Source organism: Rattus rattus, chromosome 3, assembly GCF_011064425.1.
Source record: "Rattus rattus isolate New Zealand chromosome 3, Rrattus_CSIRO_v1, whole genome shotgun sequence".
In the NCBI taxonomy this organism is placed as follows: Eukaryota; Metazoa; Chordata; class Mammalia; order Rodentia; family Muridae; genus Rattus; species Rattus rattus.
The window spans coordinates 35,365,745-35,437,833 of NC_046156.1; the positions used below are offsets into that span (position 1 = coordinate 35,365,745).

At 38.8% G+C, this 72,089-nt stretch overlaps 1 protein-coding gene across 1 annotated transcript; it reads left to right on the plus strand.

Moving 5' to 3' along the window:
* The first annotated feature begins 20,071 nt into the window (after nucleotides 1-20,071).
* Nucleotides 20,072-44,370, plus strand: LOC116895746 (rho GTPase-activating protein 20-like). Its single transcript, XM_032896916.1, has 11 exons — nucleotides 20,072-20,145; nucleotides 21,623-21,803; nucleotides 22,203-22,364; nucleotides 31,107-31,216; nucleotides 32,098-32,287; nucleotides 32,775-33,033; nucleotides 34,056-34,234; nucleotides 35,346-35,504; nucleotides 37,392-37,501; nucleotides 38,584-38,773; nucleotides 44,311-44,370. The coding sequence occupies exons 1-11, from the start codon at nucleotides 20,072-20,074 to the stop codon at nucleotides 44,368-44,370; spliced, it is 1,674 nt and encodes a 557-aa protein (XP_032752807.1).
* Nucleotides 44,371-72,089: the final 27,719 nt, after the last annotated feature.

The window sequence follows — 72,089 nt, forward strand, 5'->3', positions numbered from 1 at the left end:
ACATAAAAATTTCAATTCAAATTACCATTTTATTAAATGAAGCGATATTCATTATCCTACCAAATACTGCACTCATTAGCAAAGACGATACCATACTTTAACTTATTCAAGTTAATGAACTACTTGGACCAGCCTGAGCCCCTGGAAGGCGACCCTTTAAGACTCGGGGAATATATTTTCCATGCGGATCCTGAAGCACTCCAGGGCTGATAGGCACCCTTGCATTGTTCATTACCGATTGTTGGTGTTACCAAAATTTGTGAACTTACTACACTCTACAAGTACACATTGGTACTACCAAAGGCAGAAAGATACATTAATTATTTACTTGTTTTAAATTTCAATTATGTTTTATTCATTATAGTACAGCCGCTCTTCCTGAGACTGTGATTTAAACCACATAATAAAGTGGAGAAGTTAATACAGGCATAACTCGATCACAGCAAATTACAAGCAAATCCCAAACTTGTCTACAGGATCAATGATTAATTTATTCGCCAATAATAAAATCCCTGAATTGTAGCAAATATATCAAACATAAAACAAAAGGAAATGTTTGTGGATTCCCCATTAAATAACAGCCCTCTGTGTGTGTGTGTGTGTGTGTGAGAGGAGAGAGAGAGAGAGAGAGAGAGAGAGAGAGAGAGAGATCATTATGAACCCATACTTTAAAGCTTTTTTCATTTTTTATTGGATATTTCTATCCCATACCCCTCACCCTTCCAAGGAGGGTGTTTCACCACTATCTAGCTTCCCCACCCCTGGCATTCTCAGACTGGCCATCCAGCCTTTTTACAGGACCAAGGGCCTCTCCCATTGATGCTCTAAAAGGTTCATCCGCCAAGAGAGGCGGCTGGAGCCATGGTGCTCCATATGTACTCTTGGTTGGTGGGTTAGTCCCCGGGAGCTGGGGTGTCTGTTGGTTGATATTGTTGTTCTTCCTAAGGGGTTGTACCCCCCCAGTTAACTCAATCCTTTCTCTAACTCCTCTATTGGGGACCCCCTTCTTAGTTCAATGATTGGTTGTGAGCATTCACCTCTGTATTTGTCAGGCTCTGGCAGAGCCTCTCAGGAGACAGCTATATCAGGCTCCTGTCAGCCTGCACCTCTTGGCATCCCCAATAGTGACTGGGTTTGGTGACTGCATGTGGGATGGATCCCCATGTGGTAGTCTCCAGATGGCCTTCAGTCTCTTCTCTCAGCTCAGGACAACGCATCTCATGACAGGGACTGCCAGGTCAGGATGGAGACATCTTAGTATTCGCAGCAGCCTTTGTATTGTTGTTTCATTTCTCCTAACCTTCTCTCTCTCATTTGTGTGTGACTGCTTTCAGTCATTCGGTGAATTATTCTATTATATCTGACTTTCCTACTTGCTCTGGTGAATTCTTGTGAAACTAGGATGTTCCTTGATGTAATGATTCTAAACAATTGGAAATTGAGGTAGAAGCACAGCACAGCACAGCCCTAATGGTCTAGGTGCATGCTGTGTGTTCTCATCTTAGAAATAACTGCACAATAGTAGTTCCAGATTAATGCTTGATTTGCAAAGAAAGTTTGACGAAATTATTAGAAATGAATTAGAGCCAAATATTGGGAATCTCAAGAAAGGAAAAGTTATTGAGTTAGGGAATTAAAGCTCAACATTTGAGAGTGGTTCCTGGATAAGTAGCTATAGAATATATAAAAAATTAGTATACTAGTAAGTCAAAATACTGGGAATTTTAATGAAGAGTCACAGTAAGGAACAGAAAAAGCTAGCGGAACCACTGAGTTAAGGGTTAACTTTGAGTCTTTCTTTGGCCAATGCCTGGCAGCTATTCATGTCATTATCATTAGAGCTTCTGTGGAAAATGCAAGTAATAGACTGAGTTCTGAAGTATGTCATGTTAAAAGTTTAAATAATGATAAGTTTGTAAATATTATTATTTTGGCCACAGGCCCGTGGAATAAAAGTTTAAAACTTTAAATTGTAAATTCTTTAAATTTTGGATGGAACTGATTTGGCAATGATTATACAGTGCCTTTATTTCCAATCGTTTTTATATCAATAAAAAGACCAAATACAGAGCGTCAGAGAGCATGAGGGAAGAGCATGTGAAGAGCGAGTGAAGAGAGAATGAAGGAGAGCATGGTGGTGTGTAAAGTGTGGGAGGTAAGTGAAGAGTGTGAGAGTAAAAGGGGAATACACAGTAGGTGTGCAAGGAATGTGGGAGCTAAGAAAAGCACAAAGGAGAAAAGCAGAGTTCCCAGGAGAATGCAGTGTGTGCAGCCTCAAGTGTGGGTGAGCCAGAAAGCAGGGGAGGGGGGAGGGGGAGGGGGGGGAGGGGAGGGGGAGGAGGGAGAGGGAGGGGGAGAAACTTTTAATAAGCCTTGTACCTAAGAAGAAAGTTTGTAAAAAGTTGTTGTGTATTTTATTAATGTGCCTTCAGATATCCCTGCTCACTCATACTTGTCTGTATTTCCCCTCCTACTTCCGAGTATTTTGTTCCCCTTCTAAAAGTACTTTTAAAGCTTTAATGGGCAACTTTTATATGAACAGTACTCATTTCAAATTAACCTTTGGTTTGACAACTAAAAGAATACAATATATCTCTGAAATCCATTAAATCAGGATGGTACCAGTATAAGGACCTCTCCATGTAGAAAGGGAAAATTTAAACCTCACTCAGTCTTCACCGTTGTCAATTAGATTCAGAACAGGGAATAGAAATGATTTCCTTCCATGGTGGTGATTTGAGACTTTGATAATAGTGTTTTATGCATTAACTTACTATTTCTTCGTTTTTGAATTTTAATTGATTTAAAAGACTGAACAGCCTACAATAATGGATTAATATGTAAGTAGCAACCCACTCCAACAAGTACCTACCAAGTCCACAAAAAAGAAAAATATTCAACTCTTGCTATAACTATATACGGTCTATTATTTTCAAAACACTTCCACAAAATACCACCCGACCCTTGTTCATTATTTCTCTTATTCTTTTAGTTTTATACAATGGAAAAGTTGTCCCCTTAGCGAAGACCCAGTTATTCAGGGTCCCGAAGGCTTTCTACCTGTGACCAAAATGGGGTGAAGAGAAGAAGGACCAAGAGTTCTGTCAAGGTCTCGTTATTAGAGGAATGTACAGCATTTAAAAAGCTCTGAAAGGCAGGAATAGAAGCAGGAACTGAAGCTTAAGGGTGGGGGAGTTTGGGAAGTGCCCAAGGATATAAGGTGTAATCACTATACTGCAAGATATCCTCCTGGCAACAAAGAGGCAACAGTCTTCGGGACTTTGTTCTTAGAAAAGGCTCGAACCCTTCAGGAATCTGCTCCAGGACATCCGGTGTTTTGCTCAGGCTGAAACATCCTGTCGACTGTTCCCAAGGGTCTTCCTGGGAGAGGCTCTTAGTTCAACAATCTCCAACCATTATGGCAGTCGCCCTGTTAAACCTCTGTGGGCCATGCAGCCCAGAGTCAAGTAGCCACCTTGAGCTATGCATTCACAAAGCTGCTATTTGGCTCAATACAGCTCACTGCATCTCCCGCTATTCTTTTTTATAAAAAAAAAAAGGACCATTAGGTGAAGTAGTGGTCTGAGATAGATCAGACATGCCTCACAGAGCGCCCAGCTACACGCCATGGCGAGCCACTCTTGCAGTTGAGACTGCACCCCAATGGCCCTAGGAATGAACTTATGCTGTAACACAATCGTTCTGGGCTATACGTGTGTGTTATTGGGGAGAAAACTAGGCAGAGAGCATTTGACGGCCCGCGACGTTTAAGCACGGGGTGTAGCCACCTCTGTCTTAGGATCACGAATCTCGAACCCCAGCCTTGTCTGTCATAGGATCCACCTTGTCGCCCCCCAAGGCACCATGTCTTAGATTGGTCAAGGGTCGAGGAAGGTTGCCCTGAGGATAGCTACATCAGGTCATCTTCTCATTCCTCTTACTTGGAGCAGGTACGAAGAGCAGGGCCAGATGGCATTAATTAAGAGATTATGGAAGTTGAGCCTCTCCGATGAGTTGTAGGCACCTCATCTTGTTCGTTTGTCTCTGATTCTCTCAGCTGTTCCGGGTCTCAGCGATGATAATGTACTGAAACAGAATTTCTAGGCAAAGCAGAATCTATTTGTGATTTAATGCGTGTAAGTCGTTGAAAGGCCCAGGACCAAAGGAAATCAACAAAAGTAGGGTCAAAGGTCCCAAATTGAGGACAACAGGGTAGAGAAACCATGGGGATGCTGAAACCAGTTTTGGTTACCAACTCTTGTTGCTCTCTCTCTCTCTAGGCTATCTCACCTTTTAGACTGTCTTCTACAAGTCCAGTCTTATCTCTAAATTTCTCTTTATTTTCAAGTCCTCCTTGTTGGAAAATTCAAATTAAAGACTCTTCTTTGGCAAGTGCTTGAACAGCAGAGGCTTCGTCTTTTGGCTGGTGTCTCTTGAACAGCATCTTCTCTGTAGTCTCTTTCAGCTAATTTCTAGGAAGGTGATTATCTTTTTTGAATTAATTTTTCCAGGATTAAAGAAAGTCTCTGAAATAGTATGATTAGAATGAACCCATACATTGTCCTTCAGTGTTTGAAAGTTTGATTCATTATATTTTAGACCAAATCCAAAGACTGTAAATATGTATTTTAGATTGTCCTTGATGCTGTGGCAGTTGTTTATTGGGAGGGCATACCTCTGATGATGGGTTCTGTTGAGACCACCAGTCTTTAGTATTATATGTGTGGTTATACCCTCATGAAAAGGTTATTTGAAACATCATTATCTATTCATGAAAAGTGAAAATCATTTAACAATTGAGAGGACAGAATTAAAAAGGGGTGGAGGTGCCATTTGACCAATGATACAAGTTTCTGTTGGAGACATTTTTGATCTTACAGCATGGTAAAAGTTTAACATAAGAAGTTTTTGTTGTGACTCATTCCTGGGTTGGAAATTACTATTCTATTGAATTGTATAATCCAAGAGTGGGACAGTATCGTCCTGTGGTTTCACACCCCAAGGAGCTGTGGAATCCATCCCTGTATTATGGTTGGGATCGGGACAGAGCGTGAAAGTGTTCCTGATGTGATTGGATGACTTTCTTGAAAATTCCATGAGGCTGGTCAAGAATGTTTGTCTCTTTCCTCCATGGTTTATAATCCAGTTCCATGGCTGGTAATTCTCAACTCTCTTTTCTTTGAGTCTCATTTTGTGGGGTTTAAGTCTGTCAGAGAATTAAAGTGCTAAAATTAAGCTAACCACTTGAAGGACAGGATGACTGAGGTTCTTATTTCTCAAAACACCTCAAGTGAACATTTATAGATTTCCTCATATTTATTTTCCTTATTGATAAATTGGTGAAAGTGAAAATTCAGAAAATGATTCACTGAAGACAGGCAGTCTTGAAAATAATCAAAGGGTGTGGATAAAAGAAACAAAAGTGGCAATATAAAAAACAAAGTTTGGCTGAACAATTGGAGAATAAGCGGAGACAGAATCGTGATTCCACACATCCGCCTCCTTTGATGAATCTTTGATAAAGTCTGACAGACAAGAGTTCAGGGTACTCTGACCACAGACGGCAGGAAGAATAGGTTAACACCAATCAAATTACTTGAATCTGCGGCAGAATCTCCCAGGCATCCTGAGTTACTTCCAAGATACAGAGATGGGGACTGAACCAGTTGTTTCCACAAAGACAAAGACACAGACAACCCTCCTGATGAACCCTTCAGGATCCTTTTTCTCTTCGTGAACATTAAAACTTCATATTCTAAGATTGTTCCATATAATGACAAGGATAAAGTTCTCACAAGACAAAAAATTCATAAAATTATGGGACGCTTTTAATCAATAAAGGCAAAAACTTGATTAAAATCCTTTTTGCTCTGATACCACCACAGGAGTGATCTCTACAGCCCTCTAGAGAAAATCCATACCTTCCAGGCAGTTGGTCCACCACCTCCCTCTCCAATGACAACATGAGCTACTCTTGACCTGAAAAGTCCCTCAGTTCACTGCCAGCTCTCTTATCTCCGTCGTCCTGCAGTGGTGCCCTTTAGATCCTGTGTTCAGGCGCCACTTGTCCCTTGGCGAAATTATTAGTTATCCAGGTTGAGGCTTTACCTGTGGGCAAACAGAGTGAAGAAGAAGGAGACCAGCAAGTTTCTTGATAAATTCCAAAAGCTCTAGAATAAACAGGAACTAAATAGGGTGGAGGCTGATGCCAAGGATATAAGGTGATCACTGCAAGATATCCTCCTATAACAAAAGAGCAACAGTCTTCAGGATATGTTCTTGAATTGAACCCTTTATCAGGAATCTGCTCAAAGGACAATCAGATTGTTTCTCAGGCCAAACATCTGTCAGCCTCCCAGGGTCTTCCTGAGAGAGGCTCACCAGTTCAACAAATGTGTCGTATGTGATGCGTCTCAAGGATTAAACCTCTGTATTAATTGAATCAGTATACCAAAACATTCTAGCGGCTAGGCCCAAATCCAATACAGCTCACTGCAAAAAGTCACTTTCTGCAGTACATGTGATGTGGTACTGAGATGTTTGCTAACAGGGTTTCAGATGTGAAGTTAGAGTGCAAAGAGAAAATTATAACCTAAAAGCACGGAAATTTGATTGACTGGATATCACAGCGGAAAAGAAACACGTGTGTCTTCCAACAGATAATGCATTCAGGTAACCCATATGCTGGTAATCCCTGCAGAATGTCTCAGGGACATTTTCAATAGCTGTCACTACAAAGTTCCTGTCTACATTTGTATGTGACAAGCTTACATGAAATGGCCTATGTATTCTTCATCAGGCAAGTGACATTTTTCCAGTACCACTAAGGAATAGACCTTCCTTTGCTGTGGCTGATGCTTGAATTCTGAATAATAAAGAAAACCAGCAAGGGACAGAAACTGCACAAGTCAACAGGTGACAAAGTCTACTTCAAAAGACGCATATGTTTATCCTTAAAGGTGTGGATATGAATCAAGGTAAGTAGCCTAACTCACTGCAATATTCAGAGTCTCACGGTGGTGATGGGGTCACCAGTGTTCATCACAGGCTGATGAGAAGCTGCCTGCTCCTGGGGCACCTGAAGTCCCCAAGCAGCAGAGCCAAGATTACTGGAACAGGTTAGGACTCTCACCTGAAGCCCTGTCTTTCGGGAGCACTCAGGTCTGGGCATCAAAACTCATAGCCCAGCCTAAATATCTACTAAGCCTGAGCATTCAGAGTTGGGTTGGCATTATTTTCTGTTCTCCTCTCCTCTTCCACTCCCCCCTTATTTCCTGGCTTCTCTTTGCTCTCCTATTCCCTGCACTCTCTGTTATACAAACTTGCTTTCTACTGTGAGTTGTTCCAGATCAACTCCAAAGCCTTTCTCCTGCCAGCAAAGTCTACAGCACAGAAGGGACCCAAGCAGCAAGATGCCTTTTCAGGAAGGCAGGGGCAGGAGTGGGAGGAGGTAGAGAGAGGAGTGAGGTCGCTCTCCCTCCTCCAGAACCAACAGTGCTGCCGTCAGCTACTACTGTACTTGGTCATTCAACACCTGATGGTGCCAAGTAGAAACTTTCCCTCACCTCTGTCCCCAGTTGACAGGACCCCTCCTCTTCCTTCTAATTTCCGTTCATTCTTCATTCCCCACCCATCCCCACGTCACCCTCATTTGCTTGGAGACCTTTAATTACTCTCCAAGATAGTTGCATGTCCAACCTGCAAGAAAGTGCTGTTTGTGAGGGGCAAGAAGAGTGTGAGGGAGTCATAGAGAGGAGGGGCTAAACATCAGGGGGAAGCACACCCGCCCGCCCCTCTGTGCAATCCTCAACTGCACGTCTGTGAAATGTGTTCTGCCCAGAAGCTGAGAAGCTGAGAAGCATGTCAAAATGCCACAGGCCAGAAGTGCAGTATGGTCAATCTTTAAGTCCCTCTGAGGTGTCACTATATCCGCTAAGGAAAAACAGCTGGTTCTCCACCTCCTCGTGCTTATGAACAAGGAGTTTGTCACGATTCATTTCCCCCCCCCCTTTCTCTTCCCATTCATCCCTTCAACAAAACCCCATTAGACAGCCCTTTTAACAACAACAGCAACAACACACACACACACAGTTTGTTTGAGAATGATGCTTTGGTGGGGCTGTTTCTGAAACTGGTATCATAGGATTTAATCATGCATATCTGACTTCTATTCTGGTTGATTTAAAAAGTGGAGAACAAGAGGGGTGGGGTGAATCAAAGAACTCCGTTGGCCCGTCCATATTACAGAAGGAAAAGGGAAGGTTGCCCCTGTCGTGAGATCTCGACCCACCGTTTGTTTGCTTTTACCATGTGGGCCAGAAAGCTCTGCCAAAAGTACTCAGACAACTTGGATTCAGAAGGTGAAGTCATAAAATGTCAGGTCTTTTGTCTTTTCAATTTGGTGGTTCCTTCCTGTATCCTATGCCCCCGATCCTTCCCTCTGTTGGCGCCAAGATTGGACTTACGATCTGGCCTCTGCTAACCCTGCCCTTCAGACCAGAGGCAGACAGGGATTATAGGCGCCAACCACAGGAACACGGAACACCCGGCCGGACAGGTGATCTGGAAGCCCCCTCACCCCACTCCCTTCCTCTCCGCCCTTAGGCCCAGCCAGCCACTGACGTTCATGCAATCACATGCCTCGCAGCCCAGGCCCGCCCGCTCTCTGACAGAGACCCAGACATCTGGGTTCAACCGCCGAGACCGGCCCTTTGCCCCTCGCCATCCATCTTCTCCCTTTCCTTCCCTCGGCAGATGGGAGGAGTATTAGGGAAGACGGTGTAGCTCCCATACAAATTGGAAAGAAGGTGTTGTGAGAGAGCACCTGGCGTTCCAATAACATAGCCAATAAAAATAGCGACTACTCACTAGGGATCTGTGAAACCTCTAGGAGAGAGGGGAAGATACTAGGGCTACATTTCTGTGGTGCTCCCTAGGAAAATAAAGAAAAAATTAAAAAATAAAATAAAATGAAAACAAACCTTCTTCCCTGGTGGGCCTGGAACCCCTGAGGCTCACTACAAGTACTGCCCCCTCCCCATGCAATTTTACTCTCTTTAACCTGAGACTAGAGAATCAAGACATGACCAGAGACCCTAGGAGTCAAAAATCACTGGAGTGGTTGACAAGAACGCTGCTGAGGAGCTCACTGGGTGGCTTGCCTCTCTTCAAGCACAAGGTTATACTGCCAGAAGAAAAGGGGCGCGGAGAAAGTGGGCAGCTGTGAAACTAAAGAGATCACTCATTAACTTTTCCAGCAGACTCTGCCCTGATACTGGATTAAAATGGCAAAGCAGGAACTGAAAGGAAAACCTGGGCAGAATTCTCCAACTGGCAGAGCCCGGGTGTCTCTATTGGGACAGTCTGACCTTGGGCCTTAGGGCTGAAAATGTGATCACTCCCGCAGGGTAACCGAAGATAGAACATGTTTCTAAAATTCTTTGCCCTCTCAGTGCAGTCTTCTTAAGCGAACTATTATATTTCCTGGGGTTTCCCACCGCTGAATTGATATCCTCTTAACACAGACTTTTCTGGATTTTAATATTCTTTGGATACGACTTCTTTCCAATAGTAGTATCGTCAATATTGATTTGAAGTAGGGCGGTGCCAGCAGAATACTAGCGTCACATTAGTCACTCGATAGAGATGTGTTTTGAATGAATGCCTTTTTCCCTGTTGACACGGAGAATAAAAGCCCGAACATACTATGCATAATTAAGTCATTCTTAAAGGTCTTCGATTAAGCTTGTCAAGGATGCGTGTTCGTTTTTTATTTACCTTTAATATTTGAACCACAATTTGTTTATCTTTAATGAGCCTTTAAAATATGTCTATGACCCATCGGACTATATAACTTGTCCTTATACAGTTTAAAAGTCTCGACAAACTCACTGGAATTAAAAAAGAAATCAGAAGGTGAATATATTAAAGGCAACTAGGAATACTTTATATAAACCTCATTCTATGCACCAAAGAACCACTTCCATTCTAGAAGTTTCTTTGGAATTAAAGTTTTTTTTTTGTTTTTTTGTTTTTTTTTTTTTTTTTTTAAGAGCTGTATTAGGGGTTGAAGTTCCCAGCTCAGTGGTAGAGTGGTGGCGCTTGCCTGAAACGCCTGGGCCCTGGGGTTTGGTCCCAGCTCAGGAAAAAAAAAAACATTCTTCTGTTATCAGAAAAAGGGCAAGTCCCCAAACTCCTCAAATCCGCCTTACATTTGCTAGCATGTCTTGCACAAACAGTTTTACCATTATTGTCCTTAGGCCTGGAATCTTCATCTTAGAAAGATCTTGCATTAGAAACGTAAGTAATTCAGCCCCTCTGTTATGCCTCTTCCTCTCAGATGGAAATTTTGTGGTGAAGTAGTTTCTGCACTTTTAGCACTTACCTTTCTGCCAATTGTCTTTGTATAAAAACTCATTTCTTCATTCGTAAATTTACAACAGTGACATGGTACCGATTTGGAATACTAGCCTGTAAGAGCTTGCCAGCAGCAATCCTGGATGTCTTCTCACTCCTGATGTGTCGAGACTCCCCAAGGCCTAAGTGCTGGGTGAGAAGGGATTCTTGATTAAAGTTCTAGCTGTCTTGTGTGTCTGTACTTTGTGGTCCTGAGATTCCACTGCCCAACCAGGCTTTAATCTGGAGTCCAATTAATACCTCTGGAAGGCGGGCTTCAGTGAGTGTTATGTCTAACTTCTCTGTGGGAGCTGACACAGAAATGAGTCTGCCTAAAACCTGCCCATGGACTTTCAAATGAACTTAATGCAAGGGATAGCTTAGAACACAAGGAGGAAACCAAAGAGTGCACTCCATCCATGACCCTCAGTTTCCACCGCGACGTCCAGTAAGAGTTGCTACCGGGTGACCTTTCAGCTGGACCTGCCATTGTTTGTCTGTTTATCAAAATGAGATAAAAATGCTTAGGCAGTTTAGTTGATGCAGGGTCTTAGATTTGAGGCATGATTAGTATATACTTCCATGTGGTCATATGAAGAGCTGTTGAAGGCACATTGTCACCTTTGTACACTAAATTCTGATTTGTACATCTCATAAAAACAATATAAATAGATAAAGAAACATCATTGTCTCTGTAACAACCCATTTTTAACCATGTTTCCATGTTATACAAAGAGAGAACTAGAACTAACAACTTTGCTATAGTTTGTCTTGAGTTTTTACAACATGAACACCATGACCAAGAGCAGAAGTTGTATAAGGACAACATTTAATTAGGGGCTGTGGTTTCAGGTTCAGAAGGTTCAATCGTGGCTAGGGTGGAAGCATAGCGCTCCAGGCAGGCATGGTGCAGGAGGAGCTGAGAGTTCTACATCTTCATATGATGGCTGCTAGAGTGGATGCTTCCAGGCAGCTAGTGTGAGGGTCTTAAAGCCCACACCCACAATGACACACCTATTCCAGCAAGGCCACACCTCCTAATAGTGCCACTCCCTGGGCCAAGCATATTAAAACGACAATAGATTGTAACATTAGATAAAGAAAATCTAGACAATGTAAATTCGTAGAACTTTATTGAATATTGGGAAAACCACACAGCTCTCTATCTCTCCACATATCTCGAGCGTGGCCACCATTTTCACAGCCACTGTTTCATCTGACCTTCAACAATAGCAAAACCGCTAAGAACCTTATCAAAACACGGTTAAGTAATGTCTCTCAGTGTTAACCAGGATCAGAAGCAGAGATAACGTTAAATAATCCTTACATTACTATAGATAAAATGAAGAGAAAGAAAGAAGTATCATGTCCTGTTTTTTGTTTGTTAGTTGTTGTTTCTTTGTTTGATTTTGGTGTTTTATTGGTGGGGGGGGCTGTTAAATATAATATTTCTCAACCTGTCTCCAGTCATATCAAACACTGTCAAACTCAGTAAATAATTGTCAAATGATAAATTCTGCACTTTTACTACCAAATGTCAAGAATCAATATAAATTACCAACAAATTTAAAAACACATAAAATTAAAAAAATCTACCCCAATACAAGAGTATATATGGAAAGAAGTGGGATTACGAACGCAACTTAGTACTTACATTCATTTCTGGTCAGAGCAAAACTTATGATGTAGTTTGGACAATTAAATCATCATTTTGATAATGCATACACTTTTAGGAGGTTGGGGTTTAGCTCAGTGGTAAAACGCACTAGCAGGCGCTCAAGGCCTAGGTTGGTCTAGCTCTGGAAAAAAAAAAAGATAATCCAGCCACTTTTAATGGTGAATATTTGTCATGATGCCTCGACCACTAATCAATACAATAACCTGTAGCAGCAGTGAAGACAGTCCTGGGAAGAACATGCTTTTGGATCACACATGAGCCAAGGCATGGGACTAAGGGAAGATGTTAATCTTCCCCGGTTCAGTACTGAGGAAGATGACAGTGTGCGGCCCCTTACACCACGCTCAGGAAGGTGGTTGGTAAAGTTATACCATTTTCTCCCCTGGTAATCTGGGGTTGGGGGTCTGTAGGGAAGCTTTCATTTTACTTGGAGATATCATTTATGCTACCTCTATATTTTTAACATTTGACAAAATTTAATGACACCCTATCTCCCTTTACTTTGATTCCCCTAACATTCTGCATTCTCCTTTCCTACACTCTTTGAAGTTGATGGCCTCTCCTTTCTCTAAGTGTTAGTGCGTGCATATAGCATAAATGCATATACACACTTATATTCCTAACTGTTATCTGTTCCATTGGTATAATGGCATGGAATGAATGCTTTCTGGGCTCTTTGGTACAGCACAACAGATTGGTTTTCTCTTCCTTGGAGCTGACTACTTGTCCCCCTCCCATCTCTCCTCAGTTGCCTGTATTTATTTGCATAGGATCCAGGCCTCAGGAGTTTTCTCCATTTAGTCTGTCCTGTTCACGGGTGTCATCCTTTTTCAGTTTAAGTTTAGTCAGTCACGTCAGTGAAGCTATATGGGTCAGGTTCAGGGAATATTGCAGACATGTCTGGCCTCGGTGGTTGTGATGCACTTGGTCCTGTGGAGATTTGATGCCTCAGAGAAGGGGGATGCTAGATGGGTGAGGTGGGAGTGTGTGCATGGATGGGGGAGATGGGGTGGGGGTCATGGAAGGGGATCAGGAATTGAAATGTATATTTAAAAAAGCAAGAAGAAGGGGTGTATGAGTATGAGTGATTGTGATAGACCATGGAATCAGGGACCAGACATTTTTATTTCTGGAGAAAGTTTCCATTTAGTTGTTAGTTTAGGTACCGTAATTTAGAAATAACTTTCATTTATCATATTACATTTATTGCAATGCTTAGTAATTATTTTGGGGAAGAGGCATGTATGCCACTGTTCAGTTTAGTCAGAGGACAATAAGCAAGAATGATTTCTGTCCTTTCACCATACAGTCGCTAGGTATAAAACTAAGTCTTCAGTCTTGGTTGCTAGTTTCCTTAGTTCTTTAACCATCTTGCTGGCCCAAGGTTTGTGCTAAGTGCAATGATGCTGTTAACTGATGGAGACTCTACTGTAGCCTAGTAAAATATTTTTCAGATTTTTCAATCGGTGTGTATGTTAACATAAAGGAACCTTATAGTAGTGGGAATGCCACATGCTTAATTGAATCAGGAGTCACATTATGGTTCTCTGGTTGGATGTGATTTGGCTCTCATAGGCTAATTTGCTGTAAATTTTGCCTCAGGTGTGGCAGCATTGATGGGTAGCGTCAAGAGAGGCCTGTAACAAAGCCATTGGAAGTGCTGAAGTGCTGCCCTCCGAAGGAACTGATGATGGGTTGGTTGGTTGGTTGATTGGTTTGGTTGGTTGGTTTTGCCTTTTTCTTTTTTCTTTTTTTTCCCCTGGTACCCTTTTTAGCCCTTGCTCCAGGACTATTGTCAGAGAGTAAGCCCCCCCACCTTCACTCTGGCTTCCTCTCATCCCAAGTACCCTCTCATAAATGGGCTTTCTTTGACCACCTTCTATGATGTGACATTATCAAATTGTCACAACCAGAGAACAGACTGATAAAACAAGAGTACTTGTCCTTTCAAAACAGTGAGCAACAGAAAATAACACTATCTGGTTATGGTAGTACACTAGAATGTGGGAAAAGCATGTTTCTATTGATCTGAGTCACTATATACATGTTTATACATATATTTATATATATCTATGTGTATAGAGTTGCAAAAATATGTTATTTTCTAAAATACTTTTGGTTCAATGATTGCTTAAAAATAAGTTTTCAACGCCAAAAGTTGGAAGGAAATAAAACACGTATCACTTAGTCAGTTATGGCATGAGCCTCAGTGTCAGTTAGTCAGTTATGGCGTGAGCCTCAGGGTCTTGACATGACAGTCTCCTAGACTACCACAGAATCTTCGGATTCCAGCAGTTGACCTACCAACTGCCAGATCCACCTTTGGTCTTTAGAGCCACGGAAGGACATCCAGTGAAAGGTTCTCCATTTCAGTCTCCCTTGTAAAGGTATTTTAAAATATCTAGTTCAAATTCTCACGACAGACTAGAGATATCAAGAAGGTTGCTCTCTTGATTCTTCCAGACCAAGTGAATTAATTGTTAACTGGCTTCATGAAAAGCTACTCCTGTTAGCAATACTCAGTGCCAGCACTGTAAAGAGATGGGATAGCAATGCCAGGGCAGCGTGCCTATCAATCTACACATGCGTATGTGTGTGTTTCCAAATAATGAGAGATTCTCTGCTGCATGCAATTGTTTTAGCCACTGTGACCATAACTGTTTGTTGTGAACTGGTCAAACTGCAGTCCAAAATCTAAGAACTCTCTGCTATTCAACAAATTGTTATTGTTACTAATATATTCATGTTATTTTTTGTGTTGCTGACAACCTAATTCTTAATATTTCACCACCTATTGAGATTAGACAGAATCAGTTATTGAACATCCTCATTGCTACTGTTTTTCATGGATCATTGCCTCACATGCATGAGGACAGCACTGGCTGTTGTCACTGTCACTTACGCGCTTGATGAGCAAAAGCTAGGGTGTCGCTGTCCATAATCCTTGAAAAAATTTATTGAAGGAAATATATACTTTAAATATACAAACTGTATAAGCAGGACATAGTGAAGAAACCTCCAGAATAGTCATTCCACAATTATGAGGAAGGTCTTTATTGTGGGAGGGAAAATATCCAGAGGAATCTGGAAGAGTTCATAGCATAGAGAAAAAGAAGTAGATTGAACAAGACTGTGAATTTATGTGAAAGGAGGCAGAATAGTAGGAGAGAGTAGTGATGATTGCTGGGGAATTCTGGCATTCATAAAGAGAGCAAAGAGGATTCTGCAACCTTTTGGGAGTTAGCATAATGCTGGAGGAAAAGCTGGTAGTTGGGAAGAGACAGGAAACTAAGGGGGAGCTTTGAGATATATAGCAAGTACTCTTGAAACTTGGGGACTCTAGAGGCCCCTATGGGTGTTGTTATCATGCCAGGCAGCATAGGTATATGGTAAGCCATTTGTCCGTTTTGCCAGAGGTAAGGGAAATGACTCCTCCTGCTCTTTTTCTTCTAACTACCAGAAATCCTTCAAGACTGGCAATTCCGGATCTATGCAATCACTGAGATCCTCCAAAACTAGTATGAATCATTAGGAAAACCTGATTTTCATTTCCTTTACAACTATTTAAGTCAGACTTCAAAGTAATGGGCTTACTTGTGGCATTTCAATATATAGGTTTCATTCTGTTTTGTTCATATTTATCACACCCATTTTAAATTCGAATTATGTAGCAGCAAATCTTTGTAGAGATCTTAGCACTTTGATGAAGTTTGGATGTCTTAATTAGTGTATGTACTTACACACATCACTGAATACTTAGTGTGCAGACTGCATAATCCAGCACTATCACCAAAATTCAGTCATTTTAAAGATATAGACGTGCTGGTTTCACATGATCTTTCTGTGTACTTCATGTTTTATTATGGGATGTAGCAGAGTATCTTCCAGGGTGTTTCAGGCATAGTCTTTTGTGCCTCTAGGCTTCACGTTTAGGCGTGTACCTCTCCTCTCTTGTCTTCAACAGTATCTGACTTCCTGTGCCTGAAGCATTTTGACTACCTCAGTAAAGCACACCCATGTTTAAGGTCTCCTCTGATTCTTGCACTGTTAGACTCTAAGGTTCACAGTGTTAATGATGTCTGCATGTGGACGTTGGGTAGGTTAAGGGGTCAGGACTTGGGGACCTTTGGGATGGATCTGCATTTCACAATCTGATGCAACAGTTTGTGCCTTCATTGCATGCAAGTTACTGCAGTTAGGCTTACCAGTGGCATCCACGTTGCTATGGCAATAGCCAGTTTTCACTAGTTGCGTAGTTAGTTCTTCATTTAATAATCGACCTGGATTTCTTCTTTCTTGTAAATCACTCTGGTTTGTAAATAGTTCTATACTTCAGTTGGTGCCTTGCAATGTGCTTGCTGCTTTGGGTTTTAAATCCTGAATAATTTTGATAAATTCTACTCCTCTTTTTTTTAAATTGACTATCTGTGATTATTCAAATTTTTCAATTATTTTAACTGAAATAGAATTACATCACTCACCACTTTCCTCCCTCTCATCCTTCTCAGCTACCCTTTTTCAAATTCTTCCTTTTCTGTTCAAGTTGATAACCTCTGAAATAGAACTCACTCTATTACTCTCTGGGAGCGTTATATGGTGTGTCCCTGTATCTGTCTGCTCTCACTACTAGCTCCACCCCCTCTCCCCAATACCCCCCCCATCAGTGTGTATTGTATTGTGGCTTGTTTCAATACTTAAGATATAGGTAACACAACATCATGGCTTTAAATCAAGAATCAACAGTAAAATTTGCAGTAATGATAACTCAAATTAAAGCATATTTTCACTACTGCCATTTCTGCAGGGTGCTAAAATACTTCAATAAACTATTCCGTTTAGATGGTAGTCTTAAATGGTTCCTCAGCACTGTGCATAGTAGTTCTGCTGTGAAGCCTGTTTTCAGCATCTGGCCCATTTTCCATGTTAGATACCAGGACCCTCTTCTTTCCACAGAGCGGACATCTCTAATTTGCAAACTAATATAGTTTTTATACCTAGCCACCCTCAAGACGTCATTGGTTTTTGTCCATTGTTCTCAGTTCTGCTGAAGTTACAGCATCTTCAAGTGTTGCTACTGCACTCAAGCCGTCATTGTCACAGTTGGTGTGGCTTCCTGGTATTAGGTCGTGTGTGCATGTCAGGTCAAAGCTCAATGCTGCACACAGTCTGGATGAGGAGAATACGTGATCATGGAATAACATTTTCCCTGGTTAATGTTGAGAGGTGAGAGAGATTCTTAACCTGTGGTCATTCAGGTCCCACTGTGGATCACAGCATCTGGGCTCCATCAGAAAGGAAAGGCAAATATCCCAGGGTTTCCTCCTGCCATCAGCTCAGTGATTCTAACTCATGGCCAGAAGACAAGGCACTAACACTGGTGCTAATTATGTTCCTGCTAGAGAGATGGGATTGGTAAATGCAGGTGCCCTTTAAGAGTCCACCGTGGATGATGACGGATGGTTGCTTCTCTCTGCCTCTCCAAGTGTTCATGATTACTAGCTGTGCTTCTGTCCTGGTCAGGAGGAATCCACAGGGAAATCTAAGGAGGAGATGACCGAGTTCAGTGTTCTAACCCTGAATCCTCACTAGTTTTTATTTTTTAGTCTTAAGCTTAAAAATGATATATATATATATATATATCATTTAAAAATTATATAATATCATTAGTGAGAAAATAATGGGACCATTCCCATGCTTTCTCATTGAGACGCATAAAATTTCCCGAAAAGGGCAAACAAAACAAAAGCCCAGATAGTTTTCTTTAGATAGAAATTGAAAAGTTTTTATTTGTTGAATATTAAGGACAACCCTACATTCTAAAGGGATCTAGCGATGATTAACATCACTTGTTTCTCTCGTCAGCAGCCTGAGTTTGGTTCCCAGCACCCACACGTAGCTCCCAGCCATCCTAAATCCTGCTTCCGGGGATTCTGATTCTCTCTTCTGACTTGCTCAGGCACCAGACAGGATGTAAAATAAATCTATAAAAACAAGTTAAAAACCTTCAGACTAATGCTGTTTCCTATATACTATGTAGCTTCTGGTTTGGAATAAAAATCTGAAGTATAGTCATTTCTCTGACAACATGTGAAAATACTCAGTTCACATCTGTCTGTGACAAGTATTTTCCTGCAGTGGATGTGAGATTTTTGTGTTCAGATTTCTGGAGCCTTCCTGACTGAAGGACCTGCTACTCTTTATGTTTTTCTGGAACTTTTACAAGATTGTTGACAAATGGAGTGATAACAACAGAAGATTTATCAGAAGAATCTGCATAAGAAAAACAGAATACCAAGAACACACAGCAAGGCTGGCCTTTTGAAAGCCCCTGAAAAGGTGCAATTCTAAAACATTTAGAGCCCCAGACAAGTGAGTCATGACACCTAGTGGAAATCAGGGGATGCCATATTGTTGTTGTTCAAATCCTCTCATATCTCAAAAAGAGTCGGTGCGCACTCCTTTGGTTATTAAAGATAAAGTGAAACTACACCACTATATTTTTCTACAATATGTATCTTCAGAGTTTTAGTATATTGTTTTCTACATAGGTCATAGGAAAAGACACTATCCCCTAACATATTTAATAATTTTACTTTTTTGTTACATAGGATACTGCTATTGAGTGAGGCAACTAGGATACTCTGGATCCTTCCTTCACAATCTAATGCATTCTGGGAAGACAAACACATGCATACACACACACACACACACACACACACACACACACACACACACACATACACAAAACAAAACAAAAACAAAAAAAACCAAAGAGACAAATCCTGTTCTTTTTTATTTTTGTGGGGTTGATAAGACTACAATCCTCCATCAGTGATAAGATAAATATGGGAGGGTGCTAGCTACATTCTAAAATAGATTTATTTAATGAAATGTAATCAACTTGATAGAATTTTAATTCTAAAATTTAGAACAGCATTGTACAGCACGGATGCTCAGAAATCGTAAGAATGTAATACTTTTGATTTCATGTTTGTCAATTTGAATCTATATTTCAACCCACTGGCCATGTCTTCCCACCTAGATTTTTTCATATTGATTACTTGGAAGCTTTTGGATTCCTTTGACTTGTTTCTGTAACTGTAATTTGGGTTTTACCACTGTCATTTTATCTGTGTGTGAAGGAAAGGCCAAGTGAGAGTTGAATTCCATCGGATAAGGGCAAGTTTTCATACTTCCTGGAAAAGCATATCCCTGTCATAGCACAGAGTCTTTAAGAATACTTTAGAGGAGAAATAACTTAGATTGTGGGAGAGCAAATCAAATATCTGGATATTAATTCCAATTTTGTAGCTGTCATATATCATATAGTCACTGCTGTTCATCCAGGAGGCCTCTATATTTCCAGTACCCTGCAGCATCAATCCCTGGCCATGGTCAGGGGGGCATCAACGGAAGGAAGGGGAACCCAATCCAACCCACTGCTCCTGACAACCATGTTCTCGTACTGTAATGGACTTTCTTTTTATAAATGTGACCTACATTATGAAGAGAAAAATCCTGAAGGGAGCAGCGTGTAACATGCCCAACAGAATTATTCAAAGAGAACCAATTCCCAAAAACATAAACATCTTTCCTTTTTACTGTAAATCTTAGTTATGGAGTGGGAAGGTATATAGACAAGCCAAATAAGATTCTCATGATGTAAAAATCTTGTTGATATCAGGACAAAAAATAGCAGACCATAAAACTACAAGTACACAATGCATTGATAGGCCTTTGTTCCTCAAACAAAATAATGGGCTGAATTTCTTCTCAGTTTTAGGACTCCTCAGGTTAAACATCTTTGTTTTGTCATAGACTCCCCACTGAGGTTCTTGATGCTCTAAGGTGTATAGTCTTCCCTGTACCGAAGCAGGAGGGAAAATGCCACCCAACAGCGTGTGTTCAAGCACATTAACAGGTTCGATCATACACATTGCCACCAGTTTCGATGGATATTCATGTTTTCTCCTCACAGGGCCTGACAGTCCATATCATATGGTCATGAGCAACCTTCAAGGTGTTTCTGGACCACAGGGATCAGGAAACTGCTCAGATGTTCCCAACTTGCCAGGGCAGTATGTGGAACATCTAAGCCCAGATGCACGAGAGCAATTCATCCCGAAGCCCAGAGACCAACCAGGAAGCCAGCAGCAGAGAGGTGAGGCACTGACCATTGTTCAAGCACACTTTCTCATCCTCATTCCTATGCCTGCATTAAGCACCAACACGCTGTCTTCTCTTGCCTGAGGGAGGGACACTGTAGAAAACCAAAACAAAACAATGTGCTCCAGCTCAGGCTTAAGAGAAAGGTTCTGATGGCAGTACTCAGCTTGTCCCTAGGGAGACCATTTCATTGTTTCAGGCAGGGAGTCACACAGACCTAGTGTGCCAAGGCACTGTTTACACATAGCTGTGTGGGTCCCATTACAGTATGGGTTCTAAGACCCGAATCCTCATGTGTTCCCCATTGTGTTTTTTCATGATTGGAACAGAAAGTGACTTAATGGCTGCACTGAGACAAGCCCTTAAAAAAACCTACATAGAACAAGGTGTATGTATGGCGTTGCAGGTAATCTGTTCTGGGCTTCAGTAGGATTGGCCTTAGGATTCTGGACCAGTGTCTAATTTCATTCAAACCAAATAACAATCATACTTTGTGTCTTTAGACTAGCGTCTGGAGTCTGAACCACAAAGAGGCCTAATGTTTATAACCTGAAGCCTTGCCTTTGTTTCATTTAAATATTTTATTATAATTATACTTTCATTATTTCCCCATTTTTATTCTTCCAAAAGATTTCATACAAATATATATATATATATATATATATATATATATATATGCGTGTGCACGCGCGCGCACACACACACACACACACACACACACACACCCCTTACTCTAACAGGCCAACCAGGCCAACCACTATGTTCTAACAAGAGAAAGACTGTTTAGTTATAAGTTGTTTATAATTTCAATGTGCTGTATTCTATAAGCCATTTTAGAAAAGCGATGAAACTTTGATCTCAGCCTCAAACTAAAACCATACTGGCGAGGGTCCAGAGACTGGCTGACAGATGAGTCATATGTGCTGGTGATACAGACACATGCTGGTGACAAAAGAAGGTTGACAAAGGTTCTAAAAGCTTAGCGATGGAAGGAAATGCACTATGACATCTGGGGGCAACACAACACTGCTTGGTCCTAACAGAGAGCAGCAATGAAATAAATTTACCACTTCTTAACTTAGGAAGTTGTTCAAGAAGTTCTCAAATACTACATGGTGCAATGGGGTTTAGACAGCCCTGGTTTGTAAGCAAGCTCACGGGAGAACACTCAGAGCAGGTCTCAAAGATTAACAGCAGTGTTGAGTCTAGAAAAGCACCCACACACTATAGCATGAATTACCGATTTCAGAACATGGAGAGTTTTATATTACAAATGATGCCCTATCTTTCTATGAATTACAATAGACATATTATACAGTTGGAATTCTATGATAAAGGTTGTATAAAGAACACTAGTCCATGCGATGCTTTCAAATTCTTTTTAGATGCAGAGAAGACAAGAGTGAAAAAAAGATGGTCTTTCATAACTCGAATATTCCACAGGGCCTCGGTGCCCCAGCACGACCAAGTTTGCACATCCCTGCCAGTCACTAAGCGAGGAAAACTCTTTGGAAATGATCTTGCCATTATTTGTGAGGATGGAAATCTTCCTAAAGCAATTCTGGTATCACATGTTTCTTCCCTGGCTATCCTGAAGACAAAATCCTGCTTCTTAAATATCACTGTTCATTTCTATCAACATGAGGGGGAGGCAGTTATGTATCAAATCCTTGACTTAAAAATAGGAAGAGAAGACAGTGCTATTCACCATAACCAGTCTATGGCAAAAGTTAACTTTAAAGCTATCTCTCTACTTTAGTGGAAAATCTCATACAAAATGAATATCCCTGAGGTTTCAGGGTTAACATTAGAGCAATGAGTAGAACAAAAGACAATCAGAGGCACCAAAATGAGTTCAACGTCCTCTTCACACATCTCGGGTCTTGCCCATGAGTACTGCTGATGTAGTTCTCAACTCTGTGCTATGGGTGTAGTTACAGGAGTTCCCCTTTCTTCCACTTAGGATATGTTCTCACTTATCAATGAAAAAGGACCAAGCACTGACAGTATCTTCAGGCTATCAACCAATATGTCAGCATGCCACGCCCTAAAAGACAAGCTGGATTCTGGGACAAAGGTGAACATGAACAAGGAAGATGTTCACGTAGTGGCATCTGTCTTAAAGGTAGGCAGAAGAGCTCTTGCCTCCTCCCCATGAGGAGTCCACTGACTCTGGGCAGTATTTCTTCATCATTCTTTCCCTGGAATGACAGCAGAGATAAAGGATCAAAATTTGATAGGCTGAAAGTTTCCAAACATTCCCAAAGCAAACGGATTCTCCTTTTATGGTAGAAACCCCATATGTTATACATATATTTTCCTTTGCGATAATGCATCACCATTTTATGTTTATTGTTAACCAAAAGAGTAACATTAGTGATAGTGATAAGAAAATATAACTTGAAGCATTAAGCACTCATAACGGAGTGTAATGTAGCAAAGAAACTTTTTTTTTTTTGATTCCTCAGTGAGACACTCATTCCAAAATAATATTAGTGTGTGGAGGGACAGTTCAGACATGCACATTCATGTCATCTACTGAGCATGCCCAGGTGGGTGTGCTTTGCCCCCAGTGTTTTTGATTCTTTATCATTCTCTACTTTATTTCTGGGGACCAGGTATTTCTTCCTCAATAGACCAAGTGCCTCCTCCAAAAATTCCTTGTTAATACATAGACAGCAAGACCCAGTAATCTTCCTCCCCACTCCCTCTCCCTCTCATTCTCCCTCTCCCTCGCTCAACGTTGGCATCAAATCCAAGTCCTCATAGCTGTGAAATGCAGTCTCTCGCATGGGGCCAACCCTGTAACCCCACCAAGTGATTGGTTTTATTCACTCCTTCTCTTTGCTTCCCCTCATCTTCCCACTCCCTCTCAAATGCATGGCCTCCCTTTTAAAAATTTAATTTGCTTATTAAATTATTGATTTACATTCCAATGTCCTTCTCGTTCTCTGCCCCCTCCCAGAGTTCTTCATCCCTTCCCTCCCTCCCCTTGGCCTCTGGGAGGGTGCTCCCCCACTCACCAACCCCCCTCAGTCACACACACCTCCTCCCACCCCCAGCAACCGCTTCCCGTTGGCATCAAGTGTCTACAGGATAAGTCCATCCTCTCCCACTGGGATAGCTTCTTTTTAAAAAGTTATTATCATTACATTCATACATATGAATCCATCATCCACTTTAAACCATCTGATGATTCCATTTATGGTTGGCAGGATGTGTACTTTCTCAGAGTCCTGGATTTTGTACTGGATTATCAATTAGGGAGTTCGTTTTTCAGAAAGACTAATTTTTCCACTATCATTTGTATTTATGCATCTGTAGTTCTTCGTCTAGAATTTCAGCTTCATGAGATTTTCCCATCCCAACTGTTATTAGAGGGATGATGGCTTTGTTCAGGTGTTTAAGCAACTGTATTTGTGGGATTACGGTGAGTGTTACCTGCCCATCCTTTCCAGGTGGTAGAATATAAAGCAGGTCTCGTGATCTTCTGGTTCACAATCTCTCTAGATCTTTTAAGCAATTTTCCCACATCCTAAGATTCAGGAGAGTGTACACACACACACACACACACACACACACACACACACACGCACACCCACCCATTGGAGATGATTTTTGTTCACTATAATTTTGAACAGTTATGATTTCCATATTGGTTTCCATATATTGCAAAGTGAACCTTCTTTAATGGATGGGTAAAAGCTACACTCTGGAGTAGAATAAAATTTAGAATATAGTTAGAAATTATGCTTATCTAGTGACATGGCTGGAGGTCATTCTCCTTTAAGAGCCATGGCAACCTCATTATCCCTGGATGAGTGTAAAGTTTCCTGTACTTTGGGCAGGCTCTAGGTCTGATTAATAGCTGTGTTTTATTGCCTGGAAAATGTGTCACTATTGCCCACTTAGGAAGAATTTGTCATGCTTGTCATTGTTGTGGTTCATAGGTGAAGCTTTGTAGAACTGTTCTTTGCTGTCCTCTGTCCTCTTTGTAGCTTGCATAGCACCTTTGAATACTATTAAAGCTTGTCCTCAGGGAGGAGGTTTACATGTCAAACCCAGCTCAGATGCTCCAAGTCCTGTGTCTGAAGTGCCTTGCCTGTCTGCAACTCTAGCAACAGAGGTAACCGAGGGTAGCAACAATCATATGTATACCTTTAAGATACTCCGCTGAACAACTTGCAATGTGGTTTTTTCATGCCTGGTTCTGTGATATTTTTTAGATAGTCTAGGTCTATTTTGGAAAGTATTGTCCGTCCAAAATTTAGATTCTTTTTCATACTTAAAACATCACACTTACATGTAATACATATTATGAAGTTGTACCTTCTATGTAACTTTAGGTGAGTAAAAATAGTGATAAGAATAATAATAAAAACAAAGATAATAATAATTTTGACTACATGAGAAGTGCCAACGGTTCAGAAATCATTTATAGCAGACCAAGTAACACATCGTAATTGTAGAAAATAGTCAGGAATTCCATCTGTGAGATACTCATCTGGAAGTGATTCTCTTATACCAAAACATAAGCCTAAATTTTCTAAATTTCCCTTCACAATACCATATCACATTCCAAAATATTAGCCTAACCTACTAATAGATATGGTGTTGGCACCAAAATGAACTTGCCGTTGTGCTATGTCTAGGGCGTGGCTCAAGAGCAGTTTTCCTTGGCACACTTGGGCTTGGGAATCCTCAGAAATAAACATGTTGTAAAAAAAAAAATACATGTTCAGTGACAGCAAACAAAGACGCTGATGACCTCCCCAACCCCTGACTATCTGAGTCAGCCACAGCTGCAGTGCTTTCTGTTTCCAAATACTGACACACATATGAAAAAGTATGTTGAACAATGCAAACTGCAAGATAGATTATTATATTTAATTTACATTAATGACATAAGAAGAGGGTAGCTTGTACCCCCTCACTCTATGCCAGGTACGTGCGACAGCTCTACAAATATTTTCAGGATTGAGTAATTACTGAAGTATTGTCATAAAAGTGGTTCGGGGGCATTTACTGAAACTTAACTGTGGGATAAGTACAAAGGGAATGTTTCTTTTGACATGTATGTGATTTGACATCTGTTTCCTGGTTTTGGATGAATAATCATGAAGGTTCCATTAAGTTTTTTTTTTTTTTTAAGGAGAACATAATTTTATTTCAGCATTTAGTTCTGCCAGAAAAGTAAGTTTGAGAAAGTGGTGGGCTACAAAATTATCAATTATTAACCATTTTTATAAGAGCATAGGCAGAACTAATCAATTCTTTTTTTTTTTTTTAACTTGAGTGTTTCTTATTTACATTTCGGTGTTATTCCTTTTTCCCCTGTTTCCAGGCAAACATCCCCCTAATCCTCCTCCCTTCTTTATGGGTGTTTCCTCCCATCCTCCCCCATTGCCGCCCTCCCCCCAACAATCATTCACTGGGGTTCAGTCTTAGGGACCCAGGACCAACTGGTGGTCTTACTAGGATATTCATTGCTACCTATGAGGTCAGAGTCCAGGGTCAGTCCATGTATAGTCTTTAGGTAGTGGCTTAGTCCCTGGAAGCTCTGGTTGCTTGGCATTGTTGTTCATATGGGGTCTCGAGCTCCTTCAAGCTCTTTTTCTTTCTCTGATTCCTTCAACGGGGGTCCTATTCTCAGTTCAGTGGTTTGCTGCTGGCATACGCCTCTGTATTTGCTGTATTCTGGCTGTGTCTCTCAGGAGCTATCTACATCCGCTCCTGTCGGCCTGCACTTCTTTGCTTCATCCATCTTGTCTAATTGGATGGCTGTATATGTATGGGCCACATGTGGGGCAGGCTCTGAATGGGTGTCCTTCTGTGTCTGTTTTAATCTTTGCCTCTCTCTTCCCTGCCAAGGGTATTCTTGTTCCCCTTTTAAAGAAGGAGTGAAGCATTCACATTTTGATCAACCGTCTTGAGTTTCATTTGTTCTAGGCATCTAGGGTGATTCAAGCATTTGGGCTAATAGCCACTTATCAATGAGTGCATACCATGTATGTCTTTCTGTGATTGGGTTAGCTCACTCAGGATGATATTTTCCAGTTCCAACCATTTGCCTACGAATTTCATAAAGTCATTGTTTTTGATAGCTGAGTAATATTCCATTGTGTAGATGTACCACATTTTCTGTATCCATTCCTCTGTTGAAGGGCATCTGGGTTCTTTCCAGCTTCTGGCTATTATAAATAAGGCTGCGATGAACATAGTGGAGCATGTGTCTTTTTTATATGTTGGGGCATCTTTTGGGTATATGCCCAAGAGAGGTATAGCTGGATCCTCAGGCAGTTCAATGTCCAATTTTCTGAGGAACCTCCAGACTGATTTCCAGAATGGTTGTACCAGTCTGCAACCCCACCAACAATGGAGGAGTGTTCCTCTTTCTCTGCATCCTCACCAGCATTTGCTGTCACCTGAGTTTTTGATCTTAGCCATTCTCACTGGTGTGAGGTGAAATCTCAGGGTTGTTTTGATTTGCATTTCCCTTATGACTAAAGATGTTGAACATTTCTTTAAGTGTTTCTCAGCCATTCGGCATTCCTCAGCTGTGATTTCTTTGTTTAGCTCTGAACACCATTTTTTAATAGGGTTATTTGTCCCCCTCGTCTAACTTCTTGAGTTCTTTGTATATTTTGGATATAAGGCCTCTATCTGTTGTAGGATTGGTAAAGATCTTTTCCCAATCTGTTGGTTGCCGTTTTGTCCTAACCACAGTGTCCTTTGCCTTACAGAACCTTTGTAGTTTTATGAGATTCCATTTGTCGATTCTTGATCTTAGAGCATAAGTCATTGGTGTTTTGTTCAGGAAATTTTTTCCAGTGTCCATGTGTTCCAGATGCTTCCCTAGTTTTTCTTCTATTAGTTTGAGTGTATCTGGTTTGATGTGGAGGTCCTTTATCCACTTGGACTTAAGCTTTGTACAGGGTGATAAGCATGGATCGATCTGCATTCTTCTACATGTTGACCTCCAGTTGAACCAGCACCATTTGCTGAAAATGCTATCTTTTTTCCATTTGATGGTTTTGGCTCCTTTGTCAAAAATCAAGTGCACATAGGTGTGTGGGTTCATTTCAGGGTCTTCAATTCTGTTCCATTGGTCTGTCTGTCTCTGTACCAATACCATGCAGTTTTTATCACTATTGCTCTGTAATACTGCTTGAGTTCAGGGATAGTGATTCCCCCGGAAGTCCTTTTATTGTTGAAGATAGTTTTAGCTATCCTGGGTTTTTTGTTATTCTAGATGAATTTGCAAATTGTTCTGTCTAACTCTTTGAAGAATTGGATTGGTATTTTGATGGGGATTGCATTGAATCTGTAGATCGCTTTTGGTAGAATGGCCATTTTTACTATATTAATCCTGCCAATCCATGAGCATGGGAGATCTTTCCATCTTCTGAGGTCTTCTTCAATTTCTTTCTTCAGAGTCTTGAAGTTCTTATTGTACAGATCATTTACTTGCTTGGTTAAAGTCACACTGAGGTACGTTATATTATTTGGATCTATTATGAAGGGTGTCGGTTCCCTAATTTCTTTCTCGGTTTTTTCTCTTTTTTGTAGAGGAAGGCTACTGATTTATTTGATTTAATTTATACCCAGCCACTTTGCTGAAGTTGTTTATCAGCTTTAGTAGTTCTCTGGTGGAACTTTTGGGATCACTTAAATATACTATCATATCATCTGCAAATAGTGATATTTTGACTTCTTCTTTCTGATTTGTATCCCTTGATCTCCTTTTTGTTGTCTGATTGCTCTGGCTAGAACTTCAAGAACTATATTGAATAAGTAGGGAGAGAGAATGGGCAGCCTTGTCTAGTCCCTGATTTTAGTGGGATTGCTTCAAGTTTCTCTCCATTTAGTTTAATGTTAGCCACTGGTTTGCTGTATATGGCTTTTACTATGTTTTGGTATGGGCCTTCAATTCCTATTCTTTCCAGGACTTTTATGATGAAGGGGTGTTGAATTTTGTCAAATGCTTTCTCAGCACCTAATGAAATGATCATGTGGTTTTGTTCTTTCAGTTTGTTTATATAATGGATCACATTGATGGTTTTCCGTATATTCAACTATCCCTGCATGCCTGGGATGAAGCCTACTTGATCATGGTGGATGATTGTTTTGATGTGCTCTTGGATTCGGTTTGCCAGAATTTTATTGAGTATTTTTGCGTCGATATTCATAAGGGAAATTGGTCTGAAGTTCCCTTTCTTTGTTGGGTCTTTGTGTGGTTTAGGTATAAGAGTAATTGTGGCTTAATAGAAGGAATTCAGTAGTGCTCCATCTGTTTCAATTTTGTGGAATAGTTTGGATAATATTGGTATGAGGTCTTCTATGAAGGTCTGATAGAATTCTGCACTAAACCCGTCTGGACCTGGGCTCTTTTTGGTTGGGAGACCTTTAATGACTGCTTCTATTTCCTTAGGAGTTATGGGGTTGTTTAACTGGTTTATCTGTTCCTGATTTAACTTCGGTACCTGGTATCTGTCTAGGAAATTGTCCATTTCCTGCAGATTTTTATGTTTTGTTGATCCCAAAAGTTCCACCAGAGACCTACTAAAGCTGATAAACAACTTCAGCAAAGTGGCTGGGTATTAAATTAACCCTTTGTAGTGCTGGATTTGTAGAAAGATATTGTGTAAATTTGGTTTTGTCATGGAATATCTTGGTTCCTCCATCTATGTTAATTGAGAGTTTTGCAGGATACAGTAACCTGGGCTGGCATTTGTGTTCTCTTAGGGTCTGTATGACATCTGTCCAGGATTTTCTGGCTTTCATAGTTTTTGGGAAAAGTCTGGTGTGATTCTGATAGGTCTGCTTTTATATGTTACTTGACCTTTTTCCCTTACCGCTTTTAATATTCTTTCTTTATTTTGTGGGTTTGGTGTTTTGACTATTATGTGATGGGAGGAGTTTCTTTTCTGGTCCAATCTATTTGGAGTTCTGTAGGCTTCTTGTATGCTTATGGGTATCTCTTTCTTTAGGTTAGGGAAGTTTTCTTCTATGATTTTGTTGAAGATATTTACTGGTCCTTTGAGCTGGGAGTCTTCACTCTCTTCTATACCTATTATCCTTAGGTTTGATCTTCTCATTGAGTCCTGGATTTCCTGTATGTTTTGGACCAGTAGCTTTTTCCGCTTTACATTATCTTTGACAGTTGAGTCAATGATTTCTATGGAATCTTCTGCTCCTGAGATTCTCTCTTCCATCTCTTGTATTCTGTTGGTGAAGCTTGTATCTACAGCTCCTTGTCTCTTCTTTTGGTTTTCTATATCCAGGGTTGTTTCCATGTGTTCTTTCTTGATTGCTTCTATTTCCATTTTTAATTCCTTCAACTGTTTGATTGTGTTTTCCTGGAATTCTTTCAGGGATTTTTTGACTCCTCTCCTATGGGCTTCTACTTTTTATTTATGTTTTCCTGGAATTCTTTTAGGGATATTTAAGTTTATTCCTCTCTGTAGGCTTCTACTTGTTCTCTAAGGAGTTATTCATGTCTTTCTTGAAGTCCTCCAGCATCATGATCAAATATGATTTTGAAACTAGATCTTGCTTTTCTGGTGTGTTTGGATATTCCGTGTTTGCTTTGGTGGGAGAATTGGGCTCTGATGATGCCATGTAGTCTTGGTTTCTGTTGCTTGGGTTCCTGCACTTGCCTCTCGCCATCAGATTATCTCTAGTGTTACTTTGTTCTGCTATTTCTGACAGTGGCTAGACTGTCCTATAAGCCTGTGTTTCAGGAGTGCTGTAGACCTGTTTTCCTGTTTTCTTTCAGCCAGTTATGGGGACAGAGTGTTCTGTTTTCGGGCGTGTAGTTTTTCCTATCTACAGGTCTTCAGCTGTTCCTGTGGGCCTGTGTCTTGAGTTCACCAGGCAGGTCGCTTGCAGCAGAAAAGTCAGTCTTACCTGTGGTCCCGAGGCTCAAGTTTGCTCGTGGGGTGTTGCTTATGAGCTCTCCGTGGCAGCAGCCACCAGGAAGATCTGCGCCGCTCTTTCCAGGAGCCCCTGTGCACCAGGGTTCCAGATGGCGTTTGGTGTTTTCCTCTGGAATCAGTAATGTGTGCAGAGTGCAGTCTCTTCTGGTTTCCCAGGTGTGTCTGCCTCTCTGAAGGTTTAGCTCTCCCTCCCACGGGATTTGGGTGCAGAGAACTCCCATTAAGTTTTTATTAACAAAAATTTAGCCACTTGTTGTACTCCTGCCCAGGTTAGGCTCACGCACTTGAAATTTCCATGTTTTTTCTGTTGAGTTTTGAGACTGCAGGTGCACTCTCTTATGACTCCCTACATATCACAAAGTGTAGCGCACCCAGCTTAGTGATATTTCCTTCACAGTCACTACACAAAGACGAGTATTTAATTTCTTCCACCACTTACATGATTTTACTAGAAGCATTTTCCCCCTTCAGAGAACATAGCACAAGAAAGAAACCCCAGGTTCATTCAACTTCTGCTTATGAGCAAAAGTTTGTGTGTTTATATCGTTTGTTTCAGAAGTCTTAGGGCTAGAAACAAGAAGTCTTTGCTACCAATGAGATTACTACAGTATGTATGTTTTCTGAAAGTAGGGTTGGAGAGGAGGTGTTGGTCTCTTCAATGTGTGCTAATTTAATTTGTTCAGATGTCTGCTGGAGTCATTTGGAACAGAGGGGAGATTTGCCTGCATTCCCAACACTACCCAGAGTCTGCTCTGAGGTTTTGAACTTTGAAGAAAATTCAAGACCCTTTAGTGGGTCTCCATGCCAGACAAGGTTCTAAATAAGGGGAAGGATGAACACTGTGAAGGACTGAATTTTACAGTAGGAAATACTTTCAGTAATTTCTGTGATTTATATTTTCCACAAAAAATATATATTTTCTTTGTAAGGAGTTTCTTCGTAGTATCCAAGGAAGTGTGTTGACATCTAGACTGTATGACATATGGCTTGGTGTCCTTGACCAAAGGAATGAAGAGGAGAAACTAGCTGCAGTGCAGAGGTAATGATTCCCTAATTGCTTAGATAACAACAAAAAATAGGAATAATGTTTGCTTGGAAACATTAGATTATAAACCCCAGAGTGATTTACAAAAGAATTTCCACTGACAACAAATAGTTCCAAATGCCCAAAAGATGGAAGACGTTTTGAAGAAAGTGTGACTTCTTTCTTTCGGCAGCACAGTGCCTCGTGTTCGTAATCACAGCATTTGAGAAGCAAAGGTGTAATTACCAACAACCTGGGGTCAGCCTGGGCCCTCTAAACTGTCAAGAACACCCAGGTTTTAATGAAAAAGAAAAAGAAATAGATCTCATGACAATAACTTTTTCTCTTTAAATTCTTAATATGAAAATTTCAACATTGTACACACTGTGAATTTGTATTGCTCCATAGGTTATAGTGGACTTCCAATTTGTCAGTTCAACTTTCTATAATATTTAACAATGAAAACCATGTCTAATTAAGAAGTCTTCAATGAAATATGTCTGTACATGAAATTCTTTAATGACCTCTTGCATAACAAGTAAACTTTAGCTCTAATGACCTGATACCATTGCATAATTGATACCTCTGAAATACAGGGCTATTTTAAATTTTAACAATTTACTTTGCAGTGTTCCCTTAGTTGAACACATTACAGAAAGCCGTAAGTGTTTTAGGTATGTTTATTTTAAGTTATATCCAGTTAAACTTTTCCTTTTTTAAAAATTGATTTTGGGGAAGTATTTTATGTAATATTTTCAGGGAACATTTCTCCTTTTATTGATTTTTTTTCCTGAGGGCAATGAATAAGATGTAGAAATTTATTCCATTGCCTTTCTTCAAACTTATTACATCCTGAGTAAAAAATTTTTGTTTTAAAATAACATGTCTCTGTTTAGTCTTTTAGAGCAGCTGCCCCACCCAAATGTCATTCTCTTGAGACAACTTTTCAGAATGTTACACAAAATACACAGAAATTCTGCAGTTAATCAGATGACCGCTTACAGTTTATCTGTTTGCATGGCCCCAAGTATCCTATGTCTGCCTAGTTCCTGCAGCTCTGGATTAGCAAATGACATCTCGAATGAGGTAATGAGACACAGATTTTATGCCTAAAGTGGCCACGTCTTAACCATGAGACAGAAATATAGAACGATTTTTTCAGAGTCACTGTTTTTTGTTTTTTTTGTTCTTAAATAAATACACCTTTGAATTATATTCTTCAGGAAAAACAATGATTTATGGGATTTGAGTGAGTGGATTGTCAGTGAATTGTCAGCTATGCATATGGCATATGGAACCGAAGTTAGTCAATTGGCAATATACAGTAACCATCGCAATGGAAACACCGCAAAGCATCCTCTTAGAGTGTACTGTGCTGTGTTGATGGCAGTTTTTACATCCCATCTCAAGATAGTCTTTCAAATTTCTAACGGAAAACTCTCTCCTGTATTTTATGACAGCTGACTTTTTCTTAGAATTTTGAGCTATACAGTTCTAACCTCCAAGCCTCATATATCAATGGGGGATTTACAAGCACACAAAGTGATACTGTGTTTTTCCCATTTTGTCACAGGTTTCCCTTATAAAATTTCTCATCGGAAACAGTCTAAAAATATTTGGAGAAGACATGGCTTTATGCTCTCAGGCCATCTCACTGTCTTGCCCTGATGTAGAGAAAGCATCATGTTCCCTAAACAATATAACTTACTTTGGTGAGACAGCGGACAAGGAATATCAAGATAACCGCTGTCGAAGTGGGAGGTCATGCCCTACAGGCAAGGATCCAGTGACCATAAGTCCAGCTGTTCCTCTTCACAATGAGGGGACTATAGGTAAGTAAAGATATCCTATAGGCATAATTTAAAAGTTAGAATCACAAAGAACCCAAATCACCATTTACCACAATCACAGATGTGGCATTTACTGAAGCCATTGTAAAGTATCCCCTCACCTATTCATCACAGGTGTTCTATTGTTAGAAACTGTAAATTTTAATTCCCTCTTCCCAGTGGTCCTGAGTACATGTAGAAGGTAAATCCCAGTAGTGCCAAATAAAGTTAAGTATATGTGTATTTTGATTCCTGTGTTGATTTTTATAATAAAATGACAACTCAATTTTGCAAAAAAAAAAAAAAACCAAAACACATTTTTTGATCTTCTGAGATATGGTTTCTTTTTATATAACACTGCATATATAATATATGCTCACTGTCTTGGAACTTGCTTTGTATATGAGCCTGGCCTTGGACTTGCAGAGATCTGCCTGCCTCTGCCTCTCTAGTGATGGGATAAAAGGCATGTACCACCATGACTGTCTCTTTTGAAAGTCTAACTATACCATAATCCAACCGTAACAAAGAGGTAGACATGACAATATGTGGCACTCTCATGAAGAAGCTGAAGGCTATCAGACAAGAGGAGTGGTCAGTTCAGATAGAGCCGTTAGATTATGGTTGCCCATGGCTATTCAGTCAGAAATCACACAGGGAATTAGGAACTATATAACACTATATAACTGTTTAATTCTAATACCTTTATATGTAGCTTTGAACACAAACACAAGACTTTATTGATTAGACCTAGAAATATGGGCCATGCATAACTATCTGTCAGGTGCCACACAACAAAGTGCAGTGTATTTTAGACAGCACTGTCTAGGAATGACACTAGAAGAACTGAATGTGAATTAGATCTGGCATCCTGCTTTACCTATGCTCAGGATTTCAGGGAGAATAATCAGTAGGAAAAAGGTCATTAACCAATCCCTCAATATCATAAATGCTATAATATCAAGTAGATAAAATGGGATGATTGAGTTCAACTACTACATACAAGGATTTTCCTTCTTTCTTAGAATCTGAGAAACCTGTCAAAAGACAAATGATTACAAAACCAATGATTACCTGTGGCTCTGGTACCAGCCATGACAATGTGTGTATGACCCCATCCCCATCAGCACCAAACAAGGGACACCTCTTTGGAAAGTCTCTCAAGAGTATCTGTAAGGATGGTAATCTGCCTGCTCCAATTTTGGTGAGTGCCGTTTGGGTTTTCTATAGCTTTCATGTCTCCTATAACTTCTGGGATCCTGTGTTCTCACTCATTTCTGTTATCAAGCTGATAAATGTTTAGACGCCATTACCAATAAGGGTGAGATTCTTTTAAAATAGTGCCTTAAAGAAATAATATCCCACTGGTTTGGTTCATGTATTACAAACATGTTGAAAATGAAACAAAGCAAAACGTATTGCCATATTGTTCAGTGACTTCAGCATCAACCCAAAACCACCAGTTTGAGGAGAAAATGGATTGATGCATATCATACTGTGTCCCTTACCCTAACTTTCTCGAGCTTCTATCATGACCTCATTTTGTTCTGAGGTCTCCCCTAATGTCATTGCCTCTGAGATTATTAAATCTAATAATTCAAAACACATTGTGTTTTGTTTTAAATTATCAAGCAATCAGTCATAAGCATTGTTTTCTTCTAGACAGTAGTAGATGCATTTGAATAGAACATGTTTAAAGGCCACTTAATATGGTTTGAGTTTTTTAACGAAATAAGCTACTAAGTTGCCATTGAAAATACATAGTTACTGTTCAGCAAACTCTTCACTCAGTTGAAAATTTTTCTGCATATGAACATGTTTATCCTATCAGATAAACTACTACTGCCCACACCTTGAAAACTTTCTCGCAATCATAATTGTATCATGCCAACTTTGCAAATAGAAAAAAAATCCTCATTAACGTTGTGAGTGATAGTAATTTTTAAATAGTGACACAATGAAGAAGGAATTGGAATTCTTCTCTTAGGTTCTTGACTATCACAGTATCTTTTGATACTGAAAATTGAAAATAAGAATTCAGAGGACAGGAAATTAAAGAAGCTTTAAAAATGAAATGAAAGTAGGAAGGAAGTTTAATGAGAAAAAAGCTTCTAGAGAATACAAATTAAAATAAAACAAAACAACCAAGCAAAAATCCCTCTAGTGCTTAAAATTGGATTAGAAGAGAAAAATGTATTTAGAAGATTTAAAAAAAATCAATCTCCTGCCTTCCTTCCAGTTGTGTCTCTGTACTCATGTTTGCCAATGCTCTGGGTGGATATGCTGTAATTGCCTCTTGTCTTCCTCCCATACAGGATATGCTCTCTCTCATCGATGAAAAAGGACCAAACACAGAAAGAATCTTCAGAACGTTAGCTAATAAATCATACTTCACCTTAAAACAAAAGCTTGACTCTGGAGAGGAAATTAACTTGAGACAGGAATCTGTTTATGTTGTAGCATCTGTCATAAAGGTAGAGAAAGATTTAACATCACCTACACTTGGCATCCCTCTAATTGAGAGTTGAGCAATAAGTAATTTACTTCCTTGAGATAAACTGAGAATGGTGGTAGATAAAAGTCTGACAGGGTGTGTGAATCATAACGGCATAGTTGAAGACCCTCTATGAAAAGTTAACGCCTCCATATGTCACATGCACTCTGGTTTGTCATTATACAAACTACTCCATTGATTTCACCTTTGACCACACTGTATGGTTTAATAATAAATCAAGTAATAGACACCGCTATATGGCAAAAGTTGATTTATAAAACTTATTTCATAAATCATACCAAAGCAAAATATTCTTCATAAATAACAACAGTTGAAAATGGGTAGTCTATCATGTAATAGGTTCACAGAGAGTTAGATGTTGCCATTGATCTAGTACATAAATCTTTTCTTTTTCTACCAAAAAAAATTTCACATATCCCAGATGTTTCCTTTGTAATCCAATGTTTATATCCAAGAGTTAGTCTGATCTGCTGCTGAACAGTGTACCACATTGAAAATTAGTAGAGCTGTCTATAAACACTGGATAAGATGGAAATAGCTTTTTTTATTCTGCATTTTCTGAGAGCAACACTCAGTAGATTCTGGAGGAGTGGCCCCAGATTTCAAGGGGAAAGATGGTGGTCTGAAAGTAGGCAAGTATAAGAACATTTGGTAACGGTGGCACTCGATTCCTCCTTGACTTGCCAACTGTTGCTCGCTCTCCTGGCCAAAGCCCAGTGCCACATTAGAGAGAAGACCGATGACTACCAAGTCAGCTCCATGCTCATGTACCACTTGAAAATTATAAGACCACTTGGGATTCTCCCACATTTCTCAGTTCTCGACTCCTGCTATTTCAAACTATACCTGACCCTTTACAACTCAGAAAACACTGTAATGAATTAACGTTTAATAAAATATAAACTTAAAAAGTGACTAGGGTGTTCCCAGAACTAGTTAATACTGAACTATTTGCCTATTTGCCATTATTTATTAAGATAAGAGGATATATGCATTTTAAGCTATATAAGGTAATTTGTTGTCTTGTGGTTTTTCTTGTCAAAAATGAGATTTCCCCATTTTCTTATTTATCTATCTTCTATGTATCTATCATCTACCTATCTATCTATCTATCTATCTATCTATCTATCTATCTATCTATCTATCTATACACTCATCTATGTTTAAAACCCATTCTAGCTTCTAACCTAAAGGCAAATTGCATCATTCTGACTTCTGAGAGTCAAGGCGTGTACTACCGTGCCTACCTATGCCTCACACATATTAATGTGCCCACTCTTGAAATCTCTGAGCATATGTGATAAAACATGACTGGAAAGAGCAAAATACAAGGATTTGGCTATTCGTCAAACAATGTGCTGTTTACAATGTAAAGAACTCACATCTTATACAGTTAAGGGAATGTGAAACCCTGAAAGCTTTTCACGTGGAACCTAGGGAGCTCCAGCATTCCTCACTCATATCTGTGAGCAAGGTGCACATGCATACTAGAACTTTACTTAACTAGGAATTGAAACCTAGTTAACAAACAGTCCAATCAGAACGATGTATTCTCTGGGCCTGCTTATTTTTAGTAGCTGCTTGTGTCCAGGTAAAGCCCTTTGAATTGAGAGTAAGTTTATTTTATTGCCACCATGCCCAGAACTCTATTTCTTTGACTCCTGTTGTTGGTGAGAATATCTAAAGCTTTTACGATCTTTGTTAAGTCAACTTTGAGGTGAGATTCTGGAAGATGACAGGCAGGGAATATCTTAAGAAATTACATTTAAGCTGATATTCTTCAATAAAGATGATTACCAGTAATTTCTTCAAAGTATATTGACAATTACATTTTTATATATGTAAGGAATTTATTAGGAATATCCAAGGAAGCTTACTTTGTTCTAATCTGTATGGAAAGTGGCTTGATGTCCCTCATCAAGAATCCCATGATCAAAAGATTTCTGCTATACAAAGGTAATGGTACATTAATCAGTTGGAGACCAACACAAACATATCAGTGATATGTCCTGGGGTGAGTATTAGCTTGTATTTACAAGATTATAAGCTGAAGTGCTTATCAGTGACAAGGCTTCTTTTGCTCACACTTGTAAAGATACTTTATAAACAGATGCCTTTGTCAGGCATGTGTCTTGCCTCATGCCAGTAGTCCCACCACTAGGGAGGCTTCAACATTATAATGACAATGGCTTGGCAAACAGGCTCAGCTATATAGTGGGGTCCAGCCCAGCCTGGAATACAATCTAAATTCCTCTGTGGGACAAGTCAAATTCAATGTTTTCAACCATGAAAAACTGAAGAAATCTAGGTCTGGTTCAGCTTTGATCTCTATGAAACATTGTCCTCCATATTACTCCATAGAATGATTTCTTAAGTAAAAGAGGAACTTTGAACTCCAGTTAGTAGCCAGGACACCAGCATATTTGCCTTATTTGGAAAAGAAGCTTTTATAAGTGCATGACCTAGTTTCATCACTGTGCTTTTCCAGCCCAGCAATTCTAGAATGCCACTGGATCGTTACATGTGTCTATATTTAATAATTATATAATTATATAATATTAAATATAATTTATATTATATAACTATAATTATGTTATAGTTATTAAATGTACGTGTAATATATATAATAATATATATTAAATGTGTATCCATGGTAACTAGAGAGATGGTTCAGGGCTTAACATCTTTTCCTGATGACTGTGGATCTGTTTTCACTATCCATACTGCAAACATCAGACATCAAAATTCTTACTCCACGGTATCTGACATACTCTCCTGGGCTCTCTGGTCACCAGGAACACATAGCATACATGCATAGATTCATAATTTTCAAAAAATGTCCCAATATACCATACATTAAATTGATTTGTGAAAAATATTTTAGGCAATATTGTAGCGATATCCTTGATTTCTTGTGAACTTTGATTCTAGGAGGTGGTCCACAAAAATGTTACCCATTTCTCTTTTTTAATATTCAGATCTAATAGAACCATTACCTGTAAAACAGACAAACATAAAACCCTCACTTTTCTGTTTAGTCTTTTAAAACAGATGCCAGAACCCAACGTCCTTCTTGTGAGACACCTCCTCAGTGTGCTGCATAAGATTAAAAGTCGCGCTTCTGTTAATCATATGACGGCTTATGCCCTATCAGTTCTCATAGCTCCAAGTATGCTTTGGAATTATACCCCCTTGAAATCAGAGTTTGGGAATGATCTCTCACAAAAGGCAAGTGGACCTCCTTTTTTCTCTGCCCTTGGGAAAAGAGACTTGATTGTGACACAGAAGCCGAGGACCATGTTGACAATACCATTACTGTTAAAAGACGCCACCCTTGTGGTACTGACCTGTTTCAAGGAGGTTTGGAAGGGAGTTTGGTAATATGAATTGGATGTAAGTGATTTATTCCTTTCTCAATTATGTTTGAGATCCCATCTTGCATGAATCTTAGACATAGAGAAGAGATGATAAAGAGATGAGTGCTAGAATTCAACAAAGTGATATCTGGTATTGTATCAAAACATGGAATGATATATAGACTTGGACAAATATCTCAAGGTGAATTTTTATATCGTGGAAGTTGCTATTATTCCCAGCTATTCTTCTCTTCAGTCACAATTGCTGTGTTTGTTGACAATATGGGCACCAAGGCTCCATATACAATACATTCTGTTTAGAGTTTATGGCTCCGCCAGAAAAAAACCTTGTCTACCAGCTAGGCTTTCGACTCTTAACAACACACGCGCAAGAATCCACTTATAAATAATGAAACATGTTATTACATCATATTCTGCTTGTATGAAAGTTCGTATATTCTAACCTTACCTAGTGTCCATAGATGATAGATGCCAAGAGAAAGCTTTAGATTTATATTTAGGGGAGTGTGTGTGTGTGTGTGTGTGTGTGTGTGTATGTGTGTGTGTGTGTATGTGTGTGTGTGTGTGTGTGTCTCCATATATATATACATATATATCTTCTCCATATATACACATATATATCTTCACCATTATAGCCATAATTCTAGCACCCAAATGCTTATTTTAATGTGTGTAAAGAGTGAATAAAATCTTTATTTTCTTACTTTAAAATTAGTTTTATATTGTCTACATTTAAATTTCTGCATCATTTGCATTCTTGTGCTCAAGGACACTAGAACATAGAGTTGGATATTATGAAATTGAAGTTAGATTGTGAGACTGTGATCCACAATATGGGTGCTGGGAACTAAGGTGGATCCTCTGTGGTAGCTTCCAATGACCCTAAGAGCTGAGCTAGCAATAAAAACATATCAATGTGCTGTATTGATATTTCTAATTTATTATTAATATGGCTTCTTAATTTAGAGCTGGAGAAATATTTTACAAAGTGGCTGAAATTTTCTGCAAGAACAAACATACTCACCTTTTATGGAGAAGGCAAAATTAGAGGGAGGGCAAAGATATCATCTGATGCTCCCTCTGTGGTCACAGCGGCATCATCCATTTACCTCATAGTAAGGTTTACTTCTGAAAGCTTAGCTCTCAGTAGAACAGTTTGAAAGATTAAGTAAGATAAAAACCTCCTGAGAAAAGCAATAATTAACAAAGTGGTCATAACAGGTTTCAAAGAAAAAAGGGTAAAATGTTATGTAGAAAATGGGCCTAGTTACAGGAAGAGTTCTGGGTACTTAATATGACCAAAGTATGTTGGACTAAGTTTGCAAAGAAGCTAATTAAAAAGTTTAATAACAAAGAACAATAATATTAACCGACCAGACAGAGCTCCCAGGGACTAAACCACTAACCACCCAATGAGTACACACGGAGGGACCCACGACTCCAGCTGCACATGTAGCAGAGGATGGACTTGTTCAGCATCCATAGGAGGAGAAACCCTGGGTCCAGTGAGGGCTTGATTCACCAATGTAGAGGAATGCCAGGGCGTTGAGGTGGGAGTGGGTGTGTGGGAGTGGGAGCATCCTTATAGAAGCAGGGGGAGGGGTTATGCGAGAGGGTGAAAGGGGATGACATTTGAAATGTAAGTTCGTAAAATATCCAAGAAAAATAAAATTTTGAAAAAGTTTAATAACTTAATTTTCAATATTTTGTCAGGCATTTTGGCACGAAGTTCCCTTAAAAATGTTTTAAGGAAGCAAAGGTATATTTTAGCTAGCAAGTTCCAAGGATAACGTTCAGAGGAAGGGAAATCATGGTAATGTCACACCCAATGGGGCAGTTAGCACAGGGATGCCGTAGTCACTTGGGAATCTACCTGGCTTGGACCTATACACACACTCCTCTTTTAAATAATCACATATCAAGATACTGGCAATCTAAAATTCCTACATGAATCAAGCTACATATTTAGTCCAATCTGAACAATCAATTCTGTTTTATCACTATCCATGTTTTAATAATTCATTTGTTATGGCAATTTTATTCAAATACAAACATATTGTTTATATGTTCAGGAAGGAAAGCCAAGTATGAAAAACACACTGAAATATTTGCATGTAAAATAAGGCAATAACTGAGTGTGCTTTTCTGGAGAATCCTTTATTCCCTACTTTGTAAATATATGAAAATATAAAAGTCAGTTGCATCCTGGGTAGAAATATAGTGGGTTAAGGTTATTTAACCCCACCATCTTAATTTTAAAAGCACTGTTCAACTTAGCACATTTTTATTTAGTTTGTTACTATTGTTGTGGAAATGCACCAATGAAGAGCGACTTTTGGAAAAAAAATGTATTTCATGTTATGCACACAGTTATGTATAATTACTTAGGGCCCAACCAGAAGCAAGGCAGGAATCTGGGGGCAAGAACTAAAGCAGTGGCCAAGTGACATTGCTGCTTATTGTGTTGTGCCTTATATTAGCCTGATGTGTGTGTGTGTGTGTGTGTGTGTGTGTGTGTGTGTGTGTGTGTGTGTGTGTGTGTGTGTGTGTGTGTGTATGTGTGTGTGTGTGTGTGTGTGTGTGGGTGTGTATGTGTAGGTGTGTGTGTGTGTGTGCCTGTGTGTGTGTGTGTGTGTGTGTGTGTGTGTGTGTGTGTGTGTGTGTGTGTGTGTGTGTGTGTGTGTGTGTGTATCTCCAAAACCAAGAGCTCAAGGATGGCCCCATCTTAGTGATCTGGGCAGTACAAATTAATTCGATCAAGACAATATCCCACAGACTTCCCTAACTTTCAGGCCAAATTTATAGAGGCATTTTCTCAATTAAGATTTCTTCTTCTCAGATATTTCTGTGATTTGATACTTCTGCCACAAACATGTCTTATCTTCATTACCTTTCTACCACTTTGTATAATAGCATGACCAAGGCAACTTAGAGAAGCAAGTGTTTATCTGGGGGTTAAAGATCCAGATCAAATAGTGCCCTTTACAACCACATGTTCACAGCCTCAGGGACATGACTGCAGCAGGCAGGGTACTGATCCAGGAAGCTAAAAGCTGAGAACTCTCATCATGGACACCAAATGTGAAGCAGAGAGGGCACCCTGGAAATAAATCATCCATGGATTTTAAAAACCTAAATTTCAACCAAAGACTTACCACTTCCTCAAGGAAAGCCAAACCGCTCGATCCACCCGAATGATGTCATGAGCGGAGTATGAAACATTGTGACGCCAACAATAAGAGAAGTAGTCTATTCAAGCCTCTGTGACTTGATCCCCTCTTATCTCCATGAATTGAAACCCCAAAGAATAGAGAAGATATTCGTAATGTCACTAATTCAATTCATTCACAGTTCCTCTTGGCAATGTAGCAGCTCAGAAATGTCAGGATGCTTCCTAATAGTTCCTTTATTTATGCAACTTTAACAAACTATTGCTAGTGAGAGGTAAAGAATCTAGAATGTCTACTCCAGATACAGACAGTAACAGCAGTGTCTTTGTACTCATGAAGCAAAGGGAGATGAAAACCTGTTAGCTGTGCCCAGTATTACTTACTCCTTGTATTCAATCTGGGGCATGCAAAAGTAGAAGTGTGGGCATATTAACATATCACATATCACTTAAGCCTCTGTAGAAACATCCACACAGACAGACCTGGAGGGGTGCGTGCGTGTGTGTGTGTGTGTGTGTGTGTGTGTGTGTGTGTTTGTATTTGTGTGTGTGTGTGTACAAGGGAAACTAAAATTTAGGTTAACAATAAAACTTTGTCAAGAATGATGAACATGTCTCGTCTCCTCTCCTTTTGCAGGAGAACTAAGTTGGTCCCTTTATCATCCAATTCCATCAGTCTACAAATGACTGAGAACTCAGTCCAGGCATCTGACCACTGTTTCTAGTTCCAACAGTCATAAGCACTCACATAAGCATATGCCTACACACACACACACACACACACGCACGCACGCACACACACACACACACACACACACACAAATTTACTTTAAAAGTTAAACATGAACTATGAATCATTACAGTGCGAATATTGAATTTTCAGTTTTATTGTAATATATTGCACTGAAAACATGTTTAAATACTTCCCTAACATATACTAAGTCACTTCAAGGGTTCATATCTTGTTATAGTAACTGCTGTTTTCTCATTGCTCTTTTTTTTTTTTTTTTTTTTTTTTTCGAGCTGGGGACCGAACCCAGGGCCTTGTGTTCTTCGTAGGCAAGCAAAAATCCCCAACCCTTCTCATTGTTTGATGTCAAATTTTCATCATTTCAAAAGTCTAATGTCAAATGTGATTGTAAACTATATGAAATGATAAAGTTTTCTGCTTTTGCTTTGGGGTGTTTCAGATTGCTATTGTAGAAATTCTTATTGAGAACTTTCTGGAGATATTTGGAGAAGATGCCACTGTGTTTTATGGAGAGATCCCAAAGAGTTGCAGGGAAACAGAGAATGCTTTAGGTTTCCTGAATACTCTTGCTGAGTCTAATAAAATGAGGAATGCCAGAGGTGACAATAAGGGCATCTGTCATAGTGAAAAGATGCATCCTCACGAATATGAAGGAGAGAGTTTATCTGCTTCTTAGGAAGAAGACCTCACAGGTAATGGAGGTTTCTAAATAGTCATTAAATGGATGGAACCATTCCCCCATTTAAGAAAGGCATAACATCATGGCAACATTGGGGCACATGATATGAAAATGTAGGGGGAGTTTTAAAGAATACTCTGAGCTGCATATAAATTCATATATATACCTATGTAGATACACAGACAATCACAAATGTGCATATAAAATTTATACCTATGTGTGTATGGCAGACATACTCCTATTCTAGACCTTGTAAGGATACCAGAATATTATCTATTTCTTACATTTCTTTCCTCTGGTTCAATTCTGATATCTCAGGAATAAAATTATTGTATTTTAAAGAATTATTTAGAAACAGTGATTTAAAATTCTGGAGGATAAAGCCCTATGCCACTATCTATGAAGCATACTATCCTCTTGCAACAATATTGTTGGTTTGATTGCATATGAAAGATGAATTTTATCAAATGCTTAGCATCTGTACAAGTATTAAATGATGCAGGATCCACTGCAATGAACACATTAAGAATGATAAAGAGGCCAAAACATCCATGAGTCAAAAATTAACACCATTTTAGGGGCAGGTATAGAGTTAGAATAAAACTTCACTGTGCAGAGTGTGGATATAATTCATAGTTGACTTTTCTTGGTTTGAAATGTAGGAAAATACATTTTATCTAAATTGAGAGGATTGTATAACCTGAGAATATTTATATCAAAATAGTTTGTCTCTTTCTCAAAACAGAAGAGCCTCCTCATCTATTGCCTCATCTCTTGCCTTTTCTACAGAAACGACTGCAGGAGGAGGGTGACAAGCAGCATCTGGATGGCCAAATAACTTTTGGATGACATTTTTTTTCTCAGCCACTGAATACTTGAATCCCCAGGACTACATTGAATTTCTCTTCTTCCTTCACTTTATTGATTATTCTACTAAACTCCTTTTTTTTATAACCTGTTTTACCAATATTTGAAAGAATTTGTTTGGATTTCTGCTTCTGTCCAGAAATGAGAATCCTGTCCCCAAACAACATGCCACTATCAACCAATAGAGGCACCGAAGGAGATTCTTCTAGAATGTGCGACTTGAGCCTTAAGTAAGCACTTCTCAAGTCCCATTCCTTCTGAATGTGTCATGTTCCCTCCCACTTACCAATATCTAAGAAAAGTTTAATAATAAACAGTATTTCTCTTTCTCCATTTTATCATATTGTGTTAATTACAAATAATAATCTTCACTTATATCTACTTTTTAAAGACTTGTGACTACTTATTATCACAAAGATAACTAGATTTCCATCATCACACATGTTTTATTCCTCTTGAACGAAATCTTTCTAATGGTTAGAATATTTCTATGTCTCTTGCTCAAATGTAGATGCAGGCCTTGGTTTCCTCTCAGCGTTGATGGTAGGTCCCTTTGCTGAAGAAATAAAACATCACAGAATTCAAATAATTCTACCTATATCTGACATGGAAATCTCTATATGAAAATTGAGTTTCTATGGTACCATAAAATGGTACTCAAGCTGCCATGTTAGGGAAGCAACTAAAAGCCCTACCTACCTGAACGATCTGTGAATCATGACAATAAGCAGCATGGTAAGATATCAGTGTAGGCAGCATATGCAGTGTGTGGCACTCACAGTAACCCACAGCTATCTAAATAGACTTAAATGCATTTTCTTAAAGCATAAAATTTACCATAGTACTCAATGTCTAGGCCACTTAGGTAGACTGCTCAGTCTTTTCACCCAAGCAGAAAGCATCCCCATCCTTTATTTTATGCCTTGTTCAATGCTTTAGTATTCTCCTACACATGTTCTTTTTCTTATCTAGGTCAGAAATTCCACTCCTCTCGGATGAGAAAAATTCAATTTCCTAACCCAGAAGCTTTAGATTTCCACTTTCCATGTTTTGAAGTAGTGTAATCAACTATCACCCGTAATAACAATAAATGAAAATTTCTCAAACATAATGCATGCCTTTTAAATTGCATATCATACTGAGTCAAGTGATGAAATTTTCACCAGTGTTTGCCTTACCTCTTCAATTATAGTAATCATTCCATACTGCAAAACATCTTGCGGCATGAGAACTATTGGGTTACCAAGGCTCTCTGTGTTAATCTTTGCTTAAATCAAGGTATCCTTATTCAATAACAGTAACAACAGGAGTTGCTCAATGCTAAAGGCAGGAAGTGCTGCCTTTAGGTGTAACACAGAGGGCAGTGTTATGTTGCCAAAGAAATATATGAGGTTGAGCTAAGATGTATTTCACAGAGATAGCTGCCCTATTATTGTTACCATGGTTGCTGTATTTGTTGTTTGGATAAAATCATGCCCTGAGTGTGTAAGGAAGTTAAGGTTTACTTAGCTAAAGGTTACAGCCCAGGGGGCAGTAAGATTTATTTAGTTTGATTTGTACTTTACAGTCAGAAATAAGCCAATAGATGTAATCTGTCGCATTTAGTGCAGAAATTCTTACTTCAATCTGTGTACTCTAAAATATCATTCACAGTCCCTTAAAGTAGGCATGCATAAGGAAATATTTAGTTACAGAGCACACCACTCGGTTTAGCCACTGTACACACCCCCTTTATAAACGGCAAGTCACAGCCTGGCTCTTTGCCAGAGTGAGCTGCAGACACAAAAAACAGGCACCTACCAACCTATTAACAGCCAGGAGTTCCCACCAGCACGGAGCTTCACAAACTTGTGTTAGCGGAGAAACTTTCTCCTCCTCTCAACGCCCATCATGGTTAATTTCTATTCATTTTCACTAGCTACGGCCAATCCATGCTGCATCACATGGAGATGTATCTGAAGCTATATGACTTGCCCATTCTCCCTTCAACTTGCATACCTAGTTAAGTACCTCTTACCATATTGTTAGCAAAAAGTAATACACTGGCATTCATAACAAGACGATGGTTATGTTTGGTACTTGAATGAATTTTGTAAGAATTTCCATTCTACGACTCAGAGCCTCTAAGTGATCATTTATTTGGTTTGTTAGTATCTTCAGCCTCCATACAACTTCATCTTGTAACATATGTAATTTAATAGTTTTTGAAAAAAAATCATTTCATTATTTCACAGAGTTGACCCCGATATACCCATAGATACTTTTTATCCCATTTTAAAGTTACCATGTTGAAATCACACAAATATGAAGTTAAGTGGAGCTGATGCAGCTGGTGAATGTGGAAACTACAAGGCAGACAGCTAAAAGGTTGTGTGAGGTGCGCATGGCTGTACAGACATAAACACACCTCATTCCTAAGGTTCTGTTGCTAGGAAAGACAAACGCCTGACCCTTCAGACAGTCTCACTTTCACCAACAGCAGGGAGTGGAGAGCCGCCATCTCTAACAACTCAGAGGCAAGGGCCTCTGTCTCCAGCAGGGAGGGTAGAGCCACTCTGTCCAACAGCAGGCAATGCTATAAAGTAAATATGGCTTTGAAAAAAAACTCCAGAGATTCAGAGACATTCTTATAAACGAGCTCCAATTATTAAAATCAGCACGCCCGTTATCATCATCATGATTGTCAAAATCATCATCATCTGCACTCAAGCCTGTGACCACAGGCAACAACTAGCTCTTTTAATGCACACACAGACACTGGCAATAAAATTACCCTCCGTTCGTAGTTCAGAGCCAAAGCTTGCAGATGTAGATCATTTTGATGGCTGCCACTTTTTATGAGAGAGATTGCCATAAAGCCTGGATACACAAATAACCCCGAGAAGCTTTGAAGACAGTCCTGGGCAGAGTACAGTTCTGTATTGGAAATGAACCAACTAAGAGAAGCTGTCAGTCCTCTGGGGTTCAGCACTGAGGAAGGTGACACCATGCTGCACCTTACACCGTGCTCAGCGTGGCTGGTGTGTATGGGTCATGTCCTTTGCTCACCTGGCAATTGTGGGTATTTGGAGCTTTGAACAGGGAAAAATTCTTCACTTTTTATTGTGTGTGCAGTGGGCATAGTTGAAAGAACTGAGTCCAGTGTAAACCTTTAAAGAGGTGCCCCCAAATTGATTGACAAACCTCAGAGGTGCTTTGCCTTCCGAAGTTCCCAGAACATCTGGAGAATGCATCATTAGCAACAGACAAAGGTTTAACCAACAGCTAGGGGAGCCACATGGTGAACCCATACTATTGTTCTCCATCCCATGACCATTGAATAAATCAAAATACAGTCAAAGACCTCAAAGCACCACAAAAGACTTAGCAGTGTTAATCTTGTTCAAAACCCTATAGCCAAAGTTTCCCTTGAGAACTATGGTAAATTTGTATCTATGAAGAGCTATGAACACAAAGGAAATCAACTCCTTTATTTCTTTTGTAAAAGAGTAGTTTCTGTTCTGATTATTATCTTCACAATCTTTTTATTGATTATGTCATGCACCCTGAGCACACTCACTTCCCAATCCTCTCAGGGCTATGCCCCTCATCCTTGGGATCTCCTCCCCACACCCAAAATATACAAATAAAAATAAAGATAAATCAAAAGAAGCATGGTCAAATGCCCAGTGGTCATCCCCTTAAAGAAAGCTATGACCTTCTCCTACCAACAACCCCATCAATGGTGGAATTGTGGAGAGCTACATTTCAGGGTCCTTTTCCAATTTTTAAGAGTTCCCTTCAATGGTTTTTGTCTGTGCTGTTATTTTGGAGAGTGTGTGGGCAGTAGTTGTCATAGAAACCAATGACAGTCTCTCTGTGAGTCTTTAATCTTCAACACTAATGGCAAAAGTAGCTTCCCGGCCCTTTACAGTCAGCAAGAACACAGATCATGGCCTTACACATGCTTTCTGCAGCAGCATAGACCACGCACATCCACATGGTCTCTGGCTTCAGCGTGTGCCATTGACCTCAGCATGGTCCCCAGTGTAGACCACAGACACCAACACAGCTCCTAGCTACTCTAGGACCATGACGTCCACATGGAGCTCTGACTTCAACATACCCTAGGTCATCAGACCAAGAATACAAAATGCCTCCAGGGATAGCACAATCCATAGAGGAGGTCTAATCTCCTCGAACCATTTTTGAACACCTTGCCATTGCTCAGAACCAGGATGACCATGAGGCGGGGCAGCATGGTGTGGACTGAGTCAGAGTGCAGCTCGGGGCTGCTGCCCTACTCAGAAACTGCTGCAGCTTCTCCTCAGTGCCTTCCCCTCAGTTGCTGTCTTCATTTCCATCTCTCTGTCACTCACTCACTCACTCTTCCATTCCTATATCTTTCTTACTTCTGCATCTCATATTCATTCATCTTAATGGCTCAAGAAGCTGTGGTGTGCCCCACAAAAATATGTTTTTTGTCCAGCTTTATATGCGAATATTCATTGCAATGAGCTGTCAGTTTCAACCAAGGCTTCTGGTTTCTGACAATCAATACTGGACCATTGCTGAGATTCATCTTGGATACCCTGTTGTTGCCCAGAATCAGGGTGATCTTGTAGCTAGGCAGGGAATCTCAAGGAAGGTTTCTTTGCTTTTTGATTTTTTTACATTAGTCAATAAATTTTAATTTTTTTAAACTTTTTTTCTTTAATTTTTTCGTTTCTTTTATTGGATATTTTCCTGATTTACATTTCAAATGTTATCCCCTTTCCCAGCTTCCCCTCTGGAAACCCCCCATCCCATCCCCTCCTCCTGCTTCTATGAGGGTGTTCCCCCACCCACCCACCGATTCCCTCCTGCTTCCCTGCCCTGGCATTCCGCTACAATGGGCCATTGAGCCTTCCCAAGACCAAGGGCCTCTTCTCTTATGGATGCCCTACAAGACCATATTCTGTTACATATGAGGCTGGAGTCATGGTCCTGTCCATGTGTACTCTTTGAATGGTGATTTCATCCCTGGGAGCTCTGGGTGAATCTGGTTGGCTGATATTATTGTTCTTCCTGTGGACTTACAAACCCTTTCAGCTCCTTCATGCTCTCAGCCAACCATTGGACTGAGAATGGGCTCCCCAAAGGAGGAGTTAGAGAAAGGACTGAAGAACCCAAGGAAGGTTCCTTGAATGATCCAGCCCCGCTGCAAACCTTTATTCCAACTGTCCTGAGGCTGGCAAGGCTCAACCTTTTGTGCTTGTAGGCTCCAAGTCATAAGACTGTTCTGTGATCCCTTTCTCCCAGCAGGACAAGCAGCTCAGGCTACAGACACAATAACTCCATGCTGGGGACCCCCTAATGGGCTAAGGACCAGCCCTATTCAGTAATGAGCTCTGCTTCTGTAGGACCAGCTCCTCCATTCACCCCAGCAGCTAGTAGATGAAGAGCATCTTGGTGAACTGACTCAGAACGTTGAGTTGGGCAGTGTGCATACCAGGTGTTATGGGAAGGCCTTTCCAAGCTCTGTACTTAAGGGAAAAATCAAATGAGTGTAGCAATGGTGGAGTCTGTCCATAACTTCAGTTGTCTTCAAAGCTCCCTCTTAATTAATCCACAATAAAATGACTAGTTTATGTTAAATGGTGCTAATCACTTCATTGCCATACTTTCTTTTACCCTAACATCACATATGTGGCTTGTAGGCATGTTGCAAGGTTTTAAGATCTTTCTACTCTGTTTTTTCTCTTTGTTTTCAGTAAGAATATAAAAGAAAGATGTTAGCACTATTCATGCCAAAACCTGAACACTATAATGAAATGAAATTTCCCTATAAGTGGCTGGAGAAATCAGCAATTTAGGGCACATAATGATCTTTCACAGGAATTGGAGTTTGGTTCCCAGCACCACCTTGGCTCACAGGCTCCTGTAACTGTAGCTCCAGGGAATCCAACTTCTGTTTTATTTTGGCACCTGACGGTACATGAACTACTCTGCAAATAGACACATATACATAAATGGAAAGAAATTTCAGCATAATTAATAACCCAATTTTGTGTACGTGTGTTCAGCCATTTTTAAAATCTCTGAACTAAAGCAAAATTAAAGCAAAAGCTAGATAAATTATTTACTTTAGTATTTCTCGATTGGCCTCTACTGTCATTCAATGAGAATGCATTTCTCCACCTAAAACTTCATGGCTCTGTGTCCATTGTGCACATTCCTGAGGTTGTCTGATTTCTTTATATATTCAGTAGAATTATCCAGTAGGCTTTAATCATAGCACTGTCTGTTTTCTGTAATACAGAGCTCTAAAAATTTCCAAACTTCCCTGAACAATTCCTGAAGTTAAAAATCTTATGGTCAGACTACATAGCTTGAAGAAACAGTGCTTTTTTTCTTAGGGTTTCAGGGGGCTCACTCCACGATTGCCCGTCACTGTTCACTTTCGTACAACATCATGGTAATTGGAGATTGTGGAAAGGAGGAACTTGCATAGAAATTAATTTTGATCTAATTAATGAACCATGCTCACAATCATTCACAATTAATGGCAAAGGTACTCTGGAACAATGTGAATCCAAATGCTTAATAGCTCAGAGAATATTTATGAGTCACATCAGATTCAGAATATAATGGAAAGTTTCACAATAATTAACTGGAATAATGGAAATATATCCTCAGAATCACTAGGAAAAACTGAGGATAGTGTTTTACATACATAGGCAGGTGTCATACACAGCACACACACACACACACACACACACACACACAAACACCTCACACACATACACACATATACACACATGTGCACACATGGACTACAAGCTTTGGTAGGAGGTACAGATATTAGATAAAATATGTGCAAGACGAACCTTATGAAAAGAGAGCAATTAATAGGTGCTCAACTTGACCAGAAAGCATTAATGTACATATTAAAAGATTTTCACAGCTATACAGAAAAACAGCAGTAATAGAGCCACACCCAGCCATACCAAGTACAATTGTTTCCAGGAAGATAAAGAATAATAGGTAAAGAAAGAAAGGTAAACAACTCCTTAAGTGGAAATTACTAACACAGCTTATACTACTAGATGACTTTTCAGAACCCTAACAGAAAGTGGAGGTGCAACAATAAAAAAGTGACCAAGGAACTCCAGGCCTCCCATTATGACTCAGGCTGGCCTTGAACTCCGTCCTGCTGCCTCAGTCTGTTGAATACTGGTGTTATAAGGATTACCAACAAGTCCAGGTTTCAAATAAGTTCTAAATTCAAAAGAATAAAGTTTCAAAAGCTGGAGTGTAAGTAAAACAGAATAGACTTGGATTTCAAAAGCATGTCAAAACGTGTCCATATATATATATGTAAATACATATATATATATATGTAAATACATATATATGTGTATGTATATGTAAATATATATATATATATATATTTACTTCATTAGCTTGTATGTGAAGAAGGTGGCCATTTACAAAGAAAACCAAGATACTTGACTATAAGTGCAAACTTGTCTCTTGACACTTTCAGTTCCTAATGCCTGTTTGTAGGGAAAGAAAATTGTGAGAAATAACATGATGGTGATAAGGGATAGCCCAGAAAAGATCCTGACAGAAAGACCGAGATGTTTAATCACCCGGAGCTGCTTTTGCAGCTTCTGCCAAAACTTGCAGCCCTGCCAGCAGGATTGAAATGTCTGTCAGGACCCCAGTGAGCCAAGTAGAGTCATCACAGCCCTGCTACTGTCAGCAGATGATCTGCACACACGATTTGCTTTAGTTCTGTAAAATGTGGTCTTTTGTTATCTATAGAATACACAGAGTCTGTGGACCACTCCCAGATGACTTCTGAAGGGAAGATGATTGCTGCCAAGTTAGAAACATGAACGAAAATGTTTCTTCATTCTTAATTTGGATAGGGTCAGAATCTTGTTACGGATTGAGGCTGATTGCTTGATAATGATATCAGAAAACGCTAAGCTTTAGATAAAGCTAGGATAATTTTGATATAGAATAGAAAGGTAATGTAAATAAATTTTCTCATAGCATATAAGTATTCTAATATTTTGCTGTGGATACAATAAAAAATCATTACTTCTTGAATACTTAGGTGATAAGATATTAGTCATGAATTTTATCTCATCTGTTAATGTTCTATTGCTTTTGTAAGAATTATTAATTTGGTGTCTTGATTTATTCTTACAGTTTTGTGAGCTGAAGGTTCGTCACAGGTCTCCCTGTTTGTCATTAAGATGTCAACTGAGCTCTCGTTTTTCCTAGACACTGTGGGAAAGGAATTATTGGTGCAGTCTACACAGTTACTTGCTTCTTATGATCACTGTTTCCCTTATTACAAAGATGTGCATCTGAGAGTCACCTTTGTTACTTCTACCCCCTCCATGTCCCCAAATACGATGCCAACACTAAAACCTGGCCACATAAGTTAGCTATAAGGGGATGATTATATGGTAAATTTTCCTTAAGAGAAAAGATTTACTCATTTTGGGAAAGCCAAAGAGGACTTCCTAGTTTGGTCACTGTTTCCCTTCCTGATCCAAGGGGATTTTTGTTTGCTGTTTTTAATCATTTTATTTGTTTACATTTCAGATAGTATCTCCCTTCTCAGTTACCCCTCCAACAACCCCCTCATCACATCCTCCTTCTCCCAACCTCCACTTTGCCTCCATGAGGGTGCTCCTCCATCCATTCACCCACTTCTGCCTCACCACCCTAGCATCCCCCTGTGCTGGGGCATCAAGGAGCCTTCCCCTTCTGTTGATGTCAGATAAGGCCATCCTCTGCTACATATGTATCAGGAGTCCTGGCTCCCTCCAAGTATACTCTTTGGTTGGTGGTTTAGTACCTGGGACTCTGGGTGGTGGAGTTAATTGATATTATTCTTCTTAAGGTTGCAATGCCCTTCAGCTCCTTCAGTCCTTCCCCTAGCTCTTTCACTGGGGTCCCTGGGCTCAGTCTGATCACTGGCTGCAGGTGCTGGAATCTCCCAGGGAACAGCCATTTCAGGCTCCTGTCAGCAAGTGCTTCTTAGCATCAACAATAGTGTGAGGGATTGCTGTCTGCAGATGAGATGAATCTCTAGGTGGGGCAGACTCTGAATGACCTTTCCTTCAGTCTTTGCTCCACTCTTTGTCCCTGTCTTTCCTTTGAACAGGAACATTTCTGAGTTTAAGATTTTGAGATGGGTGGGTGACCCTATCCCTCAACTGGGGGCTGTGACTATCTACTGGAGATGCTCCATACAGGTTGTCCCTCTCCTTTGTTAGGTATTTCAGCTAAAATCATCACTGTTGGGGGCCTGGGAGCCGCTTGCTTCCCTGAAGTCTGGGACATTCTAGAGGCTACTCCGAGTTCCCCATCCATCAGTGCTACATGTTTCTATTCAATTTCCTGACCCTCTGTACTTCAACCCTGTTGCTTCCAATACCTGATCCTGACCCCTCTTTTTCTCTCCCCCTGTTCTTTCCCTCCTTTGTGCCTCCCTCCCTCTAGCTCCTGTGATTGTTTTGTTTCTCATTCTATGCAGGATAGAAGCATCTACACTTTGGTCCTGCTTCTTCTTAAGCAGCATATTGCCTGCGTAAAAGATTTTCTTATTGCATGCATGATTTTCTGTTCTTTTTTCTCTGGCTCTCAAAGGGTTAGTGAAAGTTTGAGCCTCTTGCTGATCAGTGAGGAGCTCTTCCATAAAAGAGTAAAGAGCCCAAGTCAGCTAGCTTCAGTACTTATCCACCACTGTTGAACAGCAGGTGTTAATTGGCAAAAGCCAGCAGTTTCTGGCCCCAGAATAGGGAGGAGTTAGAACAGAAAAAAAAATACCAAAAGCAAGCTATTTTTGCTCTAGCAGTCACAACTTTCGCCACTGTAATTGCCAACTGCTGACTTCTTCAAGAAACACTGATGATGGGAATGTCCCCAGCCGCGTCTCTTATGACTCTAGTTCAAAACTCTTTGTTCTCAGAACTAAAAAAAGCATCTCAAAGTACCAAGTTACAGTGAAGGACTATATTGCTTCAAACCTAAGGTGATATTTAAAATTAGGAAGGGACCATTGGCTAACTCTCTCTCAAACAGAGGTGTGCACACGTACACATTTATTACATGCTCCCATTGGTTACTTTTCTACTACTGTGGCAAAATCAACTGAAAACTTTAAAATTATTTGTTAATACTCTTAGATACACTTTTAAAAATTAGATGTCATCTAGGAAATGTCATCAAATATCATTTACTTTTCATTTTGTGAGCTGTGTTTTATGGAAAGCAAAAGCCTCCCCCCCCCACACACACATTATTCCTATATATGGAAAAGTCATTAAAACATAAAGACGAATCCTATGTAAGTATAGCTCAAAGTCCAGAGCAATGGTTATTTATAAAGGAAGCTGAATAGTGACACTATCAAAGACAGACTCCACCCTCTACCCGTTCTTCTGTAGTGACAGTGTGATGCTTTCGTGCTGGACTGAGGAGACGATGCTGTCTCCTGGCCTGGCAGGATTTCTGTTCATCTTATAATCTCATCCCTGATGAGTTATCACAGAATCAGAACAGACTTAATTGCAATGGGAATATAAATTGTGAGTAATTTGTTGTAGCTGCATAGGTTTTCAAAAACACATAGACATTAAAATAAAGCCAATATTTATAAGACATAGATATCAACATTGGAATGCATCCATCAAAACACTTTTATTCAGATATGTTAAATACGTCACACTCCTTGATCATCATCAGTCCATTCTTCTTGACTGCTCCCTCCACTACTTCCTTCCTCTGTGAAAATGTTGAAGCTTTTTGGATATTCTTGACTCATTCTATAGAAGAGAACATGGGATAGTTTTCTTTCTGTCTCGGCTGTACTTCTCTTAATTTTCATTCATTTTTCTGCATATTTAATAGTTTCATTCCTTCTTCAATAAATAAAATTTCCTGCTGTACAAATGTGTTGCATTTTCCTTTATTCATTCTCTTTGATTTATACTTAGGTTGATTCTATTACTTGGCTTTTGTAGACAGTGCTGAAATAAATATGACATTTCTGGTGTACAGGTGTGTTCTTCCTACATACAATTAGCATGTGTCTAAAACATATCAATTATGCTTTATCTTATTCTTGAAGAATCTTAAGATTTTCATAGTAGCTTCATTAATTTTCATTTCAACTACATGTATATGAATGGTCCCCTTTCTGTATATTATTCTTTAAAAAGTTTATTGTTTGGTGAAAGTTTCAAGCAAATGTTTTGATTAAATTTATCCATTTCCCTGTTCATCCTATATTCACCCCTATCATTCTATACAAAGCTAACATATGTATCAACTCTATTTTTTTTAATGCCAAAGACCAAGTTATGCTGCTCAATATATCCTGGCTGTGTCGTCTTCCACTGGAGTGTGGTAAACTCACTGTACTTTTCCATAATGCTGACTGTCCTCCTCCCAGCAGCTAAAGACTGCCAATAGCTCTAGAGCTAGGGATGAGGTGCTTGTCAGACTCCCCTTTCTGTGTTGGGTTTTTGTATGGCTAGTCTTGATTTGGACAGGTGTTATGCAAGCTGGCAGAACTACTGCTGTGTAGGTACCCTGATGTGTCCAGAAGGTGTTTTCTTGTAGTCACGCATCAACTTTGTCTCTTACAATCTTTCTGTCCCTTCTTCTTCAGTGATTCCTGAGCCTGGGTATAGGAAGTGGGAGTGGGGTATAAATGAGACTGAACATTTCACAGTCTCTTATTCTCTGCTTGTTGGCTAGTTGTGACTCTGTGTATTAGTCATCATTTAATGTAAGTAAATGCTTCCTTCAGATCAATGCATAAAGAAGACATTTCAGGCACTTGGCTTTTAATTGGTGAGCTTTGGGTATCTAAGAGACATTATTGCTTTGTTATAGGGCACCTCCTTTTAACTCATCATAATTATATCTATATTATCTCCATCTTTATCTTTAGCTCTATATTTATCTATAATTTATCATATAAATATCTATACCTGTGCCTTTTTATATCTGTGTTTATCTATAGATATATAGACATAACTATATACAGATACATCTATAGACAGACTCAGGTATACATAAGCTTGTGCCTAGACTCAAACCTCACATCTCTCCTCTATGGATATAACAGAAAACTCCATTCTCCTGAGGTTTTACTGCTGTCCTGGCATATACAGTAAGGCTTTCTCTGAGTCTCTAAGAGCTTGTGCTCCTCCCCACTCTCAAGAACTTGAACTCTGAGTCAGGAAAATTTTCTTTTCATACTTTATATTTAGAGAAATCAAAATGCCTAATAAGTTTTTAAGCTTCAGGAGAAAAAATACCAGAAATAAAAGACACCAGTGATTAATTTGACTTTCAAAAAGGGAAAAATATTTCCATACACAAAGAGAAATAATGCTTTCTAGCATAATAATGATTTATACTTAGATGTGGGTACATAATCACACCATAATAGACTGCTTGGATGGAGAGGATAAACATAATTAATGATCCATATTTCACATTGTTTAATATCTTAAACACAGAGAATAGTCTTTGATTAAAATTAAATTACAAATGTGTGGGGAGATAGGAGCTGAACTGGGGACTGGCAGCCAGCTACCATGCTGTCAAGTAAGGGTTATACCATGAACAGCATGACACATTTTCAGAGAAATTTGTTTATGACATTGTGGGTAACACTATAGTGCCTTATGATGATTATTTCAGATTATAATCAGGATCACATTTAATATAGGGACGATTAAAAGAATAGGAATTCTGAGAATAGTGAAGATGAGCGATAAAGAATTAAAGAATTGATTACTGTAATGTTCCTTTGAGAACAATTGTTCTGCATCTGTGGAAATTTAGTTTTAATTAATTGCTATTGAGTTAACTACTATGCATAGAACATTAACTACAATGGAAAAAGGATGTAAAGAAATGACTACAGTACTGAGAGGATAAGTTAGAATGCACGAGACTCTGACCAGGATGGAAAACATGACAAATTATAGATCAACAATTTTATTGTATAAAATGATACTTAAACATTATAATGCTTACATCTGTAGGAAGTCTGAACTTCATTTGACTTAAAATAAATATCTGATGAACCAGTTAAGTAAAACATCTTCAATAATAATTATCCTCTAAAGCCAGTGGCACCATACAAGCATGTTTCTTGGCCAGGTGCTGAACGTGTCCCATGACTTCATCCTGGAGTACAAGGACCGTTTGAGAGATGTCAACTACCAGAAACTTTAGTACATACTGATTCTAGAATCACAAGATATTAAGAGAGAATAGTGGTCTTTAGTGTAACTCCAAATATGCAAAGATATTGATAGATATGTTATTAAAATAAAATTAAATTCTAGAGAAATGTTGGCACGTTTAAGAGATTTTCCATTCATACAAATCTGCAGTTAAACACTACCATTAAACTATCAGTCACACCACATGTTCTGCAACAAATGTGTTATAGTGTTGATTAGTTGTTTCATATTGTAAAATCTTAATTTGTTAAGTTAAAATTTAAAAATTAGAAAAATGAGCAGGTTTGTATGGTCTAAAAATGAGTTTGACATGACTTGCATAACTTTTAATATAAATTTTACATACCAGAAACAATCAAGCGGCGTGCTCTGATAATACTGACTTAGTGTTCAGCACAAATCTCTTCTCACACAGTGGTGAGCAAGGGAAGAGGTCACTACTGTCTGTTTGTCGTTATTCAGTTGGATCAGGTATTGTTAAATAGTAGCTATTGAGCTTATTTATTGATACCAAAGTCCCTGATTGCAAATACACTGGAATTTAATCATCACTTACCAAAGTGATATTAAGTATTCTAAAATACCTGTTCAGTCTGCTTATACAGTGAAGAAATTTTGTTATGCATGTGTTTGTGTATGTGTGTGAGATGATTATCAGATCACATGATTGAATTCTTTGTATTTCCTATTTCAGCCATGACTTTGCTATTTAGCACAGTTTCTTGCTTTATGTTTTGTTGCAAAAAAGCACAAACATTTTGGAAATGCTAATGTATATGACTCGATACATATCTCTATAAAAGAAGAAACATTTAATCTTATAACTCACTTGGTTGGTCAGCACAAGTAAATGCAGTATTGCTTACAAATTGAGCAGGATATTAAATAGGTCAAACAAGATATAAAATTGGTCAGTCACAACGCTTTCAAAATTTCCAAATAATAATCAACTCTTTTTCTAGTGGTCCTTCCTTTATATGTGACTTAGAGTTTTCCTCTTGCTCTTTCTAGTTTCTTCTCTTTGTTCTATGCATGTAACGTTTTAACTATTATAAAATGCTGTGAGCTGGGTCTCCATAGTCCTCATTGTACTGCTGTCTTCTAAGCTCTTATGAGGGTGGACCATTAAGTCCCACTTAGTGTTCAACTCCTTCAGAGTTCAGTCTGATGTCTTCTATACTTCTCTAAAAACAGCATTGGTCAGGACTGTAAGAGTAGTAACACACTTTCTGATATTAACTGCTGTCTTAGCTACTTTTCAAATGCTCTACTGCTGGCACTCCCAGTTAGCTCTCTGTGCCTTGTGTTTTTATATCAGGATGGAAGCTCTCAGCTATTGCTCCAGTGCCATGCCTACTTCTATGTTCCCCTGCATGATGGTCATGAGTCTAACACTACAGAACTGTGTTCCCAATAAAGCTTCCTGCTATAGATTGTCTGGTCCTTGTGTCTGGATATCAAGAGAACAATAACGAAGGCATATTCCTATGCCAAATATTTATTACCCTCCTTTTAAACAGTTTCCACTAAACTCAACCAACCAACCAAAAGAAAAAAGAGAAGATATACAGTCCCAAAACACAAAGAGGCAAACGAACCACACCAACACTTTCTTTTCCTTTGAGGAGATAAAGCTGCGGCTGTGCTATGAAGCTTGTAGATTGAGAATTCTCATCAGGAGAGAATAGATTCTGAAAGAATAATTTACCAAGAAATCACAGAAGAACTCAGGCAGAAAATTAAAATCTAAGTTATATAAACATCCTGATAGTAAAAAAATACTCAACATTTTGAAACCATATTTGCAGACATCAAATTTTGAATTGGGAGGGTGAATGTCCACATCTCACAACTCATTGTGCTTGCTCATTTCTTTCCTCATTTGCTCTTAAAGCATGAAAACCCGGGTAGAAAGGCTGTGTAAGAATGCAAGAAATTTTTCATTTTCAATACTTTTCTCCTGAGTTGATTTTCTATTTCTAACGCAACTTTTTATGGGTCTCTGAGATAGCTGGATGGTTGTCACAATGATTGATAGGCAGTGGAGTTAAATATGTTGGTGAGTTTGAGTTCTGGGGTTTTGAACAAAGGGTCAATGAAAACTCCAGGAAAGTTACTTGTCAGTATCTGGATGGAATTGTAGGCATTCTGGCCGGGGAAGTAGATAGGTAACTGTAGTGTATTCTATCTCTATTGACTCCTCCAGATCTAAGATCCCAGTCACAACCACAGCTCTGCAGCGAAACATCTGCTACAGCCGCTGCTTCTCTCATAGATCTATCTCTAGCTGATCCTACAGATCTTTTCTTTCTAAATTCCACCCCCACTCTGCTCTTCTCAGCCCCCAAGTCCAGGAGGCTCTCCCCGGAAAGCCAGAGGTCACTCTTTCCAGGGAAGCTCGCTGGCTAACTGCACACCTTCACCTTCACTTCGGCTCCTCTAAATCAAAGCCCCAGTCTCATCCACTGGTCCTTAGCAGACCTTCTGCTATGCCTTCTCCTCACTCCCTTTCCCGGGGTACTAACTAAGGATCCTGTTGGAATATCCACCTAGCTTCTCTCTTGTGAAACATCACCACTGCCCCCGCCATAACCATTCTTAAGTGTTAGCTCTCAATATCCAGAAACACATTTTGCTTAAAACCCACAGTGGCCACACCTATCAAGATCCCAGAAGATTATCCTACATATAACCAACATCTAACCATACTCTCCTAAAACTATGACAGGAAACAGAAACCGAGAGGAGGAAACACCTATCTTTCCCCACAAAAATAAAATAAATAAAATAAAATAAAAGCAGATAGCAGCACCTAGAATCTCAATGTTCCAAACACCAGCTACCTAGACAACAGCCTGATAATCTAATCAATATCAGCCAGGACAGTATGTCTCCGCTATAGCCCAGCAACCATATCAAAGCAGTTGCTGAATATTGAAGCATAAATAAAAGATTTTAGAACACCCTCTAAGAACATGACAGAGAGCCTTTTTTTAATGTTTCTTTTGAAGATTCATTTATCTTTTCTTTTTTGACATTTTTTCTCCTGTCAACTTTCCTTTTGTTTCTCTTTTTATTTAAAATTTATACATTCCTTTATTTATGAACATGTGTTTGTGTTTGTGTGTGTGTGTGTGTGTGTGTGTGTGTGTGTGTGTGTTCAGATGCTCACAGAAACTTAAGGGGCAACAAATTCCCAGGAGCTAAAGTTATAATTTGTTTGGACTACCTGATGTGGGATTTGAGAGCAAAATTGTGGTCCATAGCAAGAACATCAAGTACCTGATGAGCCTTCTCTCCTTCCTTTACTCTTTTCATTACGTCCCTCACAGACAGACAGAACATTAAAATTTTTCTAGTAAGTTGTCCCTATTCACATTGTGAAACAAAATACTTAAAATGTTCTCAGGGAAAGGATAAACACTTTCCTCAGTCAGCTTAGTTATTATTTTTTCATCTTCAGTAATTTCTATCATTGTTCACTCCATGACTTCTGAGAGACTGTGAGAGCATACAATCATTACACAGATGGTGTGGAATTCACAAATACATATTCGATAAGACCTCCCTCTTTTCTTTTCAGACTTATAGCTACAAAATTTGGTGAAACTAGAAATAAGTAAAATGAGGCAGTTGCTGAACAACACGTTTAGTGCCTTCAGAATGCCTATTTTATTAATTGCTCCAATTTTTACATCAAATTATTAAAACACTAGCAAGTTAGAGATCTCAAAGTAAATTAAAAAATAAATTAAAGTCAGTCCCAAATTAAGTGTCAAAATATCACTATTTGCAGATGATATGATAGTATACTTAAGTGTCCCCAAAAGTTCCACCAGAGATCTACTTAACCTGATAAACAACTTCAGCAAAGTGTTGGGATAAAAAATCAACTCAAACAAATCAGTAGCCTTCCTCTACTCAAAGGATAAACAGGCTGAGAAAGAAATTAGGGAAATGTCGCCCTACACAATAGTTCCAAATAACATAAAATGTGACTTTAACCAAGCAACTGAAAGGTCTGTATGACAAGAACTTCAAATCTCTGAAGAAAGAAATTGAGAAAGATCTCGGAAGATAGAAAGATCTCCCATGCTCATGGATTGGCAGGATTAATATAGTAAAAATGGCCATTTTACCAAAAGCAATCTGCAGATTTAATGCAATCCCCATCAAAATTCCTACTCAGTTCTTTATAGAGGTAGAAAGAGCAATTTGCAAATTCATTTGGAATAACAAATAACTCAGGATAGCGAAAACTATACTAAATAATAAAAGAACTTCTGAGGGAATCACCATCCCTGACCTCAGGCAGTAGTACAGAGCAATAGTCATAAAAAATGTATGGTATTGGTATGAAGGCAGGCAGATAAATCAGTGGAACAGAATTGAAGACCCAGAAATAAACCCACACACCTACGGTCACTTGATCTTTGACAAAGGAGCTAAAACCACCCTATGGAAGAAAGATAGCATTTTCAACAAATGGTGCCGGTTTAACTGGAGGTCAGCATGTAGAAGAATGCAGATCGATCCATTCTTGTCACCCTGTACAAAGTTTAAGTCCAAATGGATCAAAGGCCTCCACATCAAACCAGATACACTCAAACTAATAGAAAAAAAAGTAGGGAAGAGTTTCGAACACATGGGCACTGAGAAAATTTTCCTGAACAAAATATCAATGGCTTATGCTCTAAGATCAAGGATCAACAAATGGGACCTCATAATATGACAAAGTTTCCGTAAGCCAAAGGATACTGTCTATAGGACAAAATGGCAACCAACAGATTGGGAAAAGATCACTATACAAAGAACTCCAGAAGTTAGACTCCAGAGAGACAAATAACCCTATTAAAAATGGGGTACAGAGCTAAACAAAACATTCTCAACTGAGGAATATTTAATGGCTGAGAAGCACCTAAAGAAATGTTCAACATCCTTAGTCATCAGGGAAATGCAAATCAAAGCAACCCTAGGATTGTGGAGAAAAGAGGAACACTCTTCCATTGTTGGTGGGAATGCAGACTGGTACCAATTCACACTCAGAAAATTGGACATTGAACTACCTGAGTCAGAATTCTCCTGGGCATATGTTCAACATATAACAGACACATGCTCCACTATGTTATAGCAGCCTTATTTATAATAGCCAGAAGCTGGAAAGAACCCAGATGCACTTCAACAGAGGAATGGATACAGAAAATGTGGTACATCTATACAATGGAATATTACTCAGCTATCGAAAACAATGACTTTATGAAATTCATAGGCAAATGGATGGAACTGGAAAATATCATCCTGAGTGAGGTAACCCAATCACAGAAAAATACACTTGGTATGCACTCATTGATAAGTGGATATTAGCCTGAAAGCTCGAATTACCCAAGATGCAATCCACAGACCACAGGAAGCTCAAGAAGAAGGATGACCAAAATGCGGATGCTCCCATTCCATCTTAAAAGAGAGAACAAAAATATTCATAGGAGGGGATATTGAGGCAAAACTTAGAGCAGAGACAGAAGGAACAGCCATTCAGAACCTGCCCCACATGTGGCCCATATATATACAGCCATCAACACTAGATAAGATTGATGAAGCTAAAAAGTATGTGACAGAATATAGATCTCTCCTGAGAGGCACAGCCAGAGCATGTCAAATACAGAGGTGAATGCTAGCAGCAAAACACTGAACTGAGAACAGAACCCCCTTTGGGGGAATTGGAGGAAGGATTGAAAGAGCTGAAGGGGCTTGCAACCCCGTAAGAACAACAATGCCAACCAACCAGAGCTTCCAGGGACTAAACCACTACTCAAAGGCTATACATGGACATTCCCAGGATTCCAACTGCATATGTAGCAGAGAAGAGCCTTGTTGGGGCACCAGTGGAAGGGGAAGCACTTGGTCCTGCTAAGGTTGGACTCCCCAGTGCAGAAGAATGTCAGGGAAGAGAGGGGCACAAAGGGGGGAGGAACACTAGTATGAGGCAGGGGTAGGGGATGGGGTCTTATGGACAGGAAACCGGTAAAGGGAATAACATTTGAAATGTAAATAAAGAAATACGTCGAATAAATAATAAAATTTCAAAAAAAATCAGAGGGATGATCTTTGGCATGAGAAACTTAGTGAGTGAAATAAATAGATCTTGCAGTGTCCAGTTAATGAAATCTACTGTGTTTAAATTCTAATGTATTTACTGAAAGGGAGAGGGAGCAGTGTCTGGGCATCTTTACTTTGTGCCTTGCCTGTGAGGTCCCTTTCATGTGTAAATGTTTTTCCATTTTATTGTGATAGTCGCTATAATAGATGAAGTTAGAGAACACATTTTTCTGTTTACTCACATTTAAAAGAACCTTTTGAGACATAGAAATTGATTTTCAGAAATTAGTTTTAAACAAAATTGAGTTATAAAAGAATGATCTGGATAAGACACAGTCACAGTCTCTACTCTGTCTTTTTGTTGAACTCCAAAGGTTTGGGTGATGGTTTGCTCTAGGAGAGCTCCCATAAGCTCATGTATCTGAATGCTTAGTGACCAGAGATGGATCTTAACTGAAAGGATTAGGAGGTGTGACCTTGTGGAAAGAAGTGTGTTATTGGGGGGGATTCAAAAGGCCATGCTAGGTACAATCTTTCTCTTTGCCTGACGGTCAGCAAATTCTCAATTACTTCACCAGCACCATGTCTGTCACATCTGCTACTGTGCTTCACTCTACAATGACAGTGACTAAGACCTGCAACGGTAAGCTAGCTTCTACATGCGCGTTTTCTCTTATAAGAGTTGCCATGGTCATGGAGTCTCCTCACAGAATAGAACAATGACCAAGACAGTTAGCAACCCTAAAGGTAATAGATACCTAAATTAACACCTCTCTCCCATAAACAACAAAAAACTTCCCAAACACCATGTGCCACTATCAAAATTAAAGCCTAGTCGATTTGACTTTACTTTCCACATGCCACTCTGGGGATTAACACGAAGCTTCTCTGATTAGCACTGTTGTATTTTCTGACTGATGGACTCTTCATTTTCAGCACTGAATAAAATATATGCAGATTGTATCTGAATAGTTCACCCTTAAAAATGAAAAATAATCATGTCATTAGTAGACAAAAACAAAACTGGCTTACACAAATACCAAATTTTTTCCTTATATTATGGTTGTTAGTTTCATTGTCATGTTGAATTTTTTTTTAGTTTGTATCACAATTTATAGACGTTATTCTGGAATGCTCATTTAAGCTTTAAAATGGTTGTTTTAATGCAAACGAATCATTGCACTTTCAACTTGCTTCATGATGTGTCTTGATGTTTAAAACAGGTGGCCTATGGGCTGAAGAGACGCCTCGGTGATTAGGAACACTGGAGCTTTTACCAAGACTTAGATTTAGTTCCCAACATCCACAGGATGACTCTTAACGTGTGCAATTCCAGTGCCAAGAGATCAGACAACCTCTCTGGAGTCCGAGCACAACAGGCATGCACATGAAACACATATACACATTCTGGCAAACACGTATATACATAGCCCTATATCCTGGTTTGTTTGCCCTAAGGTTGTTTTGTTTGTTTGTTTGTTTGTTTTTGACTCCTAACAATGAGAATAGGGTGTCTCTGTCTCTGTCTCTTTTGCCTGCTCCTGGGACCCTTTTTCTTCTATCTGGGCTATTTTGTCCAGCATTGAGAGTTTATGCCTAATCTTATTGTATCTTATTATGTTTGGTTGAAATCACTGGGAGGCCTACACTTTTCTGACGAGAAAGGGAAGGAGAAGTGGATGTGGGAGAGAGGAGAGGAGAGGTAGGATGGAGACTAGCAGGATGGGAGGCAGGGAAGTCTGTGGTCTGGTTGTTTTATATGATAGAAGAATAAAGAAAAAGAAAGCAGTATATTTTAAAATAATAAAATTTGAATCCATATCATAAAATATTACACAGGAAAAAGACTGGCATTCCTCATTAAGATTTCATTTTTATTGTTATCTTAATTACTTAAAATTATCTTACAGTAAAACAGCCTCCAAATCTAACAACTCCTTTTAATACATGCATTGAAAAACTGCTAGCAATCACTTACAAGTGTGTATATTTCTAAAATATTTTCAAATGTACTCATTTGTACTAGTTACATTTACTAACATATGCTAATATAATAGTATTATTTTTCTCTATGACATAGTTTAAATTTATTTATTTTTATATTACATATGCATAAGGGAGATATATTAAATAGATTCTTAAATCATTAGTTCACTGACAACAAGCAATTTCAATATCATAGCATATCTTTATGATTTCATAACTCTCCAAACATTAGTAAGTTATATGCATAATTTTATGTATGTCCATAAATAAGAACTGTAAATGATTTATTGTCTCTTTCATTGTATTGGAATTTAATAACATGAATTTGTTTTGCACATGTGAAGTGCTTATTACAGTTTCCAAAAAGTTTTTCATTGGTATGTATCACATATGACTTTTCCTAATGTCCATATTAGCCTACTTAAATCATGGAGGTCTCTGCACACATAGATCTTCTTGTAGCATGAGTCAATGTGTGTGTGTGTGTGTGTGTGTGTGTGTGTGTGTTTATGTGTGTGTGTTTATATAGATGTATATGTTTGTGTGTATGTGTGTATGTGTGTAAGGCACACTAACAAAAGTTTTTGAACTCTAAATTCACATATATTTTTTGAAAAAAAGACTAGCCTTTCAAAAATATTAAATAATAAAAATATTTTAACTTCTAATAAATTACTTTTGCAGACAAGTTAATTTAACAAATAAAAAGTAAGTCTCAGAACAATTGAAAATCATTGCAGGAAAAGAAACTCAAAATAGACATCGAAATGTTAGAAATATAATGGACATGTATGAATACTTAAACCACAGCAGGGCCAACTTACTGTTAATGAAACTAAACAACTTATATTTGATGTGTCTTAGTGTCCCATACTGATCTTTTAAAGAATTTTTTGACTGTAAATCATAAAACAGTTAAGCAGGTAGATTTTCAATGAAGTTTGTCATCTTTATTTAATGCATTTGTGTTGGTTGGGCAATGCAGTGTGTGGAAATGATTAAAACGTGCCTTGTCTTTTAGTAATCAATACAACCGCTTTGTAAAATGAGTAGGGTTCCAGATACCACAGCAGGCCTGGCAGAACTGTGTCTATAGCATTTCAAATGGTCATTTATCACTTTTCTATACACAGTGGTCCTTGGTAATATTCATCTGATTATCATTAAAGTCTGTGAACAATCAAATAAAAAGTTCACCTTTTCACTGTATGCAGTTACACCACAATGTTATATAGCTTTAACAAAAACACAGTTTCATAACAAAGTTAGCTGATGAGCAGAAGACATAAGCAGGTATAGAATGATACTGCAGTCCTCTAAATTGTAACATTTTATATGTGTGTTGGATTAATTACTAATATAATTGTCAAATTCTTGAAATTTCAATTGATCAAACATATTAGTCACTTAGTATGAAATAACTGTGTAAAATATATTAAATACAGGTTTTACATTTTTAATAATCAACTATAATATAACTAGAAGGAAGATTTTAGTTGCTTTTATAGTATCAGACATTGTCAATATATTCCATATTTTAAAATATTTGGAAAAAATAGTTGATTTAGAATGTTAAAATATTTTACTTTTTAACAGCTGTAAAATATATTATATTCCTCAATATATATTCTTGGGGTTGGGGATTTTCAGTGGTAGATATTGCCTAGGAAGTGCAAGGCCCTGGGTTCGGTCCCCAGCTCCGAAAAAAAGAACCAAAAAAAAATATTCTTGAATAACATTAGTTGAAAATGCTTTCTTGGTAACTGAGGTCATGTATCCATGACAGTGGAATGATATGTTAAATCCTCTATCTGTTCATTCACTACCTCAACAAATCAGTCTGTCATTCCAGTTTATATCAGACATGACATGCCTGTTATTAAATCAGGAGGTTTCTCGAAGGTAAAGTTGTATAATTGTTTTAAATATCTAGAGCCCAAGCAACAAACTGAAAAAAAAATCAGTACAGTAGTTACCTTGGGAAGTCTAAGACTTTCCATCTATTAAAAGGCAGAGCATCCGATTTGTTGATGAGATTAAAGATTGGAAAAGGCATTTAGGTGAACTTACCTTATAAATCTGTAAAAAAAAAAAAAAAAAAAAAAAAGAAAATCCTTTGAAGTAATTGGTGGACTGATGTTTTGTTTGTTTGTTACTTAAGCTCTTGTTATTAAAAAAGCTACAGAGGGGGGCTGTTCTCTCCTGAAGGGAACTGAAGGAGTAGTGGAATCTGGGGAGAAGGAAGGTGGCACGGAGGGACTAGGAGAAGTGGAGGGAGGTGAAACTGTTGTTGAGATGTAATGTATGAGAGAGTAGAATAAAAAACAATCTGCCACCCTTTCCAAATAGACAGAGCTACATAGTTGAGATTCCTGACTCGATAGTGTGTATGTGTTAGCTGGTATAAAAGTCTATAACTCAGACTACACACTAATTCTTAAAGACTAATATATACTATTATATACCAGTGCCATTGATGAACAGTTGCTATGACCTTGCTACAAGAGCCACTTGTTGGACACTATAAAGCACTGGGCAGAGTGACAAGACAGGGACACCTGTGGCTATGGGATAGGAGAGTGTAACAGGACACGGATGCTGTCAGTATTCATGCTATTGTGTGTTAGGAGAGCTATCGGTTGAGTGTGTATTAAAACTTTCCACTTTAGTCTTCATAAAACAACTCTTAAAAGCTTTATTTCATTATGATTTTTAGTGCTCAGTTCATACAATAGATTGCCTTATTATTAAGAGCAATGTTACCAAGGAAAATGTATGATAATAAACATGAAAAATACATTAAAGCAGTGTATCACCTTAGTAAATAATACAGAAATATTATCTTGAATATGTGTAGGAAATTATAATTTAAGAAAATGTGCAAATTCAACTTGGTGTCATTTGCTTATAACTTCAGAGGATAACAAATTCAAGACTGTTCTGGAGTGTATCGTAACTTCTAAAACAAACTGATCTCAATGAAAGCCCATGTAAAGACAACTGTAGAGAAAGTGAAATAAATGAGCACCATTACTGTACATAGCAACGTATGCAAAATGGTACCCTAAGCTCCATGTCTTCAGCGTCTTAAGTGCCTGAGAGTCCCTGAGCTGGCGGAAGAAGTGATGAGTCAGCAATCCACGTGTCTCTTATGTATTGCTACGCTCCTGAGTAACACAATTCACAATCCACCTGTCTCCTGTGTATCGCTACGCTCCTAAGTAAAACCCAGACTTCTACAGGAGAATCGGAACATAGTGGGTCTTTGTGGCTGCAGGACAAATCCAACATAACTGGAGAAAAGGAAAAAAAACAAAACAACCCTTAACTATTCAGATAGTGCACAGATTCATGCTTGACCCCTAAAGAAAGGAAAAGTATCAGAAACAGTAAATTCTACAAAAGTCCATTGCAAGACAAATCAGATAGCATAAAGTAGTCTATCACATTTAATCTCATTTTTTAAAGATCAACATTATACAATTTTATAACTTTCAAAATATTTTGTATAGGGTTAGACACCAAATTTCATTTAATACATTAGACCCAGTCTTGGGAGTTGACATTATAGCATTTCTACAAATAAACTTTAGTTGTCTTTATAATTTTTCTCATTTTTTATCTAAATATTCTGGCTTTCACATATGCTTCCTTTCTCAATTTTATTCATACACATAAATATGATAGAGGTCTATTCACTTTTGAGTTTTAGTATAAACACCTCACAATGACACAGTATAGTGTTTGTCATCAAATATTTAAAATGGTCACCAAATCATCACAACGGGCATATATTTGAAGTAGACAAGGCTCATCAAATGTCACGACATAAGCTGTGAGACTATAAAGTAAAATTATCCACAATGGTTTTACTTAATTATAAAGATAAATTCTTCAGAAAAATAAGTGTCTGATGACTTTATGTTATTTACAACAGCTCACATATGAGGGAAGAGGAACACAAAAAGAAAAAATATAGAAGATAAACAGAAAAGCCGGAGAAAGAGGATGAATGCAGAAGTCTGAGGAGGGGACACAGATCCAAGCAGAGGGAAGTGCCTGCTTTGATCCAAGATTTCAAAACCTTCTTGACACCCTGTTTCTCAAGGTGAGGAAAGTCAGCAAGAAAATATGTCAGGGTGTTTTATTGTCTCTGTCACTTTAATTTATTGTCTGACATTCCGTTTTACAGGTGTCATGATTCATTATGCTTTGTACAAGTTACTGAACAATTAATTACAAAAAAGTCTCCTATACACTCAAGCTGACTTTAAAAATTAATTTTGGCAGAGAAATATGATGATATTTTAAGATAATTGAACAGTTAACATGAATTTGACTGTTTTCTTTCCATACAGATATAGTAAGAAATACAAGTTATAGATAATTTCTATTTTCCTCATCCATGGGAAATGAAATTCTATGGTGTGTGTTCTGTTAATGTCTGCCTGGGGAACTATTTGGATTCATAGTTAATTTACCTGAAAATAGGCAAAAGCTGAATTATCTTATAAACTATAAGTTTGGAAACATTTAAAGCCTATTTACTTTAAAATTCAGAGGTGACACCAAAAAAAAAAATGCTGCATTATTTTCTCTGGAAATTAGTGAAGGAATTGAAGATATGGCTCAGTGGTTTACAGTGCTTATTACTTTTGCAGAGGACATGAGATTCCAATTCCCAGTCACAACATCAGGGCTCTCAGTCATCAGAGCTCCATTTCTGGGGGATATGACGCCCTCTTCTGGCGTCTATAGATCCCAAGTTATAGATGTTAACATGCTTGCAATACATTTAAATGAAATAAATAAATCTATAAAACCAAAAACAGAAATACTACACTGGTTGGTCTAACATCTATGGAAAAGATAGACAAGGAGGTCAAACTCACTGAGAGACTACATCGAAGGCTACACTAAACAAACCATGCTTTGATACTGATGTTTGTATGTTCTCAACAGGTTATTGACTTTTGGGGACTGTTCTGGTTTGTTCTTGCTAAGTGATATGAACTAATCCTTAATTCAATAATGCATTTATGAACAGTAACTCATGCTGACAAATTCTAGGACAGTTCCTCTCAGGAGAGCATATGTGTACTATCAACGGAGATAAGTCAAATGTTTGTAACTATGTATATATGCTGTGTTCGCTGCAGTTCTTTTTGCTGTCTTCTATTAGCTCCTCCTAGCATGTGCATTTGTTTATGTCAGTCAATTTGAAAGTACGTGCATCTCTGGTGTCCAGAGACATTCCCTTAATCAAACTCATGTCAGGTGTCCCTGCCTTTCTAGTATGAATCTTCATTTTCTGTTTCCATGGTGTGGCTGATGGGGAAATGTGTTTCCTGAACTGTGAAGAATTCCATATCAAAGACGGAGGTAATCCATGATGGAGGTCTTCAGTCTCTTCAAAGAGAATGTACATAACTGTATGTACTTATCCACTGATGTTCATATGTTTAGTAACACCACTCAGGTATTATCTGTTTCTCAGATAATTCAAATTTGAACTGAATTGGGTCATTTATCATTGCAGTCCCTTCAGAATGATGCTTGGTCAGGAGCTGCAGTATTTCTATGAATTTCACGCCACTTCATTAGCATGCATTCGCAGGTTGAGTCTCTGTCCTTCTTCAATTCTTCCTGACTTCCCTTAGAGTATTCTGACTCTATCTGATTGAAGAATAGCTTGGGTTTTTTCCTGGACCTGCTGAGTTTTAGGTTTATTATATCAGTGGCACCTGTGTGATTTCTGTTCTGCTCAATCTATTCATGTATTGATAGCATCAGGATGTGAGAATGTTTAGTTCCATTCTGTCTGTTACTGCCTTTTATATAAGCATTTTTATCACATTGTTCCTCTGATACTCACCAATGTTCTCCACATGATTACCCCTGTGACCAATTCTGAGGAGTTACCTGATTTGGCTTTGCTGTAATATCTATCATTGCTGAGGGCTACTTTTTGGGATGCTCTAAACTGGGCATTTATCTTCTTCCCTCTGATGGTTTTAGATACTTCTGTTGCTTTCTTATTTCCTCATTTCTTCAGTTTACCAGTTGCAGGATTCTTAGTATTACTTCCTAAGCAACCCTATTAGTTCAGTGGAAGCAATCAGGCCATGTCATTCTAATAACAGATGACATAGACTTTAAACTAATGCTAATCAAAAGACCTGAAGGAGGAAACATAGTTTTAAAGACAGGATGAATTAATCTTGGAAATATGACAATGCTAAACATATATGCCCCAAACTCAAGTGCATACAATTTCATAAAAAGCACACAAATGCCATTAAAGACACACAGATTAACCGGAGACTAATAATAGTAAGATATTTCAACATCCAGTTTTCCGCAATC

Coding starts and splice junctions, on each gene's coding strand:
- LOC116895746 (XM_032896916.1), top strand. CDS start 20,072: ATGGTCATGAGCAACCTTCAAGGTGTTTCTGGACCACAGGGATCAGGA. Junction 20,146..21,622: donor TCAGATGTTCCCAACTTGCC/AGGGCAGTATGT, acceptor CAAATTCTTTTT/AGATGCAGAGAAGACAAGAG. Junction 34,235..35,345: donor ATCTGCCTGCTCCAATTTTG/GTGAGTGCCGTT, acceptor CCTCCCATACAG/GATATGCTCTCTCTCATCGA.